This window comes from Zootermopsis nevadensis, unplaced genomic scaffold, assembly GCF_977971745.1.
Source record: "Zootermopsis nevadensis isolate Lab colony 2312 unplaced genomic scaffold, Znev_1.0 Znev_ptg000006l, whole genome shotgun sequence".
Taxonomy (NCBI): domain Eukaryota; kingdom Metazoa; phylum Arthropoda; class Insecta; order Blattodea; family Termopsidae; genus Zootermopsis; species Zootermopsis nevadensis.
In genome coordinates, this window is record NW_028259138.1 from 797 (window position 1) to 72,231 (window position 71,435).

Below are 71,435 nucleotides of genomic sequence, written 5' to 3' on the forward strand. Positions count from 1 at the left end.
GGCAAGGCAAGGCAAGGCAAGGCAAGGCAAGGCAAGGCAAGGCAAGGCAAGGCAAGGCAAGGCAAGGCAAGGCAAGGCAAGGCAAGGCAAGGCAAGGCAAGGCAAGGCAAGGCAAGGCAAGGCAAGGCAAGGCAAGGCAAGGCAAGGCAAGGCAAGGCAAGGCAAGGCAAGGCAAGGCAAGGCAAGGCAAGGCAAGGCAAGGCAAGGCAAGGCAAGGCAAGGCAAGGCAAGGCAAGGCAAGGCAAGGCAAGGCAAGGCAAGGCAAGGCAAGGCAAGGCAAGGCAAGGCAAGGCAAGGCAAGGCAAGGCAAGGCAAGGCAAGGCAAGGCAAGGCAAGGCAAGGCAAGGCAAGGCAAGGCAAGGCAAGGCAAGGCAAGGCAAGGCAAGGCAAGGCAAGGCAAGGCAAGGCAAGGCAAGGCAAGGCAAGGCAAGGCAAGGCAAGGCAAGGCAAGGCAAGGCAAGGCAAGGCAAGGCAAGGCAAGGCAAGGCAAGGCAAGGCAAGGCAAGGCAAGGCAAGGCAAGGCAAGGCAAGGCAAGGCAAGGCAAGGCAAGGCAAGGCAAGGCAAGGCAAGGCAAGGCAAGGCAAGGCAAGGCAAGGCAAGGCAAGGCAAGGCAAGGCAAGGCAAGGCAAGGCAAGGCAAGGCAAGGCAAGGCAAGGCAAGGCAAGGCAAGGCAAGGCAAGGCAAGGCAAGGCAAGGCAAGGCAAGGCAAGGCAAGGCAAGGCAAGGCAAGGCAAGGCAAGGCAAGGCAAGGCAAGGCAAGGCAAGGCAAGGCAAGGCAAGGCAAGGCAAGGCAAGGCAAGGCAAGGCAAGGCAAGGCAAGGCAAGGCAAGGCAAGGCAAGGCAAGGCAAGGCAAGGCAAGGCAAGGCAAGGCAAGGCAAGGCAAGGCAAGGCAAGGCAAGGCAAGGCAAGGCAAGGCAAGGCAAGGCAAGGCAAGGCAAGGCAAGGCAAGGCAAGGCAAGGCAAGGCAAGGCAAGGCAAGGCAAGGCAAGGCAAGGCAAGGCAAGGCAAGGCAAGGCAAGGCAAGGCAAGGCAAGGCAAGGCAAGGCAAGGCAAGGCAAGGCAAGGCAAGGCAAGGCAAGGCAAGGCAAGGCAAGGCAAGGCAAGGCAAGGCAAGGCAAGGCAAGGCAAGGCAAGGCAAGGCAAGGCAAGGCAAGGCAAGGCAAGGCAAGGCAAGGCAAGGCAAGGCAAGGCAAGGCAAGGCAAGGCAAGGCAAGGCAAGGCAAGGCAAGGCAAGGCAAGGCAAGGCAAGGCAAGGCAAGGCAAGGCAAGGCAAGGCAAGGCAAGGCAAGGCAAGGCAAGGCAAGGCAAGGCAAGGCAAGGCAAGGCAAGGCAAGGCAAGGCAAGGCAAGGCAAGGCAAGGCAAGGCAAGGCAAGGCAAGGCAAGGCAAGGCAAGGCAAGGCAAGGCAAGGCAAGGCAAGGCAAGGCAAGGCAAGGCAAGGCAAGGCAAGGCAAGGCAAGGCAAGGCAAGGCAAGGCAAGGCAAGGCAAGGCAAGGCAAGGCAAGGCAAGGCAAGGCAAGGCAAGGCAAGGCAAGGCAAGGCAAGGCAAGGCAAGGCAAGGCAAGGCAAGGCAAGGCAAGGCAAGGCAAGGCAAGGCAAGGCAAGGCAAGGCAAGGCAAGGCAAGGCAAGGCAAGGCAAGGCAAGGCAAGGCAAGGCAAGGCAAGGCAAGGCAAGGCAAGGCAAGGCAAGGCAAGGCAAGGCAAGGCAAGGCAAGGCAAGGCAAGGCAAGGCAAGGCAAGGCAAGGCAAGGCAAGGCAAGGCAAGGCAAGGCAAGGCAAGGCAAGGCAAGGCAAGGCAAGGCAAGGCAAGGCAAGGCAAGGCAAGGCAAGGCAAGGCAAGGCAAGGCAAGGCAAGGCAAGGCAAGGCAAGGCAAGGCAAGGCAAGGCAAGGCAAGGCAAGGCAAGGCAAGGCAAGGCAAGGCAAGGCAAGGCAAGGCAAGGCAAGGCAAGGCAAGGCAAGGCAAGGCAAGGCAAGGCAAGGCAAGGCAAGGCAAGGCAAGGCAAGGCAAGGCAAGGCAAGGCAAGGCAAGGCAAGGCAAGGCAAGGCAAGGCAAGGCAAGGCAAGGCAAGGCAAGGCAAGGCAAGGCAAGGCAAGGCAAGGCAAGGCAAGGCAAGGCAAGGCAAGGCAAGGCAAGGCAAGGCAAGGCAAGGCAAGGCAAGGCAAGGCAAGGCAAGGCAAGGCAAGGCAAGGCAAGGCAAGGCAAGGCAAGGCAAGGCAAGGCAAGGCAAGGCAAGGCAAGGCAAGGCAAGGCAAGGCAAGGCAAGGCAAGGCAAGGCAAGGCAAGGCAAGGCAAGGCAAGGCAAGGCAAGGCAAGGCAAGGCAAGGCAAGGCAAGGCAAGGCAAGGCAAGGCAAGGCAAGGCAAGGCAAGGCAAGGCAAGGCAAGGCAAGGCAAGGCAAGGCAAGGCAAGGCAAGGCAAGGCAAGGCAAGGCAAGGCAAGGCAAGGCAAGGCAAGGCAAGGCAAGGCAAGGCAAGGCAAGGCAAGGCAAGGCAAGGCAAGGCAAGGCAAGGCAAGGCAAGGCAAGGCAAGGCAAGGCAAGGCAAGGCAAGGCAAGGCAAGGCAAGGCAAGGCAAGGCAAGGCAAGGCAAGGCAAGGCAAGGCAAGGCAAGGCAAGGCAAGGCAAGGCAAGGCAAGGCAAGGCAAGGCAAGGCAAGGCAAGGCAAGGCAAGGCAAGGCAAGGCAAGGCAAGGCAAGGCAAGGCAAGGCAAGGCAAGGCAAGGCAAGGCAAGGCAAGGCAAGGCAAGGCAAGGCAAGGCAAGGCAAGGCAAGGCAAGGCAAGGCAAGGCAAGGCAAGGCAAGGCAAGGCAAGGCAAGGCAAGGCAAGGCAAGGCAAGGCAAGGCAAGGCAAGGCAAGGCAAGGCAAGGCAAGGCAAGGCAAGGCAAGGCAAGGCAAGGCAAGGCAAGGCAAGGCAAGGCAAGGCAAGGCAAGGCAAGGCAAGGCAAGGCAAGGCAAGGCAAGGCAAGGCAAGGCAAGGCAAGGCAAGGCAAGGCAAGGCAAGGCAAGGCAAGGCAAGGCAAGGCAAGGCAAGGCAAGGCAAGGCAAGGCAAGGCAAGGCAAGGCAAGGCAAGGCAAGGCAAGGCAAGGCAAGGCAAGGCAAGGCAAGGCAAGGCAAGGCAAGGCAAGGCAAGGCAAGGCAAGGCAAGGCAAGGCAAGGCAAGGCAAGGCAAGGCAAGGCAAGGCAAGGCAAGGCAAGGCAAGGCAAGGCAAGGCAAGGCAAGGCAAGGCAAGGCAAGGCAAGGCAAGGCAAGGCAAGGCAAGGCAAGGCAAGGCAAGGCAAGGCAAGGCAAGGCAAGGCAAGGCAAGGCAAGGCAAGGCAAGGCAAGGCAAGGCAAGGCAAGGCAAGGCAAGGCAAGGCAAGGCAAGGCAAGGCAAGGCAAGGCAAGGCAAGGCAAGGCAAGGCAAGGCAAGGCAAGGCAAGGCAAGGCAAGGCAAGGCAAGGCAAGGCAAGGCAAGGCAAGGCAAGGCAAGGCAAGGCAAGGCAAGGCAAGGCAAGGCAAGGCAAGGCAAGGCAAGGCAAGGCAAGGCAAGGCAAGGCAAGGCAAGGCAAGGCAAGGCAAGGCAAGGCAAGGCAAGGCAAGGCAAGGCAAGGCAAGGCAAGGCAAGGCAAGGCAAGGCAAGGCAAGGCAAGGCAAGGCAAGGCAAGGCAAGGCAAGGCAAGGCAAGGCAAGGCAAGGCAAGGCAAGGCAAGGCAAGGCAAGGCAAGGCAAGGCAAGGCAAGGCAAGGCAAGGCAAGGCAAGGCAAGGCAAGGCAAGGCAAGGCAAGGCAAGGCAAGGCAAGGCAAGGCAAGGCAAGGCAAGGCAAGGCAAGGCAAGGCAAGGCAAGGCAAGGCAAGGCAAGGCAAGGCAAGGCAAGGCAAGGCAAGGCAAGGCAAGGCAAGGCAAGGCAAGGCAAGGCAAGGCAAGGCAAGGCAAGGCAAGGCAAGGCAAGGCAAGGCAAGGCAAGGCAAGGCAAGGCAAGGCAAGGCAAGGCAAGGCAAGGCAAGGCAAGGCAAGGCAAGGCAAGGCAAGGCAAGGCAAGGCAAGGCAAGGCAAGGCAAGGCAAGGCAAGGCAAGGCAAGGCAAGGCAAGGCAAGGCAAGGCAAGGCAAGGCAAGGCAAGGCAAGGCAAGGCAAGGCAAGGCAAGGCAAGGCAAGGCAAGGCAAGGCAAGGCAAGGCAAGGCAAGGCAAGGCAAGGCAAGGCAAGGCAAGGCAAGGCAAGGCAAGGCAAGGCAAGGCAAGGCAAGGCAAGGCAAGGCAAGGCAAGGCAAGGCAAGGCAAGGCAAGGCAAGGCAAGGCAAGGCAAGGCAAGGCAAGGCAAGGCAAGGCAAGGCAAGGCAAGGCAAGGCAAGGCAAGGCAAGGCAAGGCAAGGCAAGGCAAGGCAAGGCAAGGCAAGGCAAGGCAAGGCAAGGCAAGGCAAGGCAAGGCAAGGCAAGGCAAGGCAAGGCAAGGCAAGGCAAGGCAAGGCAAGGCAAGGCAAGGCAAGGCAAGGCAAGGCAAGGCAAGGCAAGGCAAGGCAAGGCAAGGCAAGGCAAGGCAAGGCAAGGCAAGGCAAGGCAAGGCAAGGCAAGGCAAGGCAAGGCAAGGCAAGGCAAGGCAAGGCAAGGCAAGGCAAGGCAAGGCAAGGCAAGGCAAGGCAAGGCAAGGCAAGGCAAGGCAAGGCAAGGCAAGGCAAGGCAAGGCAAGGCAAGGCAAGGCAAGGCAAGGCAAGGCAAGGCAAGGCAAGGCAAGGCAAGGCAAGGCAAGGCAAGGCAAGGCAAGGCAAGGCAAGGCAAGGCAAGGCAAGGCAAGGCAAGGCAAGGCAAGGCAAGGCAAGGCAAGGCAAGGCAAGGCAAGGCAAGGCAAGGCAAGGCAAGGCAAGGCAAGGCAAGGCAAGGCAAGGCAAGGCAAGGCAAGGCAAGGCAAGGCAAGGCAAGGCAAGGCAAGGCAAGGCAAGGCAAGGCAAGGCAAGGCAAGGCAAGGCAAGGCAAGGCAAGGCAAGGCAAGGCAAGGCAAGGCAAGGCAAGGCAAGGCAAGGCAAGGCAAGGCAAGGCAAGGCAAGGCAAGGCAAGGCAAGGCAAGGCAAGGCAAGGCAAGGCAAGGCAAGGCAAGGCAAGGCAAGGCAAGGCAAGGCAAGGCAAGGCAAGGCAAGGCAAGGCAAGGCAAGGCAAGGCAAGGCAAGGCAAGGCAAGGCAAGGCAAGGCAAGGCAAGGCAAGGCAAGGCAAGGCAAGGCAAGGCAAGGCAAGGCAAGGCAAGGCAAGGCAAGGCAAGGCAAGGCAAGGCAAGGCAAGGCAAGGCAAGGCAAGGCAAGGCAAGGCAAGGCAAGGCAAGGCAAGGCAAGGCAAGGCAAGGCAAGGCAAGGCAAGGCAAGGCAAGGCAAGGCAAGGCAAGGCAAGGCAAGGCAAGGCAAGGCAAGGCAAGGCAAGGCAAGGCAAGGCAAGGCAAGGCAAGGCAAGGCAAGGCAAGGCAAGGCAAGGCAAGGCAAGGCAAGGCAAGGCAAGGCAAGGCAAGGCAAGGCAAGGCAAGGCAAGGCAAGGCAAGGCAAGGCAAGGCAAGGCAAGGCAAGGCAAGGCAAGGCAAGGCAAGGCAAGGCAAGGCAAGGCAAGGCAAGGCAAGGCAAGGCAAGGCAAGGCAAGGCAAGGCAAGGCAAGGCAAGGCAAGGCAAGGCAAGGCAAGGCAAGGCAAGGCAAGGCAAGGCAAGGCAAGGCAAGGCAAGGCAAGGCAAGGCAAGGCAAGGCAAGGCAAGGCAAGGCAAGGCAAGGCAAGGCAAGGCAAGGCAAGGCAAGGCAAGGCAAGGCAAGGCAAGGCAAGGCAAGGCAAGGCAAGGCAAGGCAAGGCAAGGCAAGGCAAGGCAAGGCAAGGCAAGGCAAGGCAAGGCAAGGCAAGGCAAGGCAAGGCAAGGCAAGGCAAGGCAAGGCAAGGCAAGGCAAGGCAAGGCAAGGCAAGGCAAGGCAAGGCAAGGCAAGGCAAGGCAAGGCAAGGCAAGGCAAGGCAAGGCAAGGCAAGGCAAGGCAAGGCAAGGCAAGGCAAGGCAAGGCAAGGCAAGGCAAGGCAAGGCAAGGCAAGGCAAGGCAAGGCAAGGCAAGGCAAGGCAAGGCAAGGCAAGGCAAGGCAAGGCAAGGCAAGGCAAGGCAAGGCAAGGCAAGGCAAGGCAAGGCAAGGCAAGGCAAGGCAAGGCAAGGCAAGGCAAGGCAAGGCAAGGCAAGGCAAGGCAAGGCAAGGCAAGGCAAGGCAAGGCAAGGCAAGGCAAGGCAAGGCAAGGCAAGGCAAGGCAAGGCAAGGCAAGGCAAGGCAAGGCAAGGCAAGGCAAGGCAAGGCAAGGCAAGGCAAGGCAAGGCAAGGCAAGGCAAGGCAAGGCAAGGCAAGGCAAGGCAAGGCAAGGCAAGGCAAGGCAAGGCAAGGCAAGGCAAGGCAAGGCAAGGCAAGGCAAGGCAAGGCAAGGCAAGGCAAGGCAAGGCAAGGCAAGGCAAGGCAAGGCAAGGCAAGGCAAGGCAAGGCAAGGCAAGGCAAGGCAAGGCAAGGCAAGGCAAGGCAAGGCAAGGCAAGGCAAGGCAAGGCAAGGCAAGGCAAGGCAAGGCAAGGCAAGGCAAGGCAAGGCAAGGCAAGGCAAGGCAAGGCAAGGCAAGGCAAGGCAAGGCAAGGCAAGGCAAGGCAAGGCAAGGCAAGGCAAGGCAAGGCAAGGCAAGGCAAGGCAAGGCAAGGCAAGGCAAGGCAAGGCAAGGCAAGGCAAGGCAAGGCAAGGCAAGGCAAGGCAAGGCAAGGCAAGGCAAGGCAAGGCAAGGCAAGGCAAGGCAAGGCAAGGCAAGGCAAGGCAAGGCAAGGCAAGGCAAGGCAAGGCAAGGCAAGGCAAGGCAAGGCAAGGCAAGGCAAGGCAAGGCAAGGCAAGGCAAGGCAAGGCAAGGCAAGGCAAGGCAAGGCAAGGCAAGGCAAGGCAAGGCAAGGCAAGGCAAGGCAAGGCAAGGCAAGGCAAGGCAAGGCAAGGCAAGGCAAGGCAAGGCAAGGCAAGGCAAGGCAAGGCAAGGCAAGGCAAGGCAAGGCAAGGCAAGGCAAGGCAAGGCAAGGCAAGGCAAGGCAAGGCAAGGCAAGGCAAGGCAAGGCAAGGCAAGGCAAGGCAAGGCAAGGCAAGGCAAGGCAAGGCAAGGCAAGGCAAGGCAAGGCAAGGCAAGGCAAGGCAAGGCAAGGCAAGGCAAGGCAAGGCAAGGCAAGGCAAGGCAAGGCAAGGCAAGGCAAGGCAAGGCAAGGCAAGGCAAGGCAAGGCAAGGCAAGGCAAGGCAAGGCAAGGCAAGGCAAGGCAAGGCAAGGCAAGGCAAGGCAAGGCAAGGCAAGGCAAGGCAAGGCAAGGCAAGGCAAGGCAAGGCAAGGCAAGGCAAGGCAAGGCAAGGCAAGGCAAGGCAAGGCAAGGCAAGGCAAGGCAAGGCAAGGCAAGGCAAGGCAAGGCAAGGCAAGGCAAGGCAAGGCAAGGCAAGGCAAGGCAAGGCAAGGCAAGGCAAGGCAAGGCAAGGCAAGGCAAGGCAAGGCAAGGCAAGGCAAGGCAAGGCAAGGCAAGGCAAGGCAAGGCAAGGCAAGGCAAGGCAAGGCAAGGCAAGGCAAGGCAAGGCAAGGCAAGGCAAGGCAAGGCAAGGCAAGGCAAGGCAAGGCAAGGCAAGGCAAGGCAAGGCAAGGCAAGGCAAGGCAAGGCAAGGCAAGGCAAGGCAAGGCAAGGCAAGGCAAGGCAAGGCAAGGCAAGGCAAGGCAAGGCAAGGCAAGGCAAGGCAAGGCAAGGCAAGGCAAGGCAAGGCAAGGCAAGGCAAGGCAAGGCAAGGCAAGGCAAGGCAAGGCAAGGCAAGGCAAGGCAAGGCAAGGCAAGGCAAGGCAAGGCAAGGCAAGGCAAGGCAAGGCAAGGCAAGGCAAGGCAAGGCAAGGCAAGGCAAGGCAAGGCAAGGCAAGGCAAGGCAAGGCAAGGCAAGGCAAGGCAAGGCAAGGCAAGGCAAGGCAAGGCAAGGCAAGGCAAGGCAAGGCAAGGCAAGGCAAGGCAAGGCAAGGCAAGGCAAGGCAAGGCAAGGCAAGGCAAGGCAAGGCAAGGCAAGGCAAGGCAAGGCAAGGCAAGGCAAGGCAAGGCAAGGCAAGGCAAGGCAAGGCAAGGCAAGGCAAGGCAAGGCAAGGCAAGGCAAGGCAAGGCAAGGCAAGGCAAGGCAAGGCAAGGCAAGGCAAGGCAAGGCAAGGCAAGGCAAGGCAAGGCAAGGCAAGGCAAGGCAAGGCAAGGCAAGGCAAGGCAAGGCAAGGCAAGGCAAGGCAAGGCAAGGCAAGGCAAGGCAAGGCAAGGCAAGGCAAGGCAAGGCAAGGCAAGGCAAGGCAAGGCAAGGCAAGGCAAGGCAAGGCAAGGCAAGGCAAGGCAAGGCAAGGCAAGGCAAGGCAAGGCAAGGCAAGGCAAGGCAAGGCAAGGCAAGGCAAGGCAAGGCAAGGCAAGGCAAGGCAAGGCAAGGCAAGGCAAGGCAAGGCAAGGCAAGGCAAGGCAAGGCAAGGCAAGGCAAGGCAAGGCAAGGCAAGGCAAGGCAAGGCAAGGCAAGGCAAGGCAAGGCAAGGCAAGGCAAGGCAAGGCAAGGCAAGGCAAGGCAAGGCAAGGCAAGGCAAGGCAAGGCAAGGCAAGGCAAGGCAAGGCAAGGCAAGGCAAGGCAAGGCAAGGCAAGGCAAGGCAAGGCAAGGCAAGGCAAGGCAAGGCAAGGCAAGGCAAGGCAAGGCAAGGCAAGGCAAGGCAAGGCAAGGCAAGGCAAGGCAAGGCAAGGCAAGGCAAGGCAAGGCAAGGCAAGGCAAGGCAAGGCAAGGCAAGGCAAGGCAAGGCAAGGCAAGGCAAGGCAAGGCAAGGCAAGGCAAGGCAAGGCAAGGCAAGGCAAGGCAAGGCAAGGCAAGGCAAGGCAAGGCAAGGCAAGGCAAGGCAAGGCAAGGCAAGGCAAGGCAAGGCAAGGCAAGGCAAGGCAAGGCAAGGCAAGGCAAGGCAAGGCAAGGCAAGGCAAGGCAAGGCAAGGCAAGGCAAGGCAAGGCAAGGCAAGGCAAGGCAAGGCAAGGCAAGGCAAGGCAAGGCAAGGCAAGGCAAGGCAAGGCAAGGCAAGGCAAGGCAAGGCAAGGCAAGGCAAGGCAAGGCAAGGCAAGGCAAGGCAAGGCAAGGCAAGGCAAGGCAAGGCAAGGCAAGGCAAGGCAAGGCAAGGCAAGGCAAGGCAAGGCAAGGCAAGGCAAGGCAAGGCAAGGCAAGGCAAGGCAAGGCAAGGCAAGGCAAGGCAAGGCAAGGCAAGGCAAGGCAAGGCAAGGCAAGGCAAGGCAAGGCAAGGCAAGGCAAGGCAAGGCAAGGCAAGGCAAGGCAAGGCAAGGCAAGGCAAGGCAAGGCAAGGCAAGGCAAGGCAAGGCAAGGCAAGGCAAGGCAAGGCAAGGCAAGGCAAGGCAAGGCAAGGCAAGGCAAGGCAAGGCAAGGCAAGGCAAGGCAAGGCAAGGCAAGGCAAGGCAAGGCAAGGCAAGGCAAGGCAAGGCAAGGCAAGGCAAGGCAAGGCAAGGCAAGGCAAGGCAAGGCAAGGCAAGGCAAGGCAAGGCAAGGCAAGGCAAGGCAAGGCAAGGCAAGGCAAGGCAAGGCAAGGCAAGGCAAGGCAAGGCAAGGCAAGGCAAGGCAAGGCAAGGCAAGGCAAGGCAAGGCAAGGCAATGCAATGCAATGCAATTTCAATTCTTTATGGTTTTGTGAGCTTTTTGGACAGTTTTCAGCATATTTTGATTTTTTGAAAATTTTTTAATAATTTCCACCACCTGATGCCTTGCAGGGTCGGTCTCTGTCGGACTGTCTCTGACGAATACGGTGAGTGCCTGCCTCGGTCTCTGACTGGAGGCTATGACGTGCCTCTTAAAACTCTGTTGGGGCAGACAACACGTAAGGCATAGACCGAATCCTGCAGTGACCGGTTCATGCAGACACCGTGGCATGCAGCAACCAGGCGAGATTTTGTCCGAGTCCGCAGAGACAGGGTTAGTAATTCACCGTATTTGGCAGTCTTGGGAACAGTTTAGAGAAGAATGTTAATTTTTTTCAAAAGTTTCGAAAAATCAAATTAACGCTGGAAATTGTCTGAGAAGCGCACAAAACAATTTTTTTTAAAAATTGTAAAAAAATTTGAATGTGAATTTTTTCAAATTTCTTAGGTTTTGTGCACTTTTTGAACATTTTCCAGCAAATTTTGATTTTTTGAAAATTTTGAATTTTTCAAAAATTTCCACCACCTGATGCTATGCAGGACCGGTCTTTGTCGGACAGTTTCTGATGTGCAGTGTCTCTGTCGAATGCTTGCTTGCCTGGCTAGGTCTCTGCACGGACCGGTCTCTGTGTGACAGTCTATGACGTGCCTCTTAAAACTCTGTAGGGGCAGACAAAACGTAAGGCAGAGACCGAGTCCTACAGAAGCCGGTTGTTGCAGACAACGAGGCATGCAGCAACCGAGCGAGATGTTGGCCTAGTCCGGCAGAGACAGGGTTAGTCATTCACCGAGTTTGGCAGGTATCTCTTGGGGACAGTTAAGAGAAAAATGTTGAATTTTTGCAAAATTTTCGAAAATTCAGAAAACGCTGGAAATTTTCTGAAAAGCGCACAAATCCAAAAAAAATTTGAAAATTTTGAAAAAACTTTGAATATGGAATTTTTCAATTTCTTTTTGGTTTTGTGCTCTTTTTGGACAATTTCCAGCATATTTAAATTTTTTGAAATTTTTCAAAAATTTCCACCACCTGATGCCTTGCAAGACCGGTCTTTGTCGTACAGTTTCTGATGTGCAGTGTGTCTGACGAATGCGGTGTGTGCCTGGCTCGGTCTCTGCAGGGACTGGTCTCTGTATGACAGGCTCTGACGTGCCTCCTCTTAAAACACTGCTGGGGCAGATAACACGTAAGGCAGAGACCGAGTCGTGCAGAGGCCGGTTGGTGCAGACACCGAGGCATGCTGAAACCGGGCGAGATAGTGGCCGAGTCCGTCAAAGACAGCGTTTAGTCATTCATCAAGTTTGGCATTCATCTCTTGAGAACAGTATAGATAAAAATGTTGAATTTTTGCAACATTTTCGAAAAATCAAAAAAAACGTTGGAAATTGTCTGAAAAGCGCACAAAACCAAAATTTTTTGAAAATTTTGAAAAAACTTTGAATGTGAAATTTTTCACATTGTTTTGGTTTTGTGCGCTTTTTGGAAGATTTCCAGCATATTTTGTTTTTTTGAAAATATTGAAATTTTTCAAACATTTCCACCACCTGATGCCTTGCAGGATCGGTCTCTGTCGGACAGTTTCTGATGTACACTGTCTTTGACACATGAGGTTTGTGCCTGACTTGGTGTCTGCAGTGACCGGTCCCTATATGGTAGGCTCTGACGTGCCTCCTCATAAAATTCTGGTAAGGCAGAGACCGAGACCTGCAGAGGTGCAGACACCGAGGCAGGGAGCAACCGGCCGAAATAGACGCCGAGTTCGTCAGAGACAGTGTTAGTCGTTTAATGAGTTTAGCAGGCATCTCTTGGGGACTGTATAGAAAAAATGGTGAATATTTTCAAAATTTTCGAAAAATCAGAAAACGCTGGAAATTGATTGAAAAGCGCACAAAACCAAAATATTTTGAAAATTTTGATAACAATTTTAAATGTGAAGTTTTTCAATTTGTTTTGGTTTTGTGCTCTTTTTGGACAATTTCCATCATTTCTTGAAAATTTTGAAATTTTTCAAAAATTTCTACCACCTGATGCCTTGCAGGACCGGTCTCTGTCGGACAGCTTCTGATGTACAGTGTCTCTGACGAATGCGGTGTGTTCATGGCTCGGTGTCTGCACGTACCGGTCTCTGTATGACAGGCTCTGACGTGCCTCCAGGCTCTGACGTGCCTCCTCTTAAAATTCTGTTGGGGCAGACAACACGTAAGGCAGAGTCCGAGTCCTGCAAAGGTCGGTTGTTGCAGACACCGAGGCATGCAGCAACCGGGCGAAATATTGGCCGAGTCCGGCAGAGACAGGTTTAGTCATTTACCGAGTTTGGCAGGCATCTCTTATGGACAGTTTAGAGAAAAATATTGAATTTTTGCAAAATTTTCGAAAAATCAAAAAACGCTGGAAACTTTTTTGAAAATTTTGATAAAAATTTTGAATGTGAAATTTTTAAAATTTGTTTGGTTTCGTATGAGTTTTAGATTATTTCCATCATTTTTTAATTTTAGGTTAGGTTAGGTTAGTTATGTTAAGTTAGAATAGGTTGTGTTGGGTTATGTTGGGTTGGGTTACGTTGGGTTAGGTTAAGTTAGGTTAGGTTAATTTATGTTGGGTTAGGTAGATTATGTTATGTTAAGTTGGATTTGGTTGGGTTAGATTTGGGTAGGTTAAGTTATGTTAGGTTGGGTTGGGATTTGATAGGTTGGGTTGGTTAAGGTTAGGTTTGATTAGGTTGGTTTAAGTTAGGTTAGGTTAAGATATGTTAGTTTGTGTTAGGTTAGGTTGGGTTGGGTTGCGTTGTGTTATGGTATTTCAGGTTAGGTCATGTTAGGTTGTTAGGTTGGGTTGATTTAGGTTGGGATTGGTTAGGTTAGGTTAGCTTAGTTTAGGTTAAGTTATTTTAGATTACTTTAATTTAGGTTACATTATGTTAGTTTAGGTTTGTTTAGTTACGTTATATTAGATACGTTAGGTTGGTTTAGGTTGGTATGGGTTTTGTTTGTTTAAGTTATGTTCGGTTATGTTAGGTTAAGTTAGGTTAAGTTAGGTTATGTTAGGTTAGTTATGTTAAATTATGTTGTTATTTTATTTTGGTTTAGGTTTGGTTACTTCGTTTAGTTAGGTTAGATTAGGTTATGATAGGTTAGGTTTGTTTGGGTTAGGTTATGTTAGGTTACGTTAGGTTAGGTTAGCTTAGTTTATATTGGGCTAGGTTTAGTTTATGTTAGGTTTGTTTAGGTTAGGTTAGGTTACGTTATGTTAGGTTAGTTATTTAGGTTAGTTTAGGTTGGGTTAGGTTACGTTAAGTTAGGTTGAGTTTGGTTGGAATAGGTTAGGTTAGGTTAGTTAGATTAGGTTAGACTAGTTTAGGTTAGGTGAGGTTAGGTTACGTTTGGTTAGGTTAAGTTAGGTTAGGTTAGGTTCGGTTATTTTAGGTATGTTATGTTAGGTTAGGTTAATTTAGGTTAGGTTTTCTTAGGTTGGGTTGGGTTTTGTTGGTCTATTTTAGGTTAGGTTAGGTTTGATTATATTGGTTTTTTAGGTTAGGTAAGGTTAAGTGAGGTTAGGTTAGTTAAGTCATGTCAGGTTAGGTTAGGTTGAATTAGTTTATGTGATGTTAAGTTAGGTTAGGTTTGGTTAGTTTAGAATAGGTTAGTTTAGGTTAGGTTACGTTTGGTTATGTTAGGTTTGGTAAAGTTTGGTTATGTTGTGTTGGGTTGGGTTGTTAGGTTGGGTTGGGTTAGGTTAATTTAGTTGTTAGGTTAGGTTAGGGTAGATTAGGTTTAGTTTTGTTTGGTTATTTTATGTTAGGTTAGGTTAGGTTTTGTTGAATTGGGTTGGGTTAGGGTATGTTAAATTAAATTAGGTTACTTTATTTTAGGTTAGGTTAGGATAGGTTAGTTTAGGTTGTTTGGTCAGGTTAGGTTTCGTTAAGTTAGTTTTGTTTGGGTTAGATTAGGTTAGGTGAGGTTAGTTATTTCAGTTTAGATTCGTTTGTGGTAGGTTATTTTAGTTTGGGTTGGGATTAAATAGGTTAGGTTAGGTTAGTTAGGTTAGGTTAATTGAGGTTATGTTAGGTTGGTTTAGGTTTGTTTGGATTGGTTTGAGTTGGTTTGGGTTGTGTTGGGTTAGTTTACTTTAGGTTGGGTTTGATTAGGTTAGGTTTAGTTAGGTTAGTTTAGGTAAGGATAATTTAGATTAGGTTCGTTTAGGGTGGGTTGTGTTGTGTTGGGTTGTGTTGGTTTGGGTTGGGTTCGTTTATTTTAGGATTGTTTAGGTTAGGTTTAGTTAGGTTAGGTTAGTTAAGATTAAGATATGTTAAGTTAGTTAAGTCAGATCAGGTCAGGTTCGTTTAGGTTATTTTAGGTTAGTTTAGGTTAGGTTAGTTGTCCAGGTCAGACAAGGTCACGTTAGGTTAGGTTAAGTTCAGTTAGATAAGGTTAGGTTAATTTAGGTTATTTTAGTTTAGATTACTTAGGTTAGGTTAATTTAGATTAGTTTAGTTTAGGTTATGTTAAGTTAGGTTATGTTAGTTTGGTTTAGGTTATGTTAGGTTACGTTAGGTTAGGTTAGTTTAGGTTAGGGTAGGTTAGGATAGGTAGTTTACGTTAGGTTAGGTTAGTTTTGGAAAAATTTTGAACATGAATTTTTTTAAATTTTCTTGTATGCGCTTTTGGAACAATGTCCAGCATTTTTTGATCTTTTGAAAATTTTGAAATCTTTATAAATTTTCTCTACATGATGCTTTGCAGGACAGGTCTCTGTGGGACAGTTTCTACGGTACTGTCTCTGACGAATGCGGTCTGTGCCTGACTCCGTCTCTGCACGGACCTCTTTCGGTATGACAAGGTTCTGACTTGCCGCTACTAAAAAGCTCCGGTGCGGCATACAACACGTAAGGCAGAGACTGAGTTATATTAGGTTAGGTTAGGTTAGATTAGTTTAGGTTATTTTATGATAGGTTGGATTAAGTTAGATTAGGTTAGGTTAGTTTAGTTTAAGTTAGTTTAGGTTAGGTTAGTTTAGTTTAGGTTAGGTTAGGATAGACAACAACAATAGATAACAATATCCAAACTCATTTACATATAAATAATATTAATAATGTTAATTATATTGTTGATAATTTCACAGAAATACTGAACAAATACGCCACATAATACGCAAAAGAATCAGAAGATAAAAGGAACATCCACAACTACAACCTACAATCTACAATTACTGAAAAGCGTGCATTAAAAAATATAGAATAGTTTTAAAAATAAAACCTGAAGATGATGCTGAGACATCGAAACATGTTGTAATATATAGCGCAAATTGTAACATAGAGGAAACGATGAATAGCGCGAAATATTTATATCAATTTTAATTTTTAACATCAATATTAAAATGGTTTGTGTATAGACTTGAAGAATAAATATATGTATGAACTGAAAACACAAACATGACGCATCTAAACTATAAACTTAATAATAGTCAAAAAACATGCGTATACCAATTTTTAAATTTAAAACGAAAAATATTGAAATGCAACGCGAATATAAGATTTAATAAAATATGTCTAAATAGTAAAATAACACCAAGATATGCCACAATTAAGATAAAAGGAAAAAATTTAAATTTACCAAAAATACAACAAAAAGCTGAAACAATGTATATAAAATCTGAAATTAAACAACTGTTTGAAAAGAAAAATCAACTAAACGTATTAACATATAGAAAACATTTAGAAGCAGCAAATATATGGAAAGGAGTTTGGACAAATATTGAAAATGAAATAACACAAAAACTTCAAATTGAATTAACAAAACTATATATAAAACAAAATAATAAAATAAAACAATTAAAATACAAAATAAAAAACAAACTCAATAACATATCACAATCAAATGAGGTACCATACCCCTACCCCTTCGCATGTCGTATCAGAAACTTAACAAATATTAAATTCACACAAAACGAATATAATTTGCTAAACAAAGGTTTAAAATATAACTTACACCATAAACAAAAAACATGGATTATTAATTTGGCACTTGAAGCAGAAACTGCGATAAATTTAATTCCTATACAGAAACAAGAAGATATACGATACGTAATAGCTAACAAAATTGAACAATTAATCAAACAAAATAAAACGAACATCCAATACAATAAAACACACATAAATGAATGGAAAATAATAAAAAGAATAAAACAAAAATTAGAACAAAATAAATTAACAATTACACAAACAGATAAAGGAAAGACCATCATAATTATATCCATCGAACAATACCAACAATATATTACTCAATTTATAAACAAAAATTCATTCACACAATTAACACAAAACCCAACTCTAAAATTCCAAAAAGAAATACAAAAAATAACCCAGAAATGCAATAATATTTTCAATCCACCTAAAACACAATATTATAACCATAGTGCCACCCCAACCATTATTACAGGACAAATAAAACTACACAAGAATCCATACTCCATTAGACCACTAATAAATTGGACATCTGCCCTTGCATATAAAATATCAATAAAAATAGCAAACATTTTAAAAGAACATTGTAATTTACCAAACACATTCAACATAAAGAATTCAACCGAATTTATAAACGAAATTCAAAAATTAAAATTTAATAGTAATAAAAATATAAAAATTTGCTCATTCGATATAAATAACATGTACACAAACATTCCAACAAATATGTTACAAGATATAATAATAAATATTTTAGATGCACAAAACATAAATACAAACGTAATAACCGAAATTACGAATATAATCAATACTATCATTAGTCAAAACTATTTTAAATTTAAAAACAATTACTGGAAACAAGACACCGGATGGGTGCACCTACGTCTAGTATACTATCTGAAATATTTCTACAATATATTGAACATAATCACATCATAAACATATTAAACAAAAACCAAATTAAATATTATAGTAGATACGTAGACGATATATTTATGATATATGACACAGAAAAAACTAATATAAAACACGTTTTAAATGAATTTAATAATATAAACCAAAATATACAATTTACTCTCGAAACAGAACAAGATAATAAATTAAATTACTTAGATTTATCCATAACACGAAATAGTAACAATTTCGAATGTAAAATATACAGAAAACCCACTAATACTAGCACAATAATACATGCATCTTTATGCCACCCTAATGAACACAAAAAATCAGCCATAAATTATTTAATAAACAGAAAAAACACGTATCCTATAACCACTAAAAACAAATTGAATGCAATATAATAAAACAAATTCTAAAAGAAAACGGATATAATAATTATGAACAAAAACCAAAACACAAAATACATAATAAAAATAAACATGAAAACGAAAATATTCAAAACAAATGGGCCACCTTCACGTATGTAGGTAAAGAAACTAAATACATATCTAAAATATTTAAAAATAATAATATAAAAGTTGCATACAGAACAAAAAATACAATAAAAAACATCTTAAAACAAAAACAACAATTAGACACAAAAAACCAATACGAACAACCCGGCATATATAGATTGAAATGCATAGATTGCCCTTTAACCTACATAGGCCAAACTGGACGTACCATTAAACAAAGACACAAAGAACACATAACAGCTATCAAACATAATAAGGATTACTCAGCTTATGCAAAACATATATTAAACAAGGGGCACACATATGGGGGAATCGAACAAACATTGGACATTATAAAGATCGTGCAAAATAGACGACATAGAGAAACTATAGAAAAATACTATATACAACGTACACACAAACAAAATATTGCGCTAAACGACAACAACCCATATTTAAATAATCCTATATTTAACACAATCCAGGTTATTGACCCAACCCCCTAACACCATTTCTACCTATATATACGACCCACATCAGTACACCAAACCAGTCTATGAACTGACATTCACCTGATCAGACCTGACCAGCCGAGGACACACGACAAATCAAACTCCTGGTATGTTATTGTGTTTCTATGTTATTGTGAATTTTTATAACAATATCCAAACTCATTTACATATAAATAATATTAATAATGTTAATTATATTGTTGATAATTTCACAGAAATACTGAACAAATAACATAATACGCCACATAATATGCAAAAGAATCAGAAGATAAAAGGAACATCCACAACTACAACCTACAATCTACAATTACTGAAAAGCGTGCATTAAAAAATATAGAATAGTTTTAAAAATAAAACCTGAAGATGATGCTGAGACATCGAAACATGTTGTAATATATAGCGCAAATTGTAACATCGAGGAAACGATGAATAGCGCGAAATATTTATATCAATTTTAATTTTTAACTTCAATATTAAAATGGTTTGTGTATAGTCTTGAAGAATAAATATATGTATGCTGAGATAGTCCGTCTGAGACAGGTTACGGCACATACCGAATAAGGCAGTGCTCTATGCTGACAGTTACCTGGTGAGGAGAATTTTGAAAAAAAATTCAAATATTTTCGAAATTTTGAAAAGTTCCAAATATATTGGAAATTGTCTAAAATGTGCAGAAAACCAAAATTTTTCGAAGAATTTGAAAAAAATTGTAATGTAAAATTTTCCAAAATGTTTGATTTTGTGCGCCTCTTGTTTAATTTCCTGCATTTTTTGATTTTTTGAAAATTTCGAATATTTTCAAAACTCTCCCCACCCGATAATTGTCAGCAAAGGGCCCTGCCTTATTCAGTCTTTGAAGTAACCTGTCTCAGACGGACTGTCTCAGTATCTTCCGGTCTCTGTATAACAGTCTCTATCCTAACTTAACCTAACCAAACTTAACCTAACCTAACCTAAACCAACCTAACCTGAACTAACCTAACCTAACCTAAACTAAACTTACCTAACCTAACCAAACTTAACCTGGCCTAACCTAACCTAAACCAACCTAACCTAATCTAAACCAACCTAACATAACCTAACTTAACCTCAGAGAAATTGTCCAAAGAGCGCACAACTTTTTTGATAAATTTTACATTCAAAAATATTTTCAAAAATTTTCAAATTTTTTGGTTTTGTTAGCTTCTTGGACAATCTCTTGTAATTTTGATTTTTCGAAAATTTCGAAAGATTTGATTATTTTTAGAAAACTCTCCCCAAGTGATAACTGCCAGACTCGGTGAATGCCTCATCCTGTCTCTGCCGCAATCGGACTCAACCTTACGCGTTTGCTACTAGCTTCTGTGTCTGCCACAACCGGCCTCTGCAGGACTCGGTCTCTGGCTGACCGCGTCTCTGCCGGTCTGGATCTCTGCCTTAAGTGGTCTGCCGCAACCGGTCTTTGCAGGGACGACACGTCAGAGACCGTCATGTAGAGACCGCATCGTGCAGAGAGCGAGGCAGGCACAGACCGCGTTCGTCAGAGACACGGTATATCATAGACACTCCGTCTGAGACCGGTTCTGCCCGCCATCTGGTGGGGAGAAATTCGAAACAATTTTGAAAATTTTGAAAATTTTCCAAAAATCCAAAAATACTGGAAATTGTTAAGAAAGCGCACAAAAGAAAATATAATATATAAATAATGTCGTACTCAGTCTATGACAGACGCGGTCTCTACCGGCCTCGGACTCAGCCAGCAACTTTGGTTTGGGCGCCGTTCTTCTATCGTGCCTAGTTGCAGAGCTACAGAAACGATCTTGACCGGAACTAGGACCCAGCACACATACTTCAGTGTTGTGTCCTGCGTTAAACGTAATGTCCCTTCGCAGAAAGATCCTTGGTCTTGGTGCCGTTCTTCTATCACGTATAATGTCGGAGCAACACAAACCACCCACACCGGGACCGGAACCCAGGACATATTTTCGGAGTTTTAACCTTTCTAAAATCTATATCTGTCTTCACGAAACATGTGTACCAAGATTCAGATAAATTTGTTTATCCGTTCTTGACCTATGAGCTAACAACCATGCCCACAATTTTGATGTTAAGATAAGATTGTCGCCGACTTATCCATGGTGAGCAGCCAGGAATTTTACGGAACAGTATCTACGCGAATTCCACTGATTATAATAATAAAGTCCATGCAATACACCTACAGCGAATCGGAGTAGAAACAATACGATCCACATCCACTTCTCATTGAACCCCTCTACTGGGGTCCTTCAGCCGTTCTGCTTTCATGATTGTAACAGAAATTGCATCAAAGATCCAATATACAGGCAGGGCAGTGTAAATGAGAGGTCGAAATTCATGAAAAACGATTAGTAGGGTCGTGTTTCTTTCTTTTAAAGCTATTACCGAGAATATAAAATAAGTAAACAAACAACTATTAACACTATAAAAAGACACTATTGCCATAAGCGTTTCAACTTCAAGAGGTCATCATCAGTGGTATGCAAGCTCGTCAACTCTCTCTTTATGATTCGACACCGATATTCTATATTAATAGACCCAAGTTTGTGAAATGCGAAATATTCTGGCTTTACTATATCCTAGAATGAGCCTTTCACGACACAATGCAGACAGATAAGAGACCTGAGCCCCGTATAGAGATATTCTAGCACCGAATTCTGAGTCTTATTTTAATCGGTTTCTCGCTACCTTAGTTTTCCTTGCAGGCCTCCGCATTTTTGCATAAAACACACAAAATGACCGTCTAATGGATAATTGTGTCTGTTCGTCTGCAGATCTAAATTTTTGGATTTGCTAAATTTATGTCGGTAGCATTAATGCACTGCCTACACTGAACGTTCTACAAACTTAATTCCTTTCCTGTTGGCCCAACATTAACCCTACTTTACATGAAACTTCTCACTTCGTTAATAAAAACCATAAAAATATTAATGAATAATATACGCGTATTTTTTATACATGAACTTTTAGGCTTATATGAATTCTATCGTTACTCAGATAATTAAGGAAAGAGTTAAATACCCTTTTTGTTCACATGGTCAAGCGGGATGGAATTAAAAAAATACTTCCCCTCACCCTCTGGCAAATTGCCACACAGGTTGTTTTGCGTGGGAGACTCCTGCTCAATTTAAAGAGTTTTCATGTTTGGCCAGTTGAATAATCGACTGCTATTATGCAGAAAATCTTTGTACCGAGTAGCTAGCGCAAACAGAATTTTGCCTGCAACTTGATGAGTTTCCTGGTTGATGAAACTCGCAGGATGTATCAGGATTCCTACACGAGTCCAGCCGTGTCTCCTGTCTGTAATATTCAAATCGTTTGTAACGTTTGTAATGCAAACTCGAAAAAGATACTGATATGACCAGCGTATCGACACAGTGAAATGGTATTGTACGTAGCTGCTCTTTGTGGTCCTGCTTTGGAGTGACAAATTTGTGACGGACGTTGTATTAATGTAGTCATGGGGCGAGAAATGACGATGCTGTTAATGCCTTCTATAAGAATTAATGGACACTAATTGCATCGGGACTAGAAAACTTTGGCCCAATTAATCGGATGCTCCAATTATGCGAAGTTCCACGTAAAGAGTTAAAAAGGTTTGTTCTTTAAGATTTGTCCCAAATAAACGGCTGCCCCGATTAATCGATGACCCAATTAACCGGAATCTACTGTATATCATATTTGGTCATGAAAATAATGTAAAGGATTAATGAAAAACTGTTCAGTTTTTTTCATTTCTATTATCTGTCGGTTTTTAAAGGCCCAATATTGAGTATATTTATATCCTGCAGACAAAGGAATTACGTTGAAACCTTGCATTAAAGCTGATATTTTCTTCTGAGAAGGCCAAAGTCGTATTTGTTTTAAACTATAAATTTAGCAATTGGCACTACTGAACTACTCTATGGATTCCAGTAATTGAAAGACTACCGCGAATTATACACCTCGAAGACACAAGTTAAATTTTTAAAAAATCATCTAGCTACTAGTGCGCATTTCACGCGTGTATTGTGCCAACACATACAAACACAAAAAGATACGTAATTCAAATAAGAAAAAGAAGTGTGTAAAAATTATTACTTTCTTTAGAATGTTTATCTGTTTCTGGTTATTGTTCTTAAAAGCATATTTCAAATAATGGTACTAAGGGAAGTTCTAAAATTTACTGCCGTCCTTCGACGTCCAAGTTTCATCTCACAAATATTTCATATAATTTTCTTTGGTGTTAATTCAGTGTAACAGTGTATAATTTTACGAAGCCATCACGACCACAGACATTCACCTATTAAAAGATAACATTTCTTTCAAGCAGGGGCGTCAGAACCTTCCAGAATTCAAATCCGTGTTTTAAAAATTCAACAATTCTGGAACATTTTCCCGACATTTGCAGAATTCTTAATATTCCTAGACCTTTAAAAGATTTGTGATCGTCTTTCTTGTCAGTAAATAATTTGAAACCTCTGTTTAACATTCCTGAATTGAAATATGGCAATGGTCAAACTACTTGGCGTGTAAGCGACCGTTACAAGCGACTTGTAACGGTAGTGATGGATGTCTTAACCACATCTTGTTAGAAACATTTATCTCAGGCCTCCGTTCTGGATGACAGTTTGAGTCATGAAATCGAGCCCGTAATGTCAGTTACGTGAATGTTCTATTTTCACGGATAATCTAAACACTAAATAATCCGCAACAAATTAAAGAAAAATGTGCAGTATAACAAAAATCCATACAGTAGCAGAATTAATGGTAACTGCATTTACAATATTTAAAAATTACTGTAACAGTTTTACATAATAAACGAACGTGTACCGGATTTCAACGGATAGTAACAAAGTTCTAATCTCGTAAATTTAATACTTTAGCAATAACATATTTAAGTTAATACGTTAAATAAGATGTCATTATATTTATTTCTTTTATTTTGAACGCCCGAACTTTTATAATAAATTTTCTAAATTAATTTTTAATTTTCGTTTAAAGCAATTAAACCCCGGTTAATTATTATAATTTCACTGCTTGAGGTTTATTCATATTAACGTTGAAAGAGACTTGAAAAGTGGGTTTGTTGAAAAATAACTAACAGAGCTTACCCAATACTAAATAAAATTAAGAACAAAATGTTACAGAGTTAGTCGGGAGAAACAGTTGATAATATTATGAATTACATGGCGGTGGATGCTCAAGATTAATTCAAATTAGATCTTCGAAAGGTTAAAAAAAGATGTTTCTTTACGAATTATGAGAAAAATAAATAAAGAAGTGATGACTCAGAAGACACATAATTTTGCACAACTTACAAAAATACAGGAAAAGAGTGAATGATATTGAAGCTTTTGATATAGCAGTTAGAAGAAAAGAACATAATTTATATCTGGAAGAAATATGTGCACCGAAATTTGGTAAATAGAGGACAAATTTGGTATCATTTATAAACTACAGTGGCAGCCACAAAAGTCTCTGACGTTAAGAAATAGGATTCAGATAAAAAAACTGCCAGCGATAAGAATGTATTAAGTGAGAGCAAGACACTATCTTGAAAAAATTAATACATACAAACTGTTTACACTTTAATTACAGAAATAATAGGTATTGCATAACACATTTCTGTGATCTCTTCTGATTACAGTAGAATTGTTTTTATTCCATCTAGTTATCAGTTAAATTGCCTTCCGCTTTGTTTTGTGTTAGCTGATTAGAACACACAACTGGTGCTCTCGCAAACTTTAGTGTGAGTGAGTTGGTTCAGAATCGCTCCGGGTGGATAAGATGCAGCAGTTTCAACATTATCGGCAGCAGTTCCACTGCAGTTTTCAAACATCTAAGTTTAGACGGCAAATAATTGCAGTTGTTTGAAACACATACTTAACCCTTCACCGTGGTTGGACGTCTTGTGACGCCCTGGCATTTAAATTCCCGGTCTGCTGTTAAGCCTAATTTCAAAAGCCCATATTTATGGAAACAATAACGACTGATATATGATGTTTGTAGTTGATCTGGTGTGGAAGAAATGCTCTTTCTGATCATGTATTGGCAACGTCGCATTCTTCGATCTCTAAAGGCTAGTCTGTGAATAAATGCGTGACCTAAGAGGTTACACAATCTTCCAAAGAACACTGAGCTGTTTGTTTGTAGAGGTAAGATAACTCATTCTCTCAGTCTCATATGACACGATAACTGCTCCAGCGAAGTAGAGAGGAAAAAAAATTATCTGAAACGGTCAAGGGGCTCCATAATATATATATATATATATATATATATATATATATATATAGATATACCGTTATGTTTATCTGTGTCTTCAAATATCAACAATTTTAGCACCCCTATACTCAGAAGTCTATAATCAGAAGAGTTCTTAGTAAGAGACGGTTATAACTGCCAAGTATGATGCAAATATGTGGCCTTCAGTTCGCTGTCAGAATATCAGCTGGCGCAGACATATTTACTCCCGCGTATTATTGACACAGGAAAGAAATTCAATGCCTCAAAGACATTGCGTCATGTGCAGGAACCGCTAGAAAAAGATAAAAACTATGTATTTTGGTAGTGTTGACTTTTGCTGACGTATCAATAAATAACATACAACTCTCAACGTCTAATCGACTACTAGCATTTGTCACACACAGGATGTTCATATTATACGCTGAAATTATAAAACCATCTTTTAAGAGGATTTCAGTGAAGAATTGATCATTATATGTTATATAGTTCAAACGTTATGATAAACAAAGTGTTTTAGAGCAAAATTTAAAGGGCCACCACTCCTCGTCAAGCAGCGCGGAATTTAAATTCCCACGTTGAAGGGTTAAGTGTCTATACACTCATTACTAAACTTGTAACGGCAGTGGGAAAATATTTCCGAAATTCCTTCTTGTTCTCTGTTTCATATTGTACGGATGTAAGGCATCAGAGATAGTGATAAGCATATTAGATCCTATGTAATTATATCCTTATATGAAAAATAAATAAGTTAAGGTTTTTATTTATATCGACAGTTACATGCTTAAGAGATGATTCTTCATCCGCTGTGTGCGTGAAACTCGAATCAAACCAAAGTCACTGCATTGAATTGTGAATGTGATTGACGGCAGTTAATAAATTTTATAAAATGTGAGAAAGTTAAAACATTCGAATGTAACAGTAATAAATCAAAACTGCATTCATGAAGAAATTGTGAACGATTGGTAAAATGCGCTTCGCAGCATTTTCGTTTTTCGGTACCTGCGATAAAATATTAAGATTAAACTATACAGATATGTTGCACGAGTGTCAACCTTGGTTTTTCACATAAACAGAGGGTGTCTGAGGAAGATATTTTCGCCCAAAGAGGGATGGAGTAATAGGATAGTAGAAAAAATCGTAGATTGAGGAGCTTCATAATTTACTCTCTCGCCAAATATTGGTACCGAGATCAAATCAATAACGTTGCGGTGAATGGGGCATGTAGCGCATTGGGAAATGAGAAATGCACACAAAATTTCGGTCGTCAATCCTTAAAGAAAAGAACCACTTGTAAGACTTAGGCACTGATTGGAGGATAATATTAAAACAAATTTTAAAGAAATAGGATATGAGGGATGTTATGTCTTCATCTGGCTAATGGAGGTCGGTGGTGGGCTCTTGAAAACGTGATAATTAATGTTTTGTTTCTGTAAATGATGGATTATTTCTTGACTGCCTTATAGACTATTCGCTTAAACAAGGAAGATTATGCTCTATGGAGTTAGTTTCTTAGTATAAGACCAATAATTATCTGGGGGTGTCAAACTATTGTTCCGAATTTGTTTTAAATTTTTTTAAATAAATCTATTCGCAGTGTTTAAAGAATGTGATGCTTTATCGCATTGAGGTAGGCGGCTACATGTAAAGCTCTTGATATTGGGATCGATTCAGATTTACGCATCAGCGTTTTACTAAATTTTGTTGTTTTGGCCGCATTAGGTAATTGATTGATTTGTTCCTATGTCGTCATTAATATTAGCTGCAATTATCGTTGTGACACTCTGATGGCTTAATGCATGATCGAGTGCAGTTGGTGCTACTGTTTCCCGTATAAATTTAATTTTGTAACCCTGATGCCTCTCATGTCAGTCTGACACGTATACAAGACCGACAAGTTTATATTGCTTCAAGATGTTTCTCTTAAGTTTTAACCATATAAAAGTGATCAAAGTCGCAATACGGTCCATTGCAACCCTGAAATTCTGTGTTCAATAAATTAAAGTGTATACATTTAATCGTGTGACAAGCGCTTACGTATAACACGATGATTAAACATTCTTTTAAAAATTGGACTTTTGCACATGATGTGACACCAATGCCATTGCATTAGTCTGCCTTTAATAACTGAGCATCAAATTTAGCTTTCTGCAGTTGGTTTTGTAATACCAGGTGTGAGATTTGAGGATTCCACAGCGATGAAGATTTCGATATTGTTCTTTTCGACTTGTAGGTCTTAAGCCCTGAAGACGGATACTATATGTCTCTTTGAAACGTTGGTATCTACGTTTACAAAGCGGTACTACATCAAGAGTAATGTGGAGTTGTATAGATAATTAATTTCAAAACTACGTTATTAAATCAATATTATGGCGTATGCGTGCAACAATATAAAAGACGAAACTGGCACCCCAAAGTCTCGCATGTAACGAGAGTAGACTTTCATCTACAGAGACGGTATAGAAATCTAGGACGAGGAGAAGATATATATGGAGTTATATTAGGCGACTATTTCTAAATAATACGATCGAGAGAAAGAAATATATCCGGTGCAGCAAACTTTTTATCTACTTTCAGCTGAAATCTTAATATTTACTAACCACTTCAAGTAACAACATAAACTGCATCATTGCATTACATATTCTTAAGAATGAATAAAAATATAAATTGTATTATCCGAAAATGGACACAGGCCTCGATCTATGCCTAATTTATACACCAAGAAGTTTCAATCACTGAATGTTACTATTATTTTATTAACAAAAACGTTTCTACTTGTTTGCACTTACGTCCCATACAGCGTGCGTAAAGGCAAATTACCGACCGGGACAAAGAAAGCGAATAGGTAGTGTCGTAAGACAAGGATTAGTTATACTCTGTGTGGAGTCAGGCAACTACTATTAATTAATATTGGATATGTAAGGCAGCAGAGCATTAACTAAGTAATTACTTAAATGCAATAATGCGTGTTTAATAAATCCATCTGTCGTTTTCATGAACCCCCAGTGCAGTCACTGATAATGTTACAAGAGGAAAAATGTCGTCGTAGTGACATAGGAGGGGCGCAGTCCGAACTGCTAAGTGAAAATACTCGTACAAGCATGGATGAAAGGGTTAAAATATACCATTTCGTACATTTTACCCTCTATGAATCTCAAAACAATAAACTACGCGGTTCTTTGACATGGAGTGTAGCGTGTAACAACTATCATGTGAGTTGTGATTGGATTTGCATTTCAGTAAAGTAACCAGGCTGCTGGCGTTCTAATTCACTCTTTGATCAATGGACCACAAATTTGATTTTGCATTGTGTAATGCTATTTGTGTTTATGTTTTTCACGCAGTCCATAGATCAGGATCAATGCGTATGCAAAACTTGCGTGCACAGATTACAGTGACGTGCTCAATCCGAGATCGTGTTCAGTGCATCATTAAATAGCAAACAGATCTGAAGTTACGTAACTTCTAATCACCCAAACGCTCTGATCGCTTGTTCAACGGTGCATGAAAATAATTCCAATTTCAAATATACCTGGTGAATCGAATTCGTAGTTGGGATTTTTCTTGTTTTGACCTTTCCATCTTGTAAATGTTGAACAAATAATGTTCCTTCAATTTCCCATTCATCTCTATATTAATTCTACAATTAACACAAAGTCCTTTAAAAATCCATAAAATAAGATGAAGGTGGTCTGTGAGGATCGCAAATGGACAGATTTATCTCAGGATCGTGGCCGGTGGCGGGCTTTGGTGTTGTCGATGTTGAACCTGCGGTTCTGCTACCAGGGAGTTAGTTAGTTAGTTAGTGACTGGCATTAAATAGCGAATCAGTGTGTCTAGTCCGTCTCTGTGAACGCATATCCAGTAGAGAAATAATAATTTTTACCTTAGAGATGGGATTTTAGATCCATATATAACAGAAGTAAAGTATTTCCTCCTCTTGCGAAGAAAATGTTGCTGTGTTAACTGTATGCAAGCAAATCTTTAACACAATGATTACCATGAGGGTTACTGGTGGATATCATGAGTATAAATTTTAGTACCATAAGAGACACCAGTGGGCGACAGGACTGTATCGTTATGTGGAGGCTCAGTCTTCTTAGAGTAAAACAATGTATTTCGAGCACCACAGTTGAGGCAGGAAAGATGCTATCGGAGTGTCGCGCGGGTCATACAGTTAGGGTTCTGAAATTCCTTATGGGTCACGTGTGGACCAAGAGACGAAATTTATACCTGAAAAAGAAATCGCTCGGGAGCCATCATGCTAACGAAAATAATCCGGACAGTAAAACACATATATACACAGCGAACTTGCATTAACAGAGGTAACCTGAAAATAAACACAGCCGTTTCATAATGAATGATGAGAATGTAAGGCTGTGCAAGGAGGCGGTTGTGGCCTATATCGAGACATAATGTGGAATTTGTTTGGAGGGACTGAGGAAAACCACTAGAAACCTCGATCAGAATAATAGGTAACCCGGAAAAAATTAGAGACGGTTTCCTACTAGATACGAATTAAAAGAGGTTTGCTGCTAAACCAGGTAGTTCGGAAGATAAAATGTAAGTGTCTGTTTGAGAGTAACCATTTTCGAAAAGATTTTTGGTTACATTTTCGGATTTCTTCTCATTTTGTTGTCTAATTCTATGGACCTCTTTGTATCACCTTCTCGATGCGTAATTCCTTCAGTAGGTGTTAAAATGTGGCTACTAGATGGGTACGGGAGAACGATTTTTATCTGCAACTACTGTAAATTTACATCGGAGGGCCCTTTACGTATGAAGTCTGCCTGTTGGCTTCTGGTCGCCCCTCGGATATCAGTTAAAAGCGCAGTAAGTCACTTGTTCTGAGATTCGGAAAAAATAACATATATGTTACAGAGTTATAATGTTTACAGTGTGAATTACGTTATGGGACATTATCCTGCATTGGCTAATCTTCTATGAAAGAATTTTACGAGATTTTATCCAGGATCCTTAACAACCAATTAGTTTCGTATTGATATATCATCTTGATCATTTGGCCTCAGCTGTTTCTTGCTTACAGACTGCACACAGTTCGATTGATTTAATTTAAAGAATTACTTTCAGAAGCTACTATTAACTGTGCTTTATAAAATACCTTCTGCGCTAATGAGTTTTTATGAAATGTGAATTATATATGACATTTATTGCATTACTTTGCTGTATAATTAAAAAGTAATTCAAACTGGGCCACTTAGGCTGGTTATACAACACCTTGATGAGCTCGACGTTGCGAGTTAATTTCCCTGAGGAATGTCCACATTGTGCAACGCTCTATGAGCTGCAGGCTTTCTCGTGTTTCATTGCGTGTTCTGACGACAAGGCTTAAATAATAAATTATTTTGTATTAGTGCATGGGGTGTAATATACCGCGTATTCTGTGGGTCAACATGGAAATACCAACATTTACAAACGAAACGAGTGTTATAAAATGACTGCTGAAGAATTAAATATAATAATTCATAGAATTTACTGAACGAAATATTCTGGCTTATCGAAATTAAAACTTACGTTAAATTTAGATAAAGATCAGTCTGACGTCTTCAATTTGTAAACGTCTGACCACAGTCGATGAGTTTACTTTAAACCCAAAATTAGATAATTATTTTATGAACTGCGGATTGAAGTCAAAAGAATAATAGTAATAATAATAATACAAAATAGAAATCTATTACTCAGATAAGTCAATCATATGCATCGCCAACTCCCTGAGAAGTCACAAACAAGAACAAGGAAGATAAAAGGCGAAACTACTGTGTTAGATCTACCCACTATAGGTCTATATCACGATTTGTAAAGCAGAAGAATCTTTTAATAGTATAGAGTACTCGTGTGAACACTGGAATAAAACCTTTGCAAGAAGTCGCCCTGTTTTTGCGTCTCCATCCTGCCATTTTGTTCCTAATGGAGCAAATCATTGTCTTTGTGTCACTGTTGCTCTCAGAAACACACTCCAAGATTTTCCATCCGCATGGAGCAGCCAGCAGCTATAAAGTTTGAAGGCTGACATTTAATTTAATGGTTCTTTTATCTCATTTATTGAATTTTACCTACACAAATGTCTTAGTTTAAAAGGGACATATCCAACTATATGTGAGATTTCGAAGCTCTCTCGGCTGCGAATATGAAATTGGCTGTCTTCTGGATTGTTACGCCGTATTCTCTGGCAGATCAGAGCTTCTTTTTGTTTCCATCATCAGGGCGACGAGTCCTTCATCATCGCCTAGATAATGGAGGCGGAAAATATATCTACAACGTTGGTTAACTTCTACCAGAATCTACGGCGCAATAGCACAGACAGTCATCTACATAACAAACTATCTCGAAGGTAATTTCAAAATTATACAGCATTTCACATTCTCTTGTGGGAAAAGTAATCACAAAACTGTACTTTTTGTGTTATGCGTCTGTACATTATTCAGCCTTACACAAGATTAATTTATTTATAAAACAAACTATACGGTAACTAACATCTCCCCACAACGGCTACAGAATATAGAATACCGCAATCTAGAAGTAAGTCTCGAAGAAGGAAGCAATATGTTCCTCCGAAACGTTGATATCTACTTAAAGTCAGCACGGCGTCGCAATCCAGAAGACTAAAATCGACACGAAACCAGTTCCTTTATCAAGTAACAAATTAAATATTACCTTGTACACGTACCCAGAAATATTTCTTCAGCACCACGAGCCCACGGCTGCGGTTAAGCTCCTTATCTGCGCTCGTGGCGTCGTCTACACTCACGGGGACACAAAATCCAGAGTCCGAATAGTCTAAACGCATACACAAGCCTACAGGTTTCCCCATCATAACCATGTGCAGTAACCAGTTTACCTTTCGTAAATAGCTTGCTTCAACTGTCGTGGCAACTGCAGACCACAGCGATTCTACGGCACTGCAAATCCGTTCTTATCAGCTTCAACGTAACCCTGACCCTGACAGCGGTGACAGCAGCGAGGTTAAATGGATCGCTCTTTCACGTATCTACAGATTCAGAGTTTCCCGCGCCGAGAGGTCTTCAGTTTAACTGATCTTGTAACTTCAAAACGACTTCTTAATTACTTGAAGTACGCCACCGAATAACTCTACATCCTCTTTGTTCTGGCTGAACGAGCTTCGAATTACAACTCGTGTTATCCAGGTGTATTTACTGCATAAACTTGCTGTTTTCATAATATGGAAAAAAGTACGTATATCTGAAACATCAGAATTTCGATACTTCGTGTATTCTAATTACTGAGTAAAACACTTGAGCCACTTTGTAATTCCAGAACGTTCTCTCAAAGTTCGAAAAGTCAGTACTCGCATTATCATCGAAAACAGTTGCTTTTTCCAAACGGCATTAAGCAGACGCATCATCCAATTCACTGTGCCACTAATTTTCTTGTAACATATTCGCAGATACGACAACTTTTGGGTCCTTAGTTTAAACATAAAAATATGTGTCCTGCGAACATAATAATAATTAGTTTGAATTATATACCCTGAAAAAGTATTTCTTTCAGTACTTGTTCTTACGAAAACTTATATGAGGACTAACAAGCTATGAATGATTTAAATCCCCTTTTCGATAAAAATTTTCAATTTCACTAGGAAGATTTCTGTCTTCTGGGTTGTTGCGCTGTGTAGTCTGGTCGATGTTTACCAACGTTTACCATCGCCCTGATGACGGAGGCAGTGTGACCTCAGAAACGTTCGTAAACATCGATCATAGTACACGGCGCAACAACCCAGAAGACAGAAATCTTCATACTCACAGCTGTGAAAACCTGAAATCTTACAATTTCACACTACTTCCAACGCATGTGAAGGAGACAGTTGTACAGTCAGACCGAAAGCAGGCGTTATGAATAATCTTCGCAATATTTTATGGATGCATGTCAATCAACGATCCTGCTCTCTTAATATGGGTGGCATCTGGACGTTTTCTCTTACAATTCACGATGCGAGCAAGCCTTAAAATCTAACAGGCCAAAGCAGAATGTCCATAAAGTACTTGCGTTTCCATATCCATTCCCGCTTTAAGTCATGACACAGTTTGTATCGACCACAGAATTCACTGTGCACTTGCTTAGTTCAAACAGCGAAAAACAATACGACTTTCGGGTTCAGCCTAGCGTGGACGACTTCACGTGGCCAAGCAGCGTTATCAACCGAAGCCATGGGCACGCAGTGTGTCCAGTCACATTACTGTACGGTAAACCCTCGCCCAACGATGGGAATACGAAATCATACTAATTAGCCCGGAGCCAACATTTCCACTTCGCTTTTGTTACATCTTTCAAGCAGAACGTCGACCTCAACGGTGCTTGGAGATGCTCTAGGTTCATATAATTCGAACCAGTCCAAACGCACGGCTACTGTGACCGACACTACAATATCGTAAAACTTAATAAAATACAAAGACTATAAAATGTAACATAATTGATATAAGATATGGATCTTCTTATTCTACAATGTCATTGACTGCATACGTTCCGTAATCTATAAATGACTACATAACTGTCATGATTTTATATTGTAAAACTTGTTTTTCAATCAGCAAATGAAAATTGTAGCATAAATTATGCATGTTTGCGTATACTTTGGATATACCAAGAAATAACTTCTCATAACATAGCTTCTCAATTACAAAAAAAAAAAAATAATAATACAGCAGGACACATTTTGGGTACCATGTGGCGCGAATCGGCCAAATGTCCACTATCAGATTACTTTACCTGGATCTCTGTATTCTGTTTGTGCCACGTTGCTGTAGTAACTCACTTGGTGGTTGTCCAAATTTATTTCCCTTATCGTGTGAGATTTTATTCCAGTGTGCCCACACCTTTTAAATATATCGCAATTTGTAGCTCCCCGTCAAAACCTGGTTATTTGCATATAACAGTCGGGGTGATTTGATATGTACTCCCGGTGCAGTAGGACTAAACACAATCTGGAGCAGAGTTTCAGAGAACTTTTCTGTCTTATCATCAGGGAATTCCCCGATGGAGACAGAGAAGCCTCTGAACCTTTGGACTTTTACTAAAAGTTGAAGCGTCTAATCCCTATAGAGGATTTTATGTCTTCCATTCGCCGTGAAACCTTAAAATATAGTGTTTTGTTGAAAGGAACATTTCAAAAGTATTAACATCATAATCCTAGAAACAGACAAAATAATACAATGTAGTCACTGTTGTAATTTACACACATCTCCGGAGTGAACATCCGGTCATCACAATCGGGCCTCGAAGTCGATTATTAAAAATCAGAATCATCCGACTGGATGTCGACCGCTGACAGCAAGGTATTTTTATTTCCCTGTTGCTGTTCTGAAAAAATCAGAATGATATTGTTTTTTTTGTTTTTTTAGTGTTCTGTCTGACGACAGGTCCATATGAAAGGATCCTTCCATCCTTTTCTCGGACTGGGACCTGTTCATATACGTTCTTGGCAGATGATCTAGAAGTGGTTTGCCATTGCCTTCTTCTGTGTGTGAATTGAGTAATTGTTGGGATGCCACGGAGAAACCGGGGAAGCCCCCGGAGGAAACCTCCGTGTTGCCTAGACCACGGCCTTGCCCAACACAAATTATAAATTCGGGCACCGCCGGGAATCGAACCCGAGACCCCAGGATTACAAACCCAGCGTTCTAACCGCTAGACCAGAGGTCAATAATATTATTTAACAATAAATAAACTTCGTGTTCAAAAAAAGAGTAAGGCTTACATCAGTTTTAAAACCTAGCAAGATCATGTCATATCAGGTAATCCAAGGTCGCATTATGGAAAGAGAGAAGAATTAAACTGTATGAATAAAATATAGCAGGAGGTCAGGAAGACGTTTGCAGATATCTTAGGCGACGGGCGACTTTGGAAAGGGACGATAAGCAGAACACTTCGATAAAACTTCGTTTATATGCGACAAACTTCAAGACAGATGTACCTGGTTCATTACAGATTAAATACTTACTGAAATCGATTCCAAAGACGTAGCAAAATGCATGATACAAAAAGATTATTTAAAGGGGCAAATTTATTGACGTCAGTGCAGGAAAAATCTGCCTTATAAGTACTTGGTTTAAAAGGATGAATTTATTGCCATTTATGTAGGATAACTAAACCCTAACTTGTTCCGCACACACAAGGGATTCTAATATAGTGACATTCCGCCAAAGTAAACCAGATTAAATGTGGTCTTGTGACACTGCGTATCCGTGTATTTATATCAACGTTAGTAACCGTATATATGACTACAAGGTTTATCAAACCAGAAGACAGCAATCTGAAATTGACAGCTGTGAAAACCTCAAATCAGCAATTTCGCACTGACAAGTCACTGTTGCGAGGTAGTGCTCATTTCCTAGCTGTAAAATCCAAGATGATGCCGTCAGGCGTACACAGCCCGGGAATTAGATAACAATCTATCAATGATACAGTTGAAATAGCAAAATTATCACCTGAAGTTTCATCAAGTCTTGTATTTATGTAGTTGGGCGTATTTATTGTACAATACAGCAATTAGGATCGTAAATAACGTGGAAATAAATCTTAGTAACAGTGTTAAGTTGTGGTGAGAAATGTATGTATGAAGGAAGCCAATCATGATTCACTTTGCACTTTCATAATTTTGTGAGCTTCCGTCGATATGGTATCTTACACTAAAGAAGTACTTTTATTTTTGATGAACGTACAATCAGTTAAGTAATAATTTTTAAATTATAGATGAAATTTCAAACAAATACCATATATGCGATTTGCCAAATCGATAAATACATTGAGGTTAAAAAGTGGTCAGTCATTAATTAAATGATCCTCGTTTAAGGAAAGTCGTGATAGAGCGCTAAGCATTTAGCATTCTTACTTCGTATTTGGAAGATCCTCGGTTCATATATCTGTCCAGACACCAACTACCCTGCTGACTGAGTTTCCTCAGTTTCCAGGAAAATGACGGTTAGTACTTTCAATCGTATGAAAATATCTTCCTTCAAATTAATTTTTCGACGCCATATAGCCTATGTTTAGTCTCAGATATTGCCAGCGTCGTTAAATAATCCATATATTAACTGGCCATCAAATTCCATGGATCAAATTCCTTCTTGAGAATCTAACAGCCCCTCAGGTAGTCAATAAATTATCCGAATTCTATAAAACCCGATGATTCATTACTGTTTTCACAAGATCGCGCCACCGAACTATATCTTGAGCCATTGCAATCCAGTCCATAGCCTCCCACCCTATTTCCTTTACATCCTTTTTAATATTATCCACCCATCCACGCCTAGGTCTTCCGAGTGACTCATTCCTTTAGGATTTCCAACCAAAAGTCTGTACGCATATGTGGAAGATGCCCCACCCATCTCATTTGAACACCCATCAAAAACAAATGAATGTTTGATGTCAGTTTGTTTTGAGCTTTTGTATATCTTGTCGCGTGTAATTATCGGGTCTAAGTTAGTAAGGATCAACTGAAATGCAAGGTGAACCGAAGAGCCTACAGTTCTTGCTACAACTGGCATCCCAGTGAAGATACGATTGGACTTCTAAAACAAATGTTATTAATTTGGTCTATCAAAGCGTCAGTGAACGTTTCAGATGCGATAAAGGACTCAGGTAATACTGTGATTCCATATTCGATACAATGATGTAGTTTCTACGAAAGGTAAGAGGATTGTTTCCACGCGATTACTTCCTGTTTCAGGGCTTGACATTTAATCAGATTTTCTACAAATGTAAAATATCCTCGGCTTTAAAAAAAAACCTACTATACATTCCGCTACCTTTAATAAGCTCCTTTGTGAAAATTCTATATTGGAAAAAACTACATTCCGAACTGGGCTTTTGAACATTGAAGAATGACCACTATGCGTTTTACAACTGTTCCCAGGCCTCCCATTGAAGTTAAAAATATTTCCGCAAGATTGTAGTAACACTGTATGACACTTGGATAGTAGAATTCGAAGTTCAACGCCACTAACACCGAGAAGCATAATGTAATAGTATAAATACTTTACCAATTTTCTTTTTATTTATTCATAACTGATACAGCCAAACTTTAATTATAAATGAAGACTACCTTAGATGTTACAAGAATCTTGAATAGACGGGGGCAAGTTTGATTATTTATCTACTACAAGAAAACACCGTGAATTTGCTCCTGAATTCCCTTAAGAAAGCGGCGATAGGCTACCCATATTTTATTGCTATCCGTTACTTCTACATTAGCCTTAATGGAGGATTAGAGTAATAGCGACCTAATTACAAAAAATATGTCTCACTGAGTCCATGATACTTATTCTCCATTTGATTTTAAGCGATGAAATATCACTGATGAGATATATACAGCAACTCGAAAAAGAATGGTATACCCTAAACCTTTGAGGTACTGAGCAAAGCGGATTCCATTATATACAAATAATTATTTCCCAAACGCGGAAAATTCGATTATACACGATCTCACACGGAATGCACCGTTTACGAAGTCAAATTAACCTCATACTTTCTGTACTGTTAGTTTCTACTGCTTTTCCTGTTGAGGAGGATTTGGAAACCCCCGGTTCAGGCAATGCAGATCATATTTCAAATCTTTTAAAAGCGTGGGTCGCATATTTTTGCTGTACTTAACGTGCTATATAATCTCCCTGTCATACGTATATTACATGTAGATGGCAGGGGACCCATACACGAGAGCTTCACTGCCGAACACAAAGACCAAAAACAAATGGGCACATTAAAAGTTCATAGTTCGTATTTTCGTACGTTGCCATAAGTTATTTTGAGATTAAAACTCCCCATTACGTCGAGTCTGCCATTTCGTAAGACACGGTTATTGTTTCAGTGTTTCACATTCCTAATAAAAAAAGAAGACGAGAAATTCCCGGTCTCTTCGGCGGTATATAACACAAACAGACTAAAATATTTTCGGCGAACAAGTGCACCCAGGGAATGACAAAATAATAAAATTTGGTGCCCGTGCATTGAAGCGCGTAGTCTAATAGTAGCTATGCTATTGCCCCATCCTAACAAACATCAGCTAGAGAATTCTCCTCTTCGCCATCAGTGTGCTCTAAATGGGTCTGAGGCCCACCCAGTCTCGCCTTCTTGAGACTACTTGTTCCGGAGTAAAGTGTCCGGAGCGTGAAACTACATACCTACAATCCAGTGCCGAAGTTAAACATAAGTGGAGCTATACCTCCACTCCAACATACGTCTTCACAGAGTGAAAATGCAACATCCAATCGGCACAAATGGGCCATAATTGAACCACACTCACAGAATGTCACTGTCAGACCTTGATTTTCCTTAAAAATAAATAACACATACTCAGGATACATCAAATAGGCGACATTGTCGAAACTGCTATACATACAATGCTATATCCATATATTTTTTTTTCAAATTGTGCTGATGGTACTTAAGATGATTTACTTTCAAGAACACTACACGAAGAAAGTGCGCCTACAATAAAGTTAACGGTTGTCTCGATTGTATTTTAAGAGCGCGTAAGATGTTTTAAGGGATTTGAAGTTATCATAGCGGTGAAGACGCTAATGTTGGTCTACTGAGTTGTAAAACCATATATACTTATAATTAGACATAAAAATTTCGGAGGAACGTGCTGCCCAATGTTCAGGGCTGATATATTAATTGGAAGTTGTTCACTGGGAAGAATACTGACACTGGGATGACGCAAATACTGCAAGTACGGAGTGAACTCCGCTTTTACAACTTGGATTCTATGGCAATTAAAACGAGATGAAATCTAGTTATCGTATTTCTCGAGAATAACGATGCTTAATGGCCAAACAAAACGAGGAGGAAACGGAAATGAGAGAATGTGACGTACAAAAAGATGAATACGAAGGACGATTAGAACATTTTGCCTGGCTGTTTAATGCTAATTGAAATTACAACTTACATCAATACAGCATCCACGTATGCAATTAGGTGCTAAAATGGTGTAGCAGCTTACTTGCCTCAAACTGAATTAAACTCGAGGTAGCATTAAGATATATGTGTTACTGCTTGTTCCCTTGAACAGGGACCCGCTCCAAATAAGACATTACAAGCCCTGGCGTCGAGACCGGAATTAGCTATATTCATCGCTTCCTCTCTTAAGGCTCTCCGTCCTTTTAACGTTTCCGCTCTAGCATTCTTTATTCCTTCTTACCTTCCTTTCCAACTACACTTTATATTTATTCCAGTAGTTTTAATTTGTTTATTCATTCTCTTTTAAGGGAGTGTAACAGTATCTGGCATTAAGGGAAAACCTACTGACAATGTACGAGAACAGAGCCCTGAGAAGAGTATTGGACCCATGAGAGGGGCAGTAAGAGGAAAATAGAGAAAATTGCATAATTTCAATTTTCATATGTGAGATTTCAGGCTCCCACCAAGACGAGTATGAATACACCTACCTTGTCAGATGTTACGTCGTGTAGTCTGGTAGACGTTTATCGACTTATTTTCTGCCTCCATCATCAGGGCGCAGCATCCCATAGGACAAGGATCTTTATAATTTGTAGTCTTCACAAAATATTATTACGAAGATCAAATCAAAGAAGATGAGATGGCAGGGAATGTAATACTAGGAAGGGATAAGAAATGCTTACAAAGATTTCGTAGGAACACACAGAGGCAAGAGACCATTTGTAATATCTACGAATAGGTATGTATCTTAGAGAAATGGAGTGGGAGGCCATTTAGCGGATTCATCTGACTCAAAATCGGGACCAGGTTCGAGCTCTTGTAAACACTACCACTGTTGAATCACATCGTTGTAACAATGACCTCGGTTTTCATTGCTGCAACAATGACATTGTTTTTCATTGCAGCCTTCGATAGCAATGTTGAATTGTTTTCCTTCCTTATCCTGCTGACGAGATCGTCCATGGCGTGGCCTGAAAAACATATTTGGAATATCAGAGTCGTAAAACGAGAATAATTTCCAATCTTTATTTAAACAATAAAACTAGTATATCCAAAAGTGTATAAATTTTGAGGGCTACTGTGATAAATGGAACTGATGAAAAAATATACGACAGGCTTACTGAGGATAATGTCCTCATTGTATGCACGATAACTTTAGAGTTGTCATTCCACTTAGAAATTTCTATAAGCATCGACAGTTTCTAGTCGCAAAATGTTTCGCGACAAGATATTTCGTTACTGACACGATATTAGTCCGGGGAGATTTAATATTAATCCATTGAAATTTATTTCAACAGTTGATAGTTGATATTTAACTAAATGTTCTGTGCAATGCGTCAAATATATTCCAGAGGTACCTTACTAAATCATTAGAAAGAAGGAAAAGGAAACATTGCAAACACACAGTGAACATGTTTCGTGGTAACTACTTCCTATGGGAAATCCGAAACTTCAGTACAACCTAAACGTTGCGTGCTTCTCTGCTAAATTTTCACTAATTACAAAACTCCAGCACAACTTCCAATGTTAGTCGCTGACCAACAACTCCAAAGATTTCACACTTACTGCGAATCTGCTTCTGCAGCGATAATAGGCAAAGCGAATTTTATTTTAATGTGTTCAAGCACGGCATTACACTTCTGGGTTTCAAAAACTCACAGGCACCTTCAACCGGTGCTGTCGTTAGACATGCCTCAAGATACCATGGAATTATTTTCCACAGGAGTTCCGTGAGGTTTCTGTTTTGATGTTAATTTATTACAGACAAAATCTGTTGTCTCACTGCTAGTAAAACAGATCCCAATTTCAAAATTCGTACGTGATTTGAGATTTGATATTCTCAGGAGGTGAAGATGTGCGTCGTCTTCTGGATAGTAACACCGTGTGGTAACCAACGCTGAACACGGGGCAGATACGTTCGTTCGAAACGTTAGTAACCACCTACAAGAGACATGCTGTAACAACCCACAATACAGCAATCAACACAAACGATTTGCTTTTTATTTGAGTAAATCATACACAGTATCTAAAAATTATTCAAATGAAATACATCTATGAAAATGGGATCTATATTCATGTCACAAATCAATGTTCTGCATGACCAATTACTTTTACCTTTCGATGAAGTTCATTTTAGTGTAATGTAAAATATTCTAAATTTTTTATAAATATGGATAAAAGGACAGTATCAAATTCAGGTCGTTAATAATGGTTTATTCCTGTCGATGTTGGTTATCTGGATGGTAACGCCATGTGGAAGTTCTGGTAGAGTCCAGCGTTTTGGATAACAGTGACAAGGCCTGATTTTACAATATCTGATACTGGCTGAAACCACTTGTGATACAAAACCTTGCAGTTATTTTCAAACTCACTTCCTTAAATTTATATTTACAAAACATTCACATTTATCTGAATCTTCGTCAGAAACTTATTAAAAAATTTCTATCTAGAGACTTGTTATTCTGTTTATTTCATTTCTTGGTTTTGATTTTTTTATTTGTCCTTTCACTATCTTACTATTTGTGTCTTCCAAGTCCTTTGTCTTTGTTTTCCTTTCATTTTCTTGCTTACCTTTGTAAATATGAAAATATTATCTGGTGTTTACGAATTTAAAGCAGACTGGTAGCTGTTCAAAATTTCTTTAACTGTGGTTCTGTTAAAGACAAGCTTGTGGGTTCTAAATTGCACGGTGCTAATACTATATCGCACTTGCAGAACATATACAACTAACCTTGTCTCGCAATATAATGTTCCCCCTATTAAGGAACATTTTTCTTGTTCAGTTTAGCGAACTTGTAAGTCAATTTAGGCATTTCAACTGCAGTGAAGTTTTAAACACATCAGCTGTTAATTTGACAGCACTATATCCTCCTTAGTTATAAAAATTTTATGATGGTCAAACTTTGGTTTTTATATTAATGTTACATCTAAAATTTTTTTGGTATGTAATGGGCAATAGCATCACCGTAATTATCAGCTCAAAGTAACACTTGTTTTGCGAGACCTCTTGTACTGCAGCCAACGTAATTTATCTTGGAGAAGCTAGTCTCTTCTTAACGAAAACAGAAACTTTAAAAATAGACTAATTTGCTTACTTCCATTCGATCATGCCGTATGGAATCATTTTCTGGGGAAGTTGAACAGAGATAAAAAGTATTTTGCATTTAAAAGGAATTCGTTAGAATAATATCAGGCACTTAAAGGAGAACCTCTTATAAGCAGCTTTTTAAGAATTTTAATATTCTTCTATTAACCATTAATCATTATTGTAATTTGTAAAGGCAACATAGAAAATTGTAAACAAACTCAGGTTTCCACAGCATAAGTACAAGACACTATTATAACCTTCATGTGTCTAAATGTAAACTCAGTAAAAATCAAAGCACAGCTTACTTTATTGGAATTATGATATTCGATAAGCTTTTCCCCACTATAAAATGTCTGAATAACAATATAAAGACGTTTAAGCCAGCACTAAAAAGTATCCTCTATTTCACTCCTTCTACTCCTTAGAATTATGAAATACATGTAAGCAATAGTGGTTATGCTTGTTGAGTAATTACTTTGTGGTAATACTGTATTTGACAGTAAATTACTGTCATAACTATGTAATTTATATTGTATTAGAAACAATTGCTGTATTTTTATCTGTGCTGTGATATGTTCTACATTCTTGCCTTGGAACTATAAAGGACCTATAGAATATTAATAAATTCTATTCTTTTCTTGTTTATAGTTTTGTTGAACCCCATTTTACTCCATTGGAATTAGGGCTTGGAAGCCAGCAACTTTTTAGTATTATAAAGAATAAACATAAGATCTATTTTTAAGCATGTGTTTTCGGCACCTTCCTAAACAGTCTCATGTGAAAAAGAAATTATGTGCCTAGGGAGGACACTGCTTTATCTCCCTGGTTAAGCAAGTGAACAAAGACAATTAACGTCTTCTTAACATAAGTCATTTTGTAAAACATACTGCAGCTTCAGGAACACAACCAAATGGATAAAAATAAAAAACATTAAATTTTACAAAGAAATTAGCACGAAAATGTGAAAAATTTCTTAAATACTTACTTTGAGTGAAGCAAAGCACATTACTACATTTCCCTCTTATACTTGGTTGCCATACTGAAAATTCTCAGGTGCACAAACATTACAACGTTGTTGCCAACATTCTTCAACAAGAGAAGAAGTTCCCTCAACCAGCTCAAAGATGATGAAAACAGTGTCTTTACGGATTAGCGGAACCAGGACTGCACTCCACTCACCGGTTCCAGCAAGCACGTAGTCGCGGCCTGCTTCTACAGCCGCACCAGCGCCCAGAGAATGAGAACAGCATAGTTCTCGAAACGTTGGCGGTTTCTTGAACAGCTCAACCGACACGGCTGAAACCCCGAAAGACATCATAAGATATTTTCTTGTGTTTTCTTTCTGCTTATCTAAGATCGAATTTTAGTTATTGTACAGATATTAGAATGGTTTTGTAAGAGAACTTGTTTAATTGCTGGTGTGTATGTGTCACCTCTGCTAACAGTGATTTAGTACAAGCGTTAAAAAGATTTAAAACTATGTTCAGGTCACAATACTCAGATGTACTCATGCATAAAGCGAGTCGCAAATACGAAATGCTTACTGGGGACTTCGTAGTCTTCTTGTCCAAACAATTCATTACGTATACGATGACGAGATATTTTTCTTTATAATATAAAATTCACCTAAGCATTTACAATAATTTTTAGTTTACCTATGAATTGCAACAGACAAAATATTAGATTAAAGAACTTCATATGTGTTCACTGAAATTCATTTCAGCAGTTTGCTCCTAGTAACTAGCATAGTGAGTCGCAATGTACATGTATTGCTGTGCATTTGCCCAGTACTGAAAACCTATTCATCTGTATTAAACACGAGTCACAAAATAAATATAAGAGATTAAAACCTGACACTGAATTCCATTTCATTCGTTAAAAATGTTATTTAATTTTGTAACAAATGTGAAGTTAGCATTACTATTCTCGCAGTGGAGACCTCTGGCAGTATAGGCGATAATATCAGGGAAAGGTAATTCAAATAATAACAATGACAAATTAATTATGCTCATAACGTGGAAGATTATTATTATCAATGTGCTATAATGATGATAATCTGAAGAAAGCTCGTCTCCTTGTCAGTCGCAAGGCAGTCCATAATTTGTATTATAGCATTCAGTGAACCGAGTATTATTAGGATGATCAACTCAAATAATGTTAGATGGGCGGGGAATATAGCACAAATGGGTGAGATTAGAAATGAGTGGAATACTTTGACTGGACAGCCTGAAGGAAGGAACAAGACCTAATCGTAGATGGTAAAAAATATTAAAAGTGATCTTGGGGAAAATAAATTTTGTTGTGGATTGAATTCATCTTCTTCATGATAGGAACAAATGTCGGGCTATAGTAAACAGCTGACCTTATTAGTGTAGTGTACGAGCTTCTCAAGAAGGGCTCTTGTTTATGGAGCTGCTACTCTGTGAATCAGTTTCTCCATGCTATTTAGAGCGTCTAACGAGAATTTAAGATTCCTTAACTTATCACTCTCATCTCCTCATAAATAAATTCTCCTGTGGTAAGTAAGTTTAATCTAATTGAAAAATAATTATGTAATATGGGGGGGAACAATCTGAACAGACTTCTACATGTACACTCGACTACATTGTGGAATATAAGTAAGAGAGGCCGTAGTTTATGGCAAGCGTTTAAACGCTGGTGAACGTAAATTGCAATTAACGTTAATGAGGCGATTCATTAAGGATAGCAGGATGCATCTATCTCCCCCCCCCCCAACAACTAGAAGGTCTTGAAATCTGCAAAGAGAATACCCTGGTTACAAGGGGATATTTATAACACATCTGACAGCTTTCCTTCCTCTTTCGCCTGACCATTTACTAATAATAACGCACAGAACAAGCCTCTGTGTTCTGCTTCGTACTTACAAGTCTGTGAATTATCTCATCACCTTGCACATTGGCAGCCTGCATCCAGTTAAACTGAAAGCAAAGTACTGGTTTGTTTCTCTGTGTACACTGAACTAAGAAAAGGTATATTCATGCACCTACTTTTAACAAACATCCCGTACGTGGGGCGGAAGAGGTCCTTCAAGGACTGCAGAGCCACGTCGTAAGAAAGTATGTCAATGAACGTTAAGATAAAATAGCTAGAAAATCATATCACGGTGTCCATAAAAAACCTTTACAACTTCAAGACTTGATGAAACATTAATGAGTCAAGATAACTCGATGGGGTTTGTTGCTTGTTAAACAGCGTCTCTCAAAGTTTTATGCACGTAAGTCAGTACACCTCTACATGTGCACCCTTAGTTAAACGTAGCACATCAATCCGATACTCGATTTCCCTCTATGTTCGTTGAAGAATCTCTGCATTAATGGTTGCAATGGCTTCCACAATCCTTCGCTTCATTTCATCGATGTTGGGAACCTATGTTCGGTACACAAGATCCTTAACATAATCCCAAAGAAAAAATCCACCGGGGTTATGTCGAGGTGGCCACGGTATTGGACCTTCTCTCCCAATCCACCTATCAGGAAACTGTTCGTTAAGGTAACCACGAACCGCCAACCCCCAGTGGGGTGGTGCTCCATCCTGCTGGAAGATGACATGTTGTTGAATGTCCTCCAATTGTGGGACAGCAAATTCCGTCAGCATGCCCAGATACACATTGGCTGTGATTGTTTTTTCGGCGAAGAAGAATGGCCCAATTATTCGGTCACACATGAGTCCACACCACACGTTAACTTTCGGGCTATCGCCCACAAGTTCTCTGGGCGCATGGGAGGTTTTAGGATCCCCATATTCTTACGTTGTGCCTGTTCAGTAACCCAACACATGGAACGTTGCCTCGTCACTAAAGAGAACACGCTCAAGGAAGCTTTCATTAAGCATGATACGAGTATCATGCCATCAGAGGCCAGCCCGTCCCATTCTTTCTAAGTCTTACTCATTTTTATTTAATTCCGTACTATAATAATGCCAGCATGGCTGCCAGACGAAGTTCTAGGAGACAGGGCACTAGTATTGTGACCAGTACGCATTTGTTGCTTTATTGTTAAGTTAGGCAGCACAAAAAAAACATCAGAGTTAAAAATGGTTCTCTTGTGAGATGTCACTCCTCCGAAATGTCGATCAGTTCCTACCAAACTACGCTGTTTAACATCACAAAACAGATCTATCTGCAGGCTCGTCGGAGTGAGAACCTGAAAATCGCCAAACAAAGTAATTTGTGTACTTAACTGGCAAACGTAGTTAATCAAATCGATTACACATTTTAAATATATTTCGGCTTAACATCTATCATCGTGTTAATTTATTATACTACATAGTTTATAAGTGAACCTGTTTTTTCACACTACTGTAGCCATCATCTTGAAATATGGTAAGTTATTTCACGTAGATGCATAACTAAAAATAGGAAGTTAAACGCGATGAAAATGCAAAATATTTATAGCCACAAAATAAAAAATAAAAAATTAAAACGTATAATGAATGAATCCAACCCAGCGTTCTTAATTATGCAAATATAGGAAGGCTGGTAATATCACATTTGTTTAATTATAATGCCATATTTTATGGGTTTTATTTGTAGCACTGCAGTATCCGTTTCACTCATTACCTTGGATATCGTAATTAAAAGTGGCAAAATTTAACGAGATGCAGAAACAGATCATTCGTGAAAATTTGTGCTGAAACAAATGCATGTTACAGTAGAATAATTGTATAAAAAATTTTATCTCTTTCTCTCTGTTCCCCCTTATCTCTCCCCCTCTCCCTATGTTAAAAGTTGATTGTTATTCGGCTTTTCAAAGAATAACTCTCTTTATGAACCCCGAAGGTGACAAGAACAGGAAATGAGGTTTATTTATGTCTGTTTCTACTTATGGTTTAATACATGATTTTGCTTTACGGTTAATTATAAGGCAGTTATTTATGAAATTATGACGGTTCTGCTGGTGCACAGAACATACTTGTTCTTGGAAAGAGTCATGCTTTTGTATTATTAGTGAAGTTTGCGGAAAAATAAAGCAATTTTTGTAGAATATAAAACAAGTATGTGCAGTCTGCAGTTAGCTTTGGGATGAGAAAACAAATGCGCTACCATAACCATAAATACAAGCTCTGTATAAAGTATTGTTTACATGGCGACGGAGCGAAACTTTGAGGTTATATATGGTAACCAAAGTAACTTTATTCCGAGAACAGCCAAGTTCAGTCACAGGTGAAACTCCTAATTCCTACTTGGACAGGGCAGGTAGCTTATTTAGCACGTTGGCACCCAAGCAATTTTTGCTAGATATAATTTTCGTCCCCTGACTCAACAGTGGCCCTAAAAAATTTAAAACTCTTTACTGTATGAAACTTCTGTGGTTCTCACAGACACAAAGCATCTTTCCTGCCTCAACCATGGTGTTAGAAATACGTTATTTTACTCTATGAAAACTGAACCTCCACATATAGTCCTGTGACCTAATGGTGTCTTTTATTGTAATAAAATTAATCCTTATGAGACCCACCGATGACAACGTGTTGAATACCGTTACACGTAAGCTATCTGAAATACTATTTTAAACAGACAAGTATAAGTAAGTAACAGCAGACGTGTCAGATTTGTAATTTGGAGGAACATATTTAAAATCTGAGGGAAGGAAGGTTGTATCCTAAAAGGTTTTCATAGTTTCTTTCGCATGTTTAAGTATAACATCCGGAAGACATCTTCAAAATATTCACTTTTATTCAGATCTCTCACCGATAGACATACACGATCATCCTCCCATGTCACATCTAAAGTTGATACAGAGTCTTTGAATACTCTCACTCGGTGGGAAAGTGAGCGGAGTTTTAACGAAACGCATGTATAATTGCATGTATTATCGTCTTTGGGAAATCAACAGTTTGTTCTAATTCTGCAGTTTGCTATGAAGAGAAATCAATAAACACATCACAGAAAACCAACGTTTCACCTAGAACTCAACGAAAGGTTTGCCTGCGAGATGGTCTGCAACTGTCGTCCGTAAGCAGAGTAGAGATTTGCATCTCTCTTGAATACAAGATCATAGTCAATGGAAGTGATATTCATAAAGAAATGTCATATATACAGTTCTGTAAAACTGTATATGACCTTTTGAAAACAATTTAAACATTATAAATATTTATGAGAGAAAGGCCAGATACACGTGGAGTAAATTAAGCGAAAGACTTTATCTTACTGGATGTTCGTTTTGGCTTTTGACACACGAACCACCGCACTGACAAGTGGCGCGTCTAAGCGGCGAGTCCTGGAAGTCCAAGCTCATTTAGATTTCTGTAAGAACTCTCGCTCTCTGTATAACCCATACATTTCGTCCGTCTTTCCAGTAATCACTTTTTATAACAACGGTAAATAACAAAAATATTATTATTATTTTCTACTAAGGAAGATTCCTTTTCTATCTATGACGTTTGTCGTGCTTTAATTCTGTACCGATTTGTCACAATGCGTCCAGGGGAAACTTAAAATCCACTTACATTTCTCGACTCAGTGTAGTGCAGTTGCTGAACTGCTTCAGTGCGCTTGTACTGAATTGCGTACTGACGCCCTGGGGCTGCTAACACTCCCACTCTACATGTAGAGATAAACCTGATTAGCGTGAAAGCAACCCGTAATATTATGAGTCCCACCTCGGCTTGCAGTTGAGAAATGGCAAGATTCTGAGAAAGCACAAACACCCGTTTCAAAGAATCAGTGTGAAATTTATTTATAACGATTTGCTAACATGTATGAAATGGGGTTTTATCGAATTGTCAAAACATAAACTAGACCTATAATGTAATTAAACACGTTAAATTCATTAGCTTCTTCATACAATTAAAAGAGTCGCACTGTCCCGTTGCAAGTAAATAATGCAAGTCTCATGTTATGTCTCATCATATGAAACTTCGAGGAATACGAGGTGCTATCGGAAAGTTTAAAGACTGTGTCAATAGAGGGCGAACCGGATGTAGTACGAGCTTCTGCCTTTAGGGGGTGCGGCCTACATTCATATTGAATCAGTGTGCCAGCCGGCATCATCGAATTAGTATTTGTTTCTTAGTTACGGGCGTTTTGGTAGTGCATTACACCGACCCTCCTGCGATTTCGGAATGGCGTGTGCATCAAATTTTGCCAAAGACTCGCCAAAACGGCTATGGAAACCTATGAAATGCTAAAGCAAGCATTTGGGGAGTCCGCAATGGGTCGTGCACCAACGTTTGTGTGGCATTCACGTTTTAAAAATGGCCGAACCTCTGTCGATCATGACGAGCGTTCTGGACGACCATCTTCGAGCACAACGCCCGAAAATGTTACGAAGATTCGGCAGGCCATTCACGAAGATCGACGTCGTACCATCAACGACTTGTGCGACATTGTTGGGATAGGCTATGGGACCTGTCAGCTGATTCTAAAGGAAGAACTCCACATGCGACGCATCATGACAACGCGCCAGCGCACACCGCCCTCAAAGTTCGGCAGTTTTTGGCCTCAAACACCATGGCCGTCATCCCGCACCCTCCTTAGCTCCGTGTGACTTCTTCCTCTTCCCAAAGATGAAAATTCAGCTAAAGGGAAGGAGATTTGAGACGATAGAAGAGATTCAGGCAGAATCGCAGATGGTGTTTGACAGGCTGACAAAGAAAGATTTCCAGGGATGCTTCCAGCGGCGCTGGGATCGTTGTGTTCACTCCCAGGGGAACTACTTGGAGGGTGATGGATGAATTTAATACCTGAGATAAGTGTACGGGTTTTTATAGGCGCAGTCTAGAAACTTTCCGATCGCACCTCGTATATCGAATTTGGCATTAGTTGCAAACCTAAACATCTCGTTTTTTGTTTTACGGAAAAAAACGCTTGCATATGGGCCTGAACAATAAAACGTTACCCACAAATATAATAAAAGTATTTTTACACAAAGATTAGACATGTGTCGAATCAGAGACGATGCCCCAAACTTAGGACTGAGGATGTGATAATATGCTCATTGGTCAGAGCTATCGCACACTTTGTGAGAAGCAGAGTGACGATCAGTGGGGTAAAATAGAATAAATCAGAGAGAAATCTACTTCAGTGTAACTTCGTCCTCCATTAATATTTAATTTAATAAAATTACTAGATTTTTAACAGAATTAAATTTTAAAAACTAATAAACTCAAGTTAAACTAACGTAATAATTGCCACAGAAAACTTCACTTTCAAGATTAGAATTTAAGAAGTTTGAACTAATCCTTATATGATTAATTCTGATACAACGTCGACTCAACAGTAAACTTGAAAATCTACAAAAATGTATATTTTCGTGAGAGGCTGAAACACTTTTGTTGTCCAAAAATAGTTGTTCCATTATAATTACATATAAGCAGCGAAGGATTTGCTTAGCAAAGAAATTATTCTAGAATAACTGTACTTTACTTCACAACAAAAGGGTTTTTTGCTTCTTCTGAGTAAGAAATCACGTCTTCTTATTTTCGCTACCTTACTTGGGCTGGGCCCTGTGCGCTGCGTGTAGCGAAGGAAAAGGCGCAGAGGCAAGGCCCTGACATTCTGCAGTTCTTAGCCCAATCTCCTGTCTCCTCATTAATGTCAGACGCTGGAGTGCGAGTAAGTCTGAAGACTCCAACACAAATTAAAAGCTTCCTGTCGCTGTCCTTTGTTTATCCTTGCAAATTCGAACAAGAAGGACTTAAAGAACTCGCTGTGCGTTTGAAATCTTTCCTTTCTATCCTTGTACGATATTAAAAGTATAAAAACATTTGAATTCTAACAATGTGCCTTCGATATCCTGTGGAACCTGTCAAATCCTTTTCAGTCCACTGTTTGTAAGAAGGGTGTCTTTTAAGAGAACGAGATCAAACTGTGTGATTTACATTCAACATTAAAAGGATGCAGCTTTTGTTCTGTTAGGAGCATCGACCGGACCGTGACTCAGCTTCCCCAAAAAGTTTGTCTGAGCTGTAAATCACAGGACACGGAATGTATTTTGATTTTAAATCAAATGGCAAAGTAGTGATAAAAATTCTCAATGACTCGAAGTTTCGAATTCCAATATCTAAACTTGGACAAAAATTCTCACGACGTTGCGATCCTGGAAAGAACATTAATAATTTGAATCACAATGGTAACTATACGTTCGACCTTCTTCAACAATCAACAATTCCTCATTTGGTACTTATGGATTTCGTATGATTCTCACCGTCAACAGCGATTATTATGCATTCTTTGAACGAAGTGCATAGCGAGATCGCATTATGGCTTTGTCGTGTCTCGAGAACCACTGGATGGATTTAGATGAAATTTGATATGGAGGTTGTGATGTTCTGCACAACGTCAAAATCGTACTTTTTAATATCTTACGAGCTGTGATAACAAAATGTGGGATGAGGACATTTGTGAGGTACACAATAATTTGCTGCAATCTGGTGGCCAAAGTGGGAAATATGGAAGAAGGCGTATTTAATATCTCTAAATGTACGTTTGCAAGAGACGCATCAGGATATTGTGTGTATTCCGGTACGAAATGTACTTTCCGAGCTTGTTTCCTTAAACGCCGTTAACCAACTGATATTTGTAACGGTGCTTTCTTTGCGGTACGAACTGAGTTCTTAAATATTAGTTAGATGTGCTTTAGCTTCGAAAATGTTTAAGATATTAATACAAACATCGTAGTATTTTCTACTTAAGGAGTCATGGTTTTCAGACTCTTATAACATAATTTTCGTTATATTTCAGGACTAATTTAGGAAGCATAGAAAACTATACTTACTACAGCTCTGTTCATAATAATACGAGCCATACTTAATTTATGGGAAACAATTTGCCCAATATTCTACATCGAACTTAATTCGACGTCGAAAGGCAAATGCTGTCAGGGGAGCTAAGTAAAAATCTATGTTAGACTCTTTTACTGAATATTTAACAGTCGAAAACGGGGCACCTACATTTCACGTTATAGGCTATAAAAGTCCTTAATCCAAGCATAAATGGACCAGGAATAGACGAAATACTACTTTAACATCAACAATTAGAATTAAAACGCTATAAATAAGGGTTAGATTTTTAGAGAACAAAATTGTTACATCATTATGTAATTTTGAACCAGAGCTTGGAGACTGGGCCAACTCCATTTATAGACGAACCAGTTTTATTTCAAAAGAGGAGCGGCCACGCAGACTTATCCAGTTACTAATTAATTTTATGTCACAATAAATCATCCGAATTGGTTACGCTGGTTCGAACGATTTGGTAGGTTGATATTATTTAGTAGACGTTTGATCCTGTTAAAGTGAACGGAATGTGGATTAGGTATTTCCTTTTGAGTGTAAGGCTATGGTTAGTAGGGACACACATTAAACCTACATCGTCATAACAAATTTTGAGAGCCATCAACTTATTACGGGATATTACATTTTCCTTCACGTTATTACATCTAACCTTTTGAAGCTCAATGGAAACTAGGTTTATATGTACCAGATGCTTTAACAATTCTCACTTTAAACAGAGATCGCATTCCTAAACATATTAACAAGTTTGTCTTTGTAAGGATGAAATGCGGTGTTTTCTTTGATGTTTGGACTCAATTTGTAAATATTATTTAGACGATCATTGGTTTCAAGGGGTTAATAGAAATGGCGTTTAAAATACCAGCATTTCCTTTTGTTCTCCCTGTATTATAGTATTCAAACTGCAAATGGACGCTATAAATCTGGTTTTTACTAAACAAAAGTCTAATGGCGCCCCTTAAATTTTGTTGTTTTTTTGTTTGTGTTATGTAAGACCTTTCACCCGTTATAAACACTGTAAATGGCCACTTAGGCAATGTTTCTGGAGCTGCAGCAAACTATATATTCTAGGTCTACATATTGCCAGAGATGGAACAAGTACTATTATCTTAATCCTAATAATTCATTTAGTTCCTCCCCTTTCATCGACCAAATAGCTTTAATGTAGCATTTTAGCAAAATTAATGTTTTGCCGAACCAAGCGGTGGGAGAGGACACGGAATTTTGATGTGTCAAAAATTCATCAGAAACTAACATTCCGCACATTCTTGTGAGACGAATACGTATTACAAATTGTTTATGTATCCTCGTGCTTAATTAGTAATTTTTAGTTTCCAGTGTAGGAATTATGACTATTATAACATTAAAATAACATACAAAAGACGTTAATTATTGTAACACAAGAAACTATATTTCAGTCGTGAAACTATTATTATACTTAGATCTGTCTTGTGTTCCTTCGGTCACTTTAGCCCATTTCTTCTTCATTTGAATTTATCTTTAACCTTGCCTCCGGTCTTCTTGCTCCGTTCTGTCCATCAAGTAACTAACTTAATAGTAACCTCGGAAGTCAGATTTCGTCATGCACGGTCCTTCTTTCCGATCCATAAATCCTCTGATATTGATGCAGCTTCACATTGATATGTTCGCTTCGACGATAGGATATTCTATAGACCAGTGGTATTCAACATTTTTTGTTCGCGTACCCCCAAAGTTGTTGGTGTATAATTCAAGTTATACATAGTATATAATCTACATCTGAAATAAATTAAATAAATTATATTACTGATTATTCAGTGTTTATCATAAAATAATATATATTTTTTTAAATTTCACGTACACTCTAAGATGTCTTCGCGTACCCCAAGTTGAAAACCACTGCTATAGATCATACTTTCATGATTGTTCTATTATTTCATTATTCGCCATTATTCTTCAATTAGCTCCTTCCCTTAAAAGTTGATATTTTTAGTTAAATCCATTTATTATATCTTAAAGTTTCTCAGTGCCTATTTGTATGTTACCAATGACTATCTTCTGGGATGAGGAGCAGCGAAGTCTGGTAGAAATTAATCGACGTTTCAGAGATGCTTATTGCTACCATAATCAGGGCATCATTGCCCTAATGATTGAGGCATAAACTACCTCTGAAAGACGGTCAATTTCTATGAGGCTTCACTTGGCAGTATCACACACGGCAATCATCTTCATACACCTCGCCGTGAGAACCTGATGGGTCGCGTACATGAATGTCATCCTCTGATTCAATAAATAATTAATAACATTTCTATAAACTATTTATAATTTGTAATTTAGAATGAGAAGCAGATATGACATTGCTCCCCTGAAAATCCCTAATCCTTTTATCGGTCCGTAATTCAGGAAAAGCTGAGAATCACTGCACCGAGTTATAAAGATTAGCACAATATAAATTATTGCCACGTAAAATAAATAACGGACAGATACCAATATTAATTATCCGGTGTCAGTACAAACAAAATATGATTTGTGCATTACGACATTGTGATTCGTATTATACTTAATTAGCAACACTATCACTTTTGCCTTGAATCTATGTTTAGATCGCATAAAATAAATTTACGCAATTTAATAAGTCAATAAATCTGATTTGTAAGGAATAAAAAAAACTGGACATTTAGGACTTGTATAATCGGTAAATTTAAAGCACGACGTAATGTTAAACCGAAGGATCTATCACACACAGCAGCGTTGAACTGAAAATGAAACAACAAGCCCGTCATTTTGTGTTAATTGAAGTTTAAATCTGTATCAAAAGGTCTTACCTTCATGTTCTTGCCTTTGGTCTCTAAATTGCATAACACATACATACACAGTTTACAAAGTCAATAAATCTGATTTGTGAGGATCTTCACAAACCACGTTTAGGAATTACAACCCTTGCCCCATTACCGGCAATTTTAATTTCTTTCACGTTGATCAGACGTAAAAATTTATTAAGCTATAATTAACAGGGTAACGTGCTGAGATTACGCACTGTTAGAATATCTACTAAATTATGTATCAACGAAACGTCGCCAGCTACGTACAGATCTAATTATCCTCCCCAATGACCCATAAGAAGAATAACTTCTTCATTCTTAACATAATAAGGCCATTACATAGAAGTGTAAGAGAATTGTTAATTATCAGTGAACGTTCCGGATCTTGTAAATTTCTCTTATTCTGTTTTAATAGCAGGATATCTGAGTCAGTAACGAAGTCGGCCTTACTGAATCACAACGAATTTGCTTAAATTGCTAGAAGTGAGCGTGGAACATAATGGTATGGTCCTATTATTTAAATAAAGCATAAGGGCACACGATTTGCGTAACGAGGGATTTAGCCTATAATCGTGCACAAGATAAAACTTTACTTCGAGCTTCCTTCATCCTGTAAGCATTCTTATATGGAAGTTTCATTTCTAGCTTACTTCTTTGTGTTAAGAAGACAATCTTATGAAATCGCTGCTGGATCTAGAGTCTGTATGAAAGCGCGCGAGTTTGTGTGCAGTCTTATCGACTTTTAAACTTAATGACCGATCATAAAACTGAGTATGCTACAGAAAGACACCCTACCTTCGTATTTTCTAATTTCCCACAATCGGTAATGAAAACATGGCGGACGCGCAAAATTGATAGCGTCACTTAATACAGGACCCCTAAATGATGCATAGTAATATATAACTGAAAAATATCCAGCTTTTGTTCAGCTTTCTTTTGTGAAATGGAAAACGATTTTATGAAGAGTTCAAAAATGTCTTTACCTTTCAGTTGGAAAGCAAAACACATAAATTAATGGCATGAAAAATTTGGTATGAAATACACATAAAATATTATTTTTAAGTCAACAGTTACAAACACTTCGATGATGAGAATCATCCTCGGGGTTCTCTAAGGCAAATTAGAATCTGTAAGCCTATATAAGTAGGTTTAATATTAATAATAATAATATGTGTTTGTGTGGGCAAAGTAATTGGTGCTGAGCGACCGTTACGAGCGTCTCATAAAGACTGTGGTATAAGTCTTGACCAAACCATGCAAACAACAGTTATAGCAGATTTCCTTTCTAGAGAGTAGTTTAAGACGTGCATTCGAATCCATAGTCAAGCCACGTGAACGTTCTGCTTGCATTTTAAAAATTCCTTTTATTGACGCCGTTAATTTTTTGAGGTCAAATGCTGTTTGATTGTCAATGGTGTTCGTCAGTAGAATTGGCGGCTAGGCCGAGTTCTGTTTTTTATGAGTGACCAATCAGCACAAAAGGAGATCTGCTGAAGACCTTCAGGAGCAAAGTCTCTTCACAAATCACGTGATAGAAGCGTCCGCAGTCGAATTATGTTGTTGCCAGTTCGTACCTGTTTCGTGCTTTGTGCTGTAACCTTTTATTATGGAGAATAAAAGAGAGGATTTGTTTTGTTAAGCTCACTAATTAATACCTAGTATTCTAGAGTACTGTTCTTTCGGTGAATATACGTTTAAACAATTCAATTCGCAAACACTGGAAACTAACTTTACACAATGCTAACTTTGGCACCACTGTATGTTACATATTTCCTTGCTTGCTTCCCATTTTCCTTCCCACTTTTACTTCTATTCAAACAACAGAACAACTGAATGTTTCACGTTTCAGCCGCCAATTCTACTGAAAAACACTACAGAAGAATCAATTTGCTAGATTTTTGACGTCATCCGCATACCAAGTCATATGTCGATGTCTTTATCTCCAAATTCAATTCAATTCAATTCAGTTAATTTATTTAAGTGCTTGACAACAGCCAAATAAGGCCAATAACAGCCAAGCACTAAACCAGAGTACAGGATAAGATATAATAAATAATTAAATTCATTTCAATAATAATAAAAGTAAAACATTACAAATAAATAAAAATAAATAATAATAATAATAACTCAATTCATTCGTAATAATAATAATAATAACAAAAATGTAACACGTTTACAATCACAAAGAACAATAGTAATTTGTGACCCGAATGAGATTCAATCGCATAACCATCTGTTCACGAGTCCACAATGCTAACTCATAAACTAAATTGTATTTCACTATTTGACTGCAAATTTAACATGACCTAAATTTAACAAACAAAACAAGGTCTGTAAAACTAGATAACCGTAAAATAGGCAAGCAGGCTTCATAAGTTCTACCTGAAAATCCGTGTTTCAAAGTTTCATCTGCTTATAATTTTAAGGCGGATTACAAGGGTGCAAAAGAAAATAACAAACCACCTTGTGCTTACTCGTTCGTTCCATAAACTTTAGTCTAGTTACATTACATTGATGCTACAAATAAACAGACCGCTCCAGCGTCTTCGCGAAAGAAGCGTTTATCTTCCTTTCGCTGTCTTGCTGATACTAAAACATAAATTAGACCAATATTTTGTAGATTTATAAAAACTCTGACATTATATCTAGCCCAGTACTTCACAGCCTGTATCACCAAAAACCGTTTCAACATTATCATATATCCAATTTGGTCTTGTTTTTTATGGGATCCCGAAAAAATTTTTAAATACATTTTCCATTTCCCCCAAGCTCAACTACGTGACTCGCCCAGATAACCCTCTTTCATTCTGGCTTATCCAACTACGCTGCAATTGGGCCCAATTGTAAAGTTTTAAAGCCTCTACAAGCGGCTTAGGTTAAACCATCACACTGTTTGGCTCCTGAATGTTTCGTTCAGCAAAGAAAGTTTCGAAATTTGAAATGATAATTTTAATTATTAAATTACAGACAGCCTATTATTATTTTAATATACGAATACTTAGGGTTCGAGGTCATAAACTGCAGAGCACTAGCGTCTACTGAATCCTAGTTTTATAGGTGTAAGTTGAATGCTCGTACTAAATAAGAAATCCCAGCATTACTAATGTCGCTTCCTTTATCGCACTGAATTACTGATCTTATATCCAGAAGTAGTTTTAATGATAAATTATTGCACAAATCCTCATCCGCTCTTGTATCTCTAAATTAAACAACAGATGCAACGCGCTGAGTCCATGAGCAGCAGGATAATAAGCTTGTGGCGTCTGTCTGTCCAGCTCGGTCATAAAGTTGTTTTATCGACTAATTGGTTGCAACGGAGACGCTAGAGGGAACAGAACAGTGGCAGCGTAGTGTAACGTAATGAAACATAAGAAACCGTTTACTGTATATAAAATCTGGTCTAGGTAATGAGAAATATCATGAATGTGTCCGTTTTTTATATCGAATATAAATATGAACTTCTAGTATTTTTAGATGTGTTTAAACACGGAATGTAGATATTTCAAAGTGTACGTTACAATTACAAAAATATTGATAATATTTTAAATTCATAATGCTAGATGTCGAGGTACTAAGAAATTTATAAAAGTTATGAAGACCAAATGCCAAAACTCCTACGCTGGTTATCGCTTAGTTGTGTAATAAAATTAACGGAGAATATTTTAAGCAACTTCTATAAACTTTAAGACTCTGTTGTTTTGAAATTAATAAATAAAGGAGCTCCTAAAATGTAATCCTGTGTAATGCGTTTGCCTAATGTTTGGTGTTCATACTAACAAATCGTCTGCTGTTATATATATTTACAGAAACCTTTTGGTCTGGCTGGATATTTGAAGTAGGATATGATTACGGGTATTATATGTAATGTCTGTAATCCAGATTAAATTTGTATATTTTTAGATATCTTTCATATCTGAAGGCCGTAGTCTAAATCTGGAATGCACGGGACACACTTAATATAATAAGAAAATTAATGTATCAAGTTATAACGCCAAGATCCTATTAATAAAACTATTGGCTAAGATAAGCGGTACAGATATATCGTATCTTGAAGATTTCCGTCTTCTGGGTTGTGTAGTCTGGTCGATGTTAACCAACGTTTCAGAGGTCATACTGCCTCCGTCATCAGGACGATGAGTATGAAGATTTCTGTCTTCTGGGTTCTTGCGCTGTGTAGTGTGGTCGATGTTAACCAACGTTTCAGAGGTCATACTGCCTCCGTCATCAGGGCGTATCGTATCTTTAGTGCTTAGGTATTTGTCAGTGAAACTTGTGACAAGCCTAACATTACCCTCTTATAGCTGTCTGCCACAGCAGACATGTATTTTCCATTATGAGAGTTATGTGCATGTTCTGACAGTTACAGATGTTGAGCTCGAACGAGTGTGGAGTTGTGATGGTTGTATACAGTAGCTCTCCTGGTTGCATTCAATTTGGTAACATGTTAAAGCCAAGTGACTTTCAAAAATATTCATGGAAAGGGTATTTAAATTAAAATGTATATCATTAACCTACTTCCTTTCTTATAAATATGATTTTTCTTTTTTAAATGTGGTATGAAGTATAATAAGAGATGACTAAACTTTGCAAGACAATGTTTAGAACCTGCTTCGTATATGACAGGTTCTGGGTTCAAATCTGTACCCTGGGATTGTCTATCCTGAATAAGATTTTTCGTATTTCTCCTGCCAGACAAATAACGTAACAAAACCTAATATTCAACCACGACAGCTTTCTTCACAGAAAATATTTTCCAGTACATCATTAAATAATCATCTAATCACTCGGCGCTGCTGACAATAACGTAAAATAATCCGTAAATAGTTAACAGAAATGAGTCAATTTTGTGCAGAAGTAGTGTTCATAATGGAAGTGGTTGTGTCTCGCATTTCGTATTTTTCTGCATCGCTGTATCATTAAGTAGTTGCGCCCCGATTATCTAAGAAAACGAGGCTATGAAATTACCTTTTGTTTACAATGTTGCGCTCCCTACAAATATTAGACCTTCATCTGACCTATTACGCAAGCCTTCCAGTTAAATGACTACTTCATATGTTATTTAACGTCTGTCTTAACTCTACACCAATTACGTAAAATTTATTAAGAAGAAAACATAATTATAGATAGTGTTTAGGTAAGGATTTGGAAAAAGATTATCTTAGTCTGTCTGTAGTAACCAACACTAAAAATTCGCTCACATTTACCTGAGAAATAATAAGAAGAAACCCATTTAATTATGGCAGGTAACCCAACGGTTTTCTATATATTTTCCTAATATAATTATATCGGTACACTAATCTGCTCTGAAATTTGTCTGTTGCATAGTAGTAGCTAAACGTAAATCGCTTAGACTTTTTTGTTATGGTGGACTACAATAAGAACACTGCCGGTAGGAAAACATTGCAGTAATGTAACAGTCAATAAAAGCATTGGGCCACAAAATTATCATTTGTGTTCTGAATTCTGAGAAAGCCGATAATGGTGCACAAAATGGTATCTATTTTCATAGAATAAAATCTCCCATCCTTTCAGAAAGTTTCATGAGCAAATTTTAGCAGCTACAATGTTCACTTTGTTGTACTCAGGGACATGCCAAAGCCCGTCCCTCTGCTCCACAGTTCCGCTAAATCCGTCATGTTCACTGACACAACCATTATAGCTCTTGTCCGGATTACTTCAATCCGCTTTCCATCCGGGTGGAATTTTGTTATAATTCTTAAATAACTTTATTCAAAATTCATGTAGTTACTGAATATAATAGTTTTACCAAAAATTGGTTTCAGGGTCTGCAAAAATTTCGGGAAATGCAGTTAGAAAATTAGTACAACTTAATAAAAGTTTATATTACATGACATATTGTATTCACATTAATATGTAAAATAAGCTTTAAATAATTTTTGTACTATGTAATGGAATAGTATTGTTATTATCATGTAAACTCTCTTAACAGCCAAAAGATACAATTCCATTTTATTTGAAAATATAATTTACATAATATTGCTGGGTCATATTAATCAGTCATCGTGAATTGTGTTGCAGCCGGATGTGGAAAAGGTTCCTACTTTTATTATCAAGAAGCTATAATTCTTCATTCGAAGTGTAAGGACGGAGGAGGGTGACTGGAAAGAAGAATAACATTTTTCCGGTAATAACTACGGTAATCTGCGCGTCAGCACATTTCAATACGATACAAACATTCAGAATAAACAATTTTTCTTCCTTCACACAGACTTGGCAAAGGATTCGCTATAAAACTCATGACGATTCTGTAAAGATTTGCGACAATGAGATATTAATTATATTAATGTTACGTTGGGTATTGGTACCTATGGAATTTTTGGACTTGGGTCTACATCTGTGTTCAAGTGACTTATCGTTATTTTGCGACAATCAGAATTGTTGTTTTAACCCTCTAAAAGACACAAAAACTGAATAGTAAGGACATATTGTGTTTTATTGTATGTAACAATTTTGATAGTAATAATACTTCACGTAAATTCAGTATAAAACACTTTTTACATCAGTGCAGTTTTAGTGCAGCAATATGTTTATCACAGCCTTTTTCTGAAATCTTTTAGTGAAACTTTTATTTACCCGTGGTACCAAGATCTAATGTTAAGAATAGTGCTCCAAGAAAGATAGTGTTATTCATAGCAAGGATACAGAAATGATTAGAACGATCTATCCACAACAGTTAATGTTTTTTAGGCGGTTGCCACATCACCAGGCCACACCTTGCAGAATCCAGTGCGTCCTCGGAGCTGAGTAGTGCAACTCGCAAGGCGTCTGGCGACTACTTTAAGTGTAAATAATTAACTGCGTTTATCCATTTATATAAGAAGGATTTGAGGTTTTCACGACTGTGAATCCGAAGATGGCTGTCTTGTGGGTTGTTGCGCCATATAGGCTGATAGAAGTTCACCAAAATTTTAGAGTTCCTTGCTGCCTCCATGATCAGAGAGATAATTCATGACCCTGATGATGGAGGCAGAAAGGACCTCTGAAACGTTGGTGAACTTTTACCAGACTACACGACGCAACAACTCAGAAGACAGCCAACTTCCATTTATATAAGAAATAGGCAGGAATGATTTCTGTTTATTCACTAATAAAGCCTATCTATTTCGACAATTCATCGTCATTTTCGGGCTGTGGTATTGTGTCTATGAGAGTATCACTTTGTAATTAATACCTGGGATTAATGCAGAGTGTACGACTACATGTTAATTATTCAGCAACTTATTTTTGACGTAATTCCTCGCCAGAAATATAATGTGAACATATCATGATTCTGAACGACTAAGGTGATTCGGATATTTTAAATTAAAAATGATTTCAATTTTATGAACAACAGTAGGGTCATTCATGCGTCTCGAAGTATCGAAAAATCTATCATGTAATTTCTCTCTCCTGTTCACTTTGCGTTCGTAAACTATAAAATCGAGAAGTGAGTTCCGGTGATCGCAGTGGCCAATTCTTCGAAACATCACGACCAATCCATCTGTCAGGGATATACTCATTCAGGTATCCCGTCATGTGTCGACTGAAATGTGGAAAGACTTGTCACTCTGGACTTACATCTGTAATGGTATCGTTCAGATCAGATTCAGCTACTTTCTGTCCACAGCTCCGTAACTATTAAGACATGTTCACACGTTGTTTCTGAATAGAAATAATCTCAGGAATAAGATATTGAAGCAATGACATAAAGTCACCGGACATTCTGTTTTATAAAAACAGATATTTATTAATTCAATTTTATGGGACAATTGCCACCGTCTGGCCAGTACTGACGAAAATCTTCTTTTCGAATGTATGTACGCAGAAACGTTACAAATGATCTTATGTATATCATAAAACTTTAAATTAAATACCTGCATTGCTCTTTAGTGCCCTCAGTGAATGCGGCAGTGTGCGATCGCCATATTATTTGAATTCCAATCGGAAATTGTAACAATAGCATTCCAAGGCCTTTCAAATTATACACATGTTCAACTATTTTTTTAATCATTGCAACATTTTATTCGAATTACTGCGTATGAAAACAAATGCAATTTACATACCAGCGCGGCTGCATACCACAATAAAAACTGGGCGAATGAAAAAACTCTACACATATTTTATATTTGTCTCGGTAGGACTCGGGACTCATTTTCCCGGTCGTAATGACTTTATTATTTTCCACATTGCTGTTGCGGCCACGCAATTTCGCCATATTTATGAAGGAAAGGAAATGGCTGCAGCGCGTTCTGTATCTGTAACAGGATGCGAGAAATATTTTTTTGTATACCAGTCCACTGTTCCGAAACCTTGCATCTGAAATTATAATGATGTGGGCTGATTTTTTTTGGTCAGAATCTATTTCAAAATTAGGGGAGAAACTCACATATATAGAAAAAGGATGGCTATTCTGATTTAAATTTTCTTTCTGTTTCTTCGTAAGAAGCACACCCATATTGTGAAGCTTTGAAGCCGAAGCTCATCTAAACAATACGGAGTGTATAAATGAGATATTTTATTTATTTATTTAGTGTTCTGTCTGACGACAGGTCCATATGAACAGAATCCTTCCATCCTTTTCTCGGACTAGGACCTGTTCATATACGTTCTTGGCAGATGATCCAGAAGTGGTTTGCCATTGCCTTCTTCTGTGTGTGAATGGAGTAATTGTTGGGATGCCACGGAGAAACCGGGGAAGCCCCCGGAGGAAAACTCCGTGTTTCCTAGACCACGGCCTTGCCCAACACAAGTTATAAATTCGGGCACCGCCGGGAATCTAACCCGAGACCCCAGGATTACAAGGCCAGCGTTCTAACCGCTAGACCATCGTGGCTCGTAAATGAGATATATATTATTTTATTGTAACATTTCTCATTAACTGAAAGGTTAGTTACATGTTCAAGTATATATTTCGTGCGACTTAAGTTTTCAAAGCTTCTCACCTTAAGTGATATGCTTACAGTTGTTAAAATGGCGTCTCAAATAGATGTAAATCTCATGCCTATTTTGAAAGAAATGAGTCTCAATGACATGCTGTTCCAACAAAAAACAGTGTCGCTACATTTACACTTGGGAGTAAATGGATAAATTGACTGGCAGGGGTAGACCTATCATTTGGCCACTTCGTTCGCCTGACCTCACCCCCCTTGATTGTTCCTTTTAGGGGTACATCAAGGATGCTGTGTACGTGTCACCACCGGCTACCACTTTGCCGGAACTGGCTGAGAGGATAAAATATGAATTGGTTGCAGTTACCCTCGACTTACTTAACAACGCGTTGACTAATGTAAATACAAATATGATATATGCCGGGCCATTCTGTAAAATGTAAGTCACAAAATCTTAATAACATAACCTAATAAAATTTTAGTTTTCATTCTTATTTCTCTCAATTAGTGAGCAATGTTCAAATAAATTGTCATAAATCCAATATGTACACCCTGTATTAAAATACGCAGTTTTTACATCAAAGCGAACAGAAGTCGTGTCTATCACAAAGATTAATTACTCAATGCTGTTGAAGTAAACACTCGTTGTTTACTCTCAGAATCATACAAAACCCATAAATTTGTTGGCATAAAGAAGAGTTACTGTTGTATAGTTACCAATGGATTACGAAGGATTTGCAGCTGTGATGTTCACACGCAAAATAGCACTGCATTTATATTAAGAGCTACTGGGTCGTTTTTCAGCTCCGGGCGAGCAACTTATTACAGTTCTCATCCTCTACAACCTCAGTGTCCAAACACAATAATGATTTCGCTCGTGATCTGTCAATAAGCCTCAGAGCAAATTTGTCACCGAGATGACAAAGGAATTGTTTAGTTTAGTGACGTTACTCTGAAAGGTTCCAGAAATGTTTGTAACATCCGCTTAGTTTGTTTCAGGCACGAATCATGAAGCACAGTGGTGTTTGTCACGAAGACGGTTAGAATTATAAAAGTGAAGATAACGCTTATCCGCAGAAACGTGGTACTCATAACCTAACCTAACCTAACCTAACATTCTCCCAAGTCCATTATCTACAACGGAAGTCTTTCCCCAGCTAAAATTCAGAAGAAATATTCCTATTTTATTTTAGATGTCACACATATCTGTGACGATGGAATTATATATTGAAATTCTTTGGGATATTCTATTTGATTACAACCTTAACAGATTCTTATGTAATTTACTCTTGCATGCCTGAATACCTTCTTCTAAATACTTATTTCAAATATCTCCTGGTCGTATTGTGTTATACGTACGTGGTAGTAAAGAATATGCTCAGACACCAATCACAGAAATTCTATTTTTCTACGTCACGATGAAGATTTGATATTTTTCTGAGCTGTGACGCACAATTGTTTCAAAAATTGGTAAAATCATTGTTTTATAACAAATTCCTCTATGTGGCGTGTCGCACATTAAAGCAGAGCTTACTGTCATTAAGCAGATTCAAAATGCTGCAATAATGTTTTGTCTAGAGACACTTGCGTTAAAGGATATGAATGTTTCCTCTTCGACCACTCGGAGGAACTATACGTAAATGAGGGAAACATTAAGATGATCGGAAATTGAATGGGAACGTGTGGACTGGATTTATGTAACTGAAGATGGGGAACGGTGGCGTACTCTTGTGAACACGATAATGACACATCGCATCGGATTTCATAACACGGTTGTCCTCCATGCAGTTGGTAAGGTAACTACTGCTGTCATAATACCAATAATATGCAGTGTTGCAAGGTTCCGGGATTAAGAGATACTTTGTATGGGGGAAATATGATATACCCACAAAATTTTTGTTATAAAACCTTTTTCAACAGTTTGGTTTGAAGGTCGAGATTAAGATAATACCATCAGAAACAATTTTGTGGGATTAAGTTGTGTGGATTTTGTGGTGTCGAGCTTTTCCTTTTGCGGTGATGAAACTACCGGCTCACTATATGTTACCCGATGCATACCACGTGATCTGAGTCCTACAGCAATGCGACAAACATTTGTTCTATAATTTCTGTCCCATTTATGTATGTTAAATTATGCACTGATTAGCAAAGGGAGCGCGGCGCTGTTGCTATATGCTCCATATTTCGCGTGCGGTACGGACAAATGGCGTCAGAATATCTTTTGTATCTGAAAGCTACTAGGTGGCTCTCACGTCACGGCCACACTAAATTAATCGACCCCCTTGATGCTGTCACGAGCAGTCTACAGTACCTTCCAGGGAAGAGAGTTGCAATTTTAATTTTTCGTTTTACAAATAAAATGACAGGTCATAGCACGGTTTTGTCATGGGTCTTTATCAGATTTTCTCTCCACTGAATCATCAAAGCTTCTACAAAATGCAGTAATTTGAATGGCTGTAATCTAAAAAGGCAATTTTCTTTACTCACACAACATTCATATAAAATGTGTTGTATATATGCTTTACCGTTACAAATATTAAATTCCGGGAACAAGAAGCTTACGTGAATCTCGTAGAATCACGTCCAGTTAGCGATTCTGTTACAAGCGAACGGAGCGGCAGTCAGTGCAACGTCTGACCACAGCCGACGCTTAACAATGCGACGCTGAACCCGGTTCTATACGGCAGCATACGGAGACATTTTGTGACAAAATCATCCAAACATTCAACCCTAGCGTCTGTACGAATTGACTGTCACACACAGAACTTTGTACGGGCTACATGAGAAGATCAATTTTTAGAATTGTTTTGGTTGTGTTTTAAATGAAAAATTGTAACTTTGAGCTAAAACACGAAAATTCTTTGCCTGCCACAAGGCGTACTTGTTGATTACAGATTTTTATAAGTTTATAAAGGCAGAGAATTTTTTTCAATGTATTCAAGGCACAGGGCCTATTCGTAAGTTTAAACAACATTTGCTGCAGTTACTGCAAAGGAAACAACGCTTTGTTTTTATTGTCCAATTCAGAACACAACATGCACAAACATGATGAGACAACATATAATTTATGAACGCATATCAAATACCTACAGTTGAAAGTATTTATAGAAATCACTAAGTTAGCCTTACATACTGTTTGACTTCGAAGAAAGGAGCTTTATCTTTAGTTCACAATAAATTGTAAATAACACAAAAATTCATAAGAAATTTATAAGTAACGACTCCTTTTAAATATAGACTACGAAGTTGAATTACCAGAAAAATCTGTTGTTATGCCTTGTTGTCTGGTACAAGATTACAGATGATTTAGAGACGCTTGTTGTTTTATCCTCTGGGCGATGATCATGGCGCCCTGAGGATGGAGGCACTAAAATCATCTAAAATGTCGGTCAGTTTCTACCAGACTACACGATGCACATCCCACATGATAGTAATTTCCACTGATTCAGGCTTCCAGGCAGGCGCTGCAGGCGGCTTTTCCTGGGGCTACACCCCACTATAGTTGTAACGACAACTGCGTACTGCAGGGCAAACATCAGCAACGCGCTCACAGAACATTACATTTAATTACCACAAAGGGCCCTGGGATCTCGGCTCAAGAACAGCTCAGACCATATGTTATAAGAACATTTCACCCGCCAAGAATCTCATCAGTTTATATTTTTACAATCATTGCGATTTAAAAAACTAATTCATTTCGAAGGGACCCTTCTTGAAAAACTGGCAATCCGTTACTGAGTTCAACAAAGCCAGTCACTGGAACCTATCCTGGGCCAATTTGTTCCTGTCCACAAATTTACACCGTACTTCTTAACATAATTTTAATATTAATCTCCAATCTACCCGTTGGCATACCAAGTGGTTAATTAATATTATTAATGTAAAAATATTACCTGCACTTGTAATTCCTATGCTGATGGGCAAGGATTGTGGCAACGAATAGACTGGACTTCCGCGTTAAGCCATGTTGTCATGTCAAGGTGTCATTCCGATGGACAGATTAACCTGTTAAGGAGAACATGTACCATGTTTAGTTAAATGCGTAACAGATTCCAAAAAGGTTACGAGCCAGGTCTTCCTAGAACAGTACCAGCACGTGGCCCTCTTTTTGAAGATAAGATGGCAGAATGCATGTGGAGAAAACAGCCATTACAATGGTGATTATTAATGGCCGAGGAGAGTATAATTCTATCCCATAACAACACGTTAAAGAGAACTAAACTGTCGGTATAAATTCCTTAAAATAAGTTAAATTAAAGAAGACAGTCTTTGGAGTTGTGGTTCTGAGGAATAATAAAAACTGTATAACGATCACTAATCGATATAAAAAAGGGAAAAATTTGCCATGCATAACTTAACACAGCCATCGACTTTGATTGTTAAACACTGGTGACGCAGAGAGCAGTTTTTTGTCAAGAGTTTTCAGGTTTTGTCGCATTACCAGAAGTTGACCTACACTTGGTTGTTTACATTTCGAGTCTTGTAATAATTCAGGACACGACCTTCTGTAAACATGAAGTCGCTTCCATTTTCTCATTATCAAGATATATTCTATCATATACTAATTAGCAACTTCGAATAAATGGTAGACAGATATCACGGTAACTATTCAAGAACCCCATAAACATTAAGCTATTTCCGTATAAGAGAAGTTACGACACATTAAGCGATTACAAGGAGACAAACAAAAGAAAAGCAAATAAGATCAACAGGTTCGTACAAGGGGTGCAAGAAAATTGCAACAGAACTGGGAAATAAAACAAACTTAAACACGTTATTGTAAAAAAAAAATAGAAGTTAACTGACTGAGATGGAAACTGCGGTGTTAATTCATTTCAAGCGAAACGAGCTAATTTAGTTTGTCCAATCACGTAACAGACCGAAGTTCCTTCGGTGAACTGCGAATACAGACTGCTACCCATTACAAATGAAGTTTGTCTCGCTCTGTTGAGTGGTATGAGCCAACTTTGTGTCAACCAGCAGTATGGACAGCTCATGGACCACTCAGCCTCCCTCAAATGCAGAAACGTAATTTGCATTCCTGTCTGCAGAAAACATGTTGTTGAATTCCTATGTTTTCATAGCAATACTGGCTCTACTTTCATTAAAACAAAGACTGGAGATAAGCTTCAATAAGTGGCTTTTACAATCGTCCTTGCCATGGAGTCAGCAAGCACGTCTGAAACGTCTGTAAGCTTCTAGCAGACAACACGGCTCAACAACCGAGAAGACAGATATTTTATTTAATTATCTCGTAGAAAAGAGCCTACCATCCACTCTAGGCCAGCTAAATCGAATTCACACCGTTACACCCGATTCTTATAAATTATTTTAATATTAACATCTCTTCAGACCGTACCAGTGGTCTCTTCCGTTCAGGTTTCCCATATGTTGTGTGTATTTAAAATATGAAATGCAGCAAACGATACTTAATTTTCATAACAAACATCTGACACTCGCACGAACGCCCCTGTGAAAGAACTGTTGCAGTATCCAGCCACATGTGTGGGAGAGACTGTGTCATGAACAGCATCGCAGCTCATGTTTAGTCAGATCTTATGAGGCGCCAGTACTTTTGATGTGTTACCGCACCACAAAATGCTCACCGGGATTAATATGGTGCAAGTTTTGTGTGGGTAGAGTTAGATAACTGCAAGTTATGTGTATCATGTAAGCTAGTTAGTTGTATCAAAACTCTTTTTGGAGTTTACCTTCCATATTATTCACCTTAGGAGAGAATGGAGGAATAATAAATGACAGTAAACAGAAACAAAGAAAAGTCCGTCATACAACTTCAACCATCGCCTTTCGCCTTTCATTTGTTGTAGATTGTGACGAGCAGCACAAATAATGTTTGCCTGGACAAACTGTAAGTAACATGTATATGCTTTTAGTAGAGACTGGTGCCTTTTTAGGGTTCCGAAGGAATGTTCCGTCGCTAGCTATCAGCGAACTTGATTCGCTTACAGGTTCGTTGTCAATGTACACCCTAATCTCTGCTCCTAAAACCGGACCGGCTTCACTGTAAATTGAGTTGACACGGGCTACTTAAAACTGTAGCTGCTATTACAGAACTATAAATCACAACAACAACTGTGCCGGGTGACATTTGCCTTCACGTTCAGCTATTCAGTATTTAACCCACAGTTTGTGTTATTGGATTTAATTTTGTTCTCAGAATACGCACTAATAACTGCAAATAAATGCGATATGTTTTCTTGGATGCAAGAATAAAATCATTAAAAACAATTTACAAGGGTTTTGTGTTTCAAATGGCTGAATTTGTAACTTGAAATGTAAACAATGAAAATGTCGACTCCTTGAATACGAACTGTGAAATTAATATCTTTATAACGAACGATATGGAATAGTATTTCAATATGACAGGTTTCATTCATGATAAATTAAATGTAGAAGAACAATTACATTATACCAGCGCTAATCAGTCAATATCTGAGCGGAACTGCCGTCTCTTAGCAACAAAAATGAGAAATTCACAATCTGCTAAACAACAAAAGTTATCATTTAATAAATCCGGAATCGTATTATTTTTTCTGTGAAGTTACTGAGAAGTATTGGAGCCTCCAAAAACACGCCTTCCTAACAGTAAACGATTAGGGTAAAGCGAAGGAAACACCTAAAGAGTTTGTAAATCTCATCGAGTAGTTTTGTAATCAAACAAATGGAAAGTCCTTAAGATGGCGAAACGTGCACAAATTAATTAACCGTTGTTTGTCTAAAGCATTAGAGTGATTGTTCTGTCTTACACAAGAGATCGCTGTGCAGCGAAGCTCGGAACATCACTCAAGTATAGTCACCAGTGTGTGGCGGTAGTATCTGAACCTGCATTCGGGATGTGCCGGTTCGAATCCCGGTCGAGCTACATGTTTACTTGTAGATGTAGGTATTCAGCCCTGACGGTGGATGCAGAACGTTCCTCCATACGTCATCACTGATAAGAAGAACTCCAGCAACACCTTTACCGCCATTAAAAGCTGAAATATCACCCAGATTTTCGTTCCTTGGGTTTTATTTCAGAGTTTCTCTGTTCTCCTGTCACGAGTCTGCGTGGGCGACGCAATGTCCAACTCTTAATAACTGATCCCTCGAAAGGGCATTAGAACAGAAAATTGCGTTGGTCAGCTCATTCTCTCTGTATGGAAGATGAGGGAATGGTGGACTTCAGTAGTGGAGAAATGAACCATCGTCCGAGTTCCCAGGTACACGAATCGACCTCACGATATGACAAATTCATATGTTATCTATCACATATCACAAACTCTGCCCCAAAACCCAGCACAATCAGGGTTTGATTCAACTTAGGAGCAGGACTTCTCTCTCCACTACTGCTCGGAGGGGGGGGGGGGGGGGGGAAGAACACTCAGCCTCCTACAAGAACTATATCCATTTCCTGGTATAAGCCACTAGAACCTGAGGGTGACCACTCACTTCCATCTAGTTTCGAGGTTGACAATATATTGTGTTTTATCTCCGCATTGTCATATGTCTTCATGGAAAAGTAATTAATGTCTTCGTGGCGTAGCATATTCTTAGAACACACATAGAGAACTTGATATAAAACACGCTATTCTGCAATGCGTCCATATTTTCGTTTCCAGATCAAGGAGAGAATAGATTTGAAGAACAACAGTTTGTTGTAAATAAATAAGTTACATTAGACCTGCTTTCCATTAACAAAGAATTTAATATTATAGCTTTACCTGCCTGAACACACACCCATTATCAGTACAGGAAAAAATAAACAGATATTTTTAGGTATCATAAGTTAATGACTTCCCTATTATGCGTGTTAATTTATGCACAGAATTCAAGTAAGTGTAGAAATGAGTAGGTATGGAAGTAAGGCTTTTCTTGTCATTTGAAACAGTCCAATGTTTTGTAATGAAAGATAATATAAAATCTGTTATACTAAAGACGAAAATTTTACTTTTAATCATTTTTCAATCATAGAACAAAATTAGATTTATATTGATTTAGTAATCATCAGTGTAATTAAAATACACAAACACGTATGCTGTACAAATTACCATTGAACGTTTGAAAACAATGTAATTTTGATAGCACAGCCAATACGAAAAGAATAATTACCACGGTATCTACATTTATTAACAATTTTAAAACATAACAAGGCAAGAACAATGAAAATAAAGCAGAGCTAACTCCTAAATCCGGCAAACGGAAAAGCAAATTCAGAAACAGTTCAAACTTCACAAGTTGTCTGCCGTACACAACTCTAGAAAACATATTGACCGCCACTGATATTTTCTTCTTTTAGAGCCAGTGGAACATGGTAAGAGAAGTTACCTTATGCTGGAACATGGTAAGCAAATTCAGCATATAAATAATAAAGGATCCCCATGCTTAATATATAGTCTATTTAAATATCATGGCCCTTGTACTTGAAATTTATTCTCATTCTATCTTCACCTCGTTATATCAACATGTCATCAAGTCCTGATTCTTAACCCGGTATTAAAGACGAGTATTTCTGTCTGCCATTTAATTCCTAGTTCCAGTGACATTCTTTGACTTCGTTTCTGAGAACGCCAATGTCGATAAATGTACAGCATATCAGTGCGTTTCATCAATTTTATGAAAATGTAAACCAGTGCAGAGCGTACCTATGAAAAGCTATCTTTAAAGCTTCATGAATATTCTACCTGCTTTAATAAGAAGAAGGTACGCGGAATTCTTTCATGCAGTATATAAGAGGCAATATGTTTAAGAATGTTTACAAGTTGACGTGAACTAATAACTGCACATATGACGAAACCTTTCAAGTTTTTTCTTTATTTATTGACGTTCTACATTGGCAACACTGCCAAACCCAGGCTGTTAGAATTTCATATTAACATTCACCAAAATTCCGACATTATTTCTAAATTGTATCCCTATACGGGGTTGCCTGAATTCTACTTGAATCATGACTTACAATGCACAACATTAAAAAATTATATTAGAACATTTCAAAAACAAAAGAGTAGCAGTCCGAGATACGCAGTGGCAGAGTTACGAAACAATAGCCGACAGACGAAACTGATCCATAATACGAAGGTAACCGTCTCGAAACATGCAGCAGTTTGGGAAGAAAAACCAAGCACTGGAACATTCCCAAATGAACTCTCTGCGAAAACTGACACTGTGACTTGATATTCAGTACATAAGACTCTTGTCTTATCTTGTT

The 71,435-nt window shown here is 39.6% G+C and overlaps 1 long non-coding RNA gene across 1 annotated transcript; it reads right to left on the bottom strand.

Moving 5' to 3' along the window:
* Positions 1 to 29,822: 29,822 nt before the first annotated feature.
* Positions 29,823 to 42,070, bottom strand: LOC147874702 (uncharacterized). Its single transcript, XR_015533787.1, has 4 exons — positions 41,774 to 42,070; positions 39,520 to 39,655; positions 38,189 to 38,671; positions 29,823 to 31,240 (listed from the first exon to the last, which is right to left on the bottom strand). It is a non-coding gene; the product is annotated as an uncharacterized LOC147874702 (long non-coding RNA).
* Positions 42,071 to 71,435: the final 29,365 nt, after the last annotated feature.